Source organism: Candoia aspera, chromosome 1 (assembly GCF_035149785.1).
Source record: "Candoia aspera isolate rCanAsp1 chromosome 1, rCanAsp1.hap2, whole genome shotgun sequence".
Lineage (NCBI taxonomy): Eukaryota > Metazoa > Chordata > Lepidosauria > Squamata > Boidae > Candoia > Candoia aspera.
In genome coordinates this window covers 230,054,746-230,126,393 of record NC_086153.1, presented here as the reverse complement: position 1 = coordinate 230,126,393, position 71,648 = coordinate 230,054,746, and the positions used below count along the sequence as shown (strand labels likewise).

The window sequence follows — 71,648 nt, the reverse complement described above, 5'->3', positions numbered from 1 at the left end:
TGAACATCTGTTCAAAGGAGTCTTAGTTTACCTAGACGATGTCCTAATCTACTCTAAGACTCAGAGGGAACACGAGGGATTAGTGAGACAAGTTCTCACTAAGCTCCAGAAAGCCAAACTCTACGCTAAGCTCTCCAAGTGCGAATTTCACAAGTCGCGCTTGGATTACTTAGGGTACAGAATCTCAGACAAGGGCATAGAAATGGACCCTGTGAAGGTTCAGGCTGTCTTGAGCTGGGAGCACCCACGCACCCGGTGCCAGCTTCAAAGTTTCCTTGGGTTCGCTAATTTTTATAGGTCCTTCGCAAAAGGGTTCGCTGAAATTGCCCTGCCCTTGACCGATCTATTGAAGACGAAAGGTGTCGGGGAGACACGCAAGGTCAAAAACCCAGGGGCCGTACTTAATTGGACTCCCGACTGTCAAACCGCTTTCAACAGGCTGAAAGCACTGTTCACAGTGGAGCCAATCCTGTCCCACCCCGACTCCAAACGGCCTTTTGTTGTGCAGGCTGATGCCTCCGACTTTTCAATCGGGGCTATCCTACTGCAAAAGGATTCCACCGGAATCCTGAAGCCCTGCGCCTATCTCTCCCGGAAATTTTCCGAGACAGAGAGGTGCTGGCATGTGTGGGAGAAAGAGGCATTTGCAGTTAAAGCAGCACTGGAGGCTTGGTGTCACCTTTTGGAAGGGGTGACTTGCCCTTTTGAGGTCTGGACAGACCACCGCAACCTCGAGGCACTCCGTACGCCCCGGCGCCTCAGTCCCAAGCAGATACACTGGGCTCAGTTTTTCAGCCGGTTCAAATTCCAGCTGAAGTTCATCCCAGGAAAAAAGAATTTCCTGGCAGATGCACTCTCCCGACTACCCCAGGACGCGGAGCCTATCTCCGACATCGTAGGGACTGTGCTTTCTGACTCCCAATTGGGTTTAGCAGCTGTCACCCAGAGCCGCACTCGGGGACAGCCTTCCCCCCCCTTGCAAACGACTCTGGCACAGCCCACCCCGAGCCGCAGGCAACCACAGATGCCAGGTGGGTTACATACAGATTTTATAACAGCATTAAAATCTGACCCCTGGCTCCTTGCCAACCCTAACAAAGTGACTATGGAACAGGACCTTGCCTGGGTGGAGGGAAGATTATATGTCCCTGACTCACAAAGACCGACTATCCTCAGCAGGTCGCATGATAGCAAACAGGCTGGTCACTTTGGGTTCCTAAAATCCCTCCACCTAACGCAACGCCAATTTTGGTGGCCCTTGCTGAGGAAGGACGTCAAAACGTATGTGGCGTCCTGCCCTGTGTGTGCGATGGCCAAGCGACTGGCCGGTAAACCCCAGGGGCTGCTGCAGTCCGTGGCTGAACCTTCACGCCCTTGGGATGAAATCTCGATGGATTTCATTGTGGATTTACCGCCCAGCCAAAAGAAAACGGTCATCTGGGTAGTCAAAGACTACTTCTCAAAACAAGCCCATTTTATCCCCTGTGTCTCAATCCCTTCAGCACAACAGCTGGCGAAACTCTTCCTGGTACACGTGTACTGTCTCCACGGCTGCCCCTCCTGCTTGGTGACCGATAGGGGCACACAATTTACCTCGAGGTTTTGGCGGGCTTTTTTGAAACTAATAGGTACCCAGCAAGCCCTGTCAACCTCCTGGTATCCCCAGACGGACGGATCTACAGAGATCCTTAATCCCACACTGGAACAATTCCTCCACGCCTATATAAATTACCACCAGGACGACTGGGTGGACTTACTCCCGTTTGCAGAGGTTGCATACAATAACGCAATACATCAAAGCATGGGACAAACCCCCTTTGGGGTGGTGTCGGGTCAGGAATTCGTCCCCATCCCAGAGCTCCCTCAGCCCCCGTCCCCAGCAGTGGCCGCCTGTGACTGGGGTTCAAAACTCACAGACTCCTGGCCCGTCATCAAGGACATGCTTAAGGAGGCACAAGCCACATACAAACTGCAGGTGGATAAACACCGGCGCCAACAACCAACTTTTCGGGTAGGGTTTACCTATCCACCAAATTCATCAAATCACTGCAACCGTCTAAGAAACTGGCCCCCAAATTTATTGGGCCATTCCAGGTGACACAAATCGTGAACCCAGTCATGGTGCGCTTGGACCTGCCCCATAATTTAAAGCGGCTGCACCCGGTGTTCCACTGCAGCTTACTCAAGCCGGCAAGTGACTCCTCCCGGTGGCACCCACGCACTCCCCCCCCCAGTTATGATAGACAGAGAGCAACATTTTGAGGCCAAGGAGGTACTCGACTCCCACAAACTGCGGGGCTCCCTCCAATACCTGGTAAAATGGAAATACTTTCCACACCCTGAGTGGGTCGCTGCCCATGACATCTAGGCTCCCGAGCTAATCCGCAACTTCCATACTGCATATCCCTCCAAACCCTTGGCTTGATATTTCTCAGGGGGGGCAGTATGTCATGATCGCCATTGCGATGTTTGTGATATCGCAACGGCTCACGTGACAATACAAGGATAAAGGTCCCTGGCTGATAAGGCAAGGGCAATAGAGAAACACAAAAAGCAGTAATGGGTTTAAAGAAACAATGTAACGACCGAGGCCAGCAACCCAGGAAGCAACAATAAAAGGTAAAGGTAAAGGTAAAGGTTTCCCTTGACGTAAAGTCCAGTCGTGTCCGACTCTAGGGGGCGGTGCTCATCTCCGTTTCTAAGCCATTAGAGCCGGCATTGTCATAGACACTTCCGGGTCATGTGGCCAGCATGACGACACGGAACGCCGTTAAAATAAAAGGTAACTGACAAGAAATTGAATAACAACCGAACAGGCGAGGTTCGGAAGGGCGCACCCGGGCTTTTGAGGAATTAGAAGCCTGATCGCCCGGCAATGGATCATCACCACACAGGAAGGCGATCGAGGCAATGCCCAGGGTGCAGGGGGCTGGACGACCTCTCACCTGGCAAGGACGAACTGTTGGGACTCGTGGGGTGCACCTGGGGTAAGGTGGGGTGGAGCGCTGACCGGCGCGGGCTATTTAAATCCCATTCCGGCGTGCTCCACTCACTCTCAGCTTTCTAAGGGCATGCATTCTATTCCCAAATAAAACCAGAACCTAAAGTCTACTCTAGCATCTGTGTTTTTACTGGGTCTCAGGCAGAGCCTGACACTATATCCCATCTGTTATCTGTAAGCAAATCCTTGAAGTCTTGCTGTTCAGTCCTGATCAGCAAAAGTCCATTTAGGGTTATCAGAGATAACAACGCATCTATTTTAACCTTCAACAAATAAACCAACCTTATATTCCTTCCTTTTACTTTTAACAATACTGATCTTGAGTCCCTTCAAATAATGTCCTGGAACTTGATTTCTTCTCATTTTTTCTTTTTCCCATCTAACAAAATTATTCAAAACTATAACAAGTCTCTTTTCTAAATCCAATGTAGGACAATTATCCAGGTCACTCCCTTGGTTTGTTGTTTATATATCCCTTTTAATTATCAACATATCAGCCAGTTTCATTTGTATATCCAGTGAAGAATCTTTTTCCATATCATTCATGTAGTCTTCAAAGTCCCATCCTATCATGGTTTTTTTAAAAGAATTCAAAACAAAAGCATTTTCCCATGGGAAAGATTCTTATAATTAATTCCAAACTCTTGTTTCAAATCCATCTGGATCCTTAGTCCATTTGTAACTTTCCAAAATCAATGTTCTAATCACCCTTTTGCTGGTTATTCCAACAAAAAAATTAAGTCCTTAAACTTCTATTTAAAACTTCTTTTGTTGAAGGAAACTCAATTGGTGCTGTAAAACTTGTTGATCGAAAGATTCCTAATAGCTGGAAAGCAGTTGACAAGCAATTTCTGAAAGTGATTAGAAAAGGAAGTATGTGAACCAGTGTCCATAGCAACTGTGGTTTGGGTGAAGATGGCGTTCCCTCATCTCCCAGAGCTCTAAACCCACCAGAGACTGCTGTCTTACAGTCTCCTCATGAGGAACAACTTTCTGGATCACTTGTGGGAGATCTCAAGCCCCCTCTTTGTCCGCTGCAGAATTATCAAGGAGCCAGTCTACTCACCAGCTCTTCATTCGCCTACAGTCATCAGCTCCACTGAAACTTCAGAATTTCTTCCCCAGAAGACCATTAAAGTCCTGGCAAGTGCTAAGCTCGATATATAATAGACAAGATATTTTGTTCCTAAGTTTATGAGCAGACAGACATGTCTGATTTGTATATGGTTGAATAGTAGACTGGGACTCAAGATGTTAATTACTTGCCAAGAGTCTCCAATTAAAACTAGCACAACAAAGCATGAAAATGCAACCACTTATCTCCAGGATCTGGGGTGCAGAAGGGCAAAAGGGACAATGTCCCAAGTGATACGAAAAGACATTTCAGATCTCTGCCCCTATTTGCAGGTTTTGTAAGAGCAAGGAAGCCACTGACTCGACTCCAGGTGTGTTTGCTAACTCAGAAAACGATTTATGTGAGTCTTAAGGTTAGCCTTTCTGCCTTTACACACTGCATGTTTATATTAAGAGTAACAATCCATGTGGGAACTATTACCAAGAAGTTTCTAAACTGATTATATTCAGAGATAAGCTTAATTTTTGAGTTTCATAGGATTTATAATAGTTCATACTTTTGAGATGTTAAACCCTTCTGAAGGCTTAATTCCAGATGGATCATTCTGCTGTAAGAAGAGAGAAAATGCATCCAATGTAAGGATCCTCCACCATCTGCTAACTTAACATCTACTGATGGGAGACGTGGGATAAATGGGACCTGAACCAGGAGATCTGGAGCTTTCAAATCCCCCTTGCTAGGACTTATTTAACGTTTTAGAATCAGTGGAGGAGGGGGGATTACAAATGCTAGCAGCCATAAATACACTGAAGTCCAACACTTACTTTTGCAGCAAAGATGTAGCAATATATTAATCTGTGTCCTTACACTGAAACAGCAATGAAGCAAGTTTATTAGAATTATATATATTTTCACAGCCTAACTTTTTCCATAATAAATGGATTCCACTAGCAAATACACTGTGTGCTGAGATAAATTAGTAATGTGGTCCTAATCCTCTTGAAAAAATCCAGATTCTTGTTGCGTGAAGATAGGAACACGGATGAAGCTCTAAGTAATATAATTTTCTTTTCCTTAACAAGGAATCAGAAAGACATTTCAGGATCAGCTCATAACCTAAAGCAACTGAGGAAATCATGGATGAAGGAAATCATTCTGTCATTACTGAATTCATTCTTCAGGGATTCACAGACAATCCCAAAATGCAGCTTGTTCTTTTTATGGTCTTCCTCTTGGTTTATGCCATCACTGTGTTAGGGAATCTTGGGATGATTCTCTTGATTTGCACTCAACCCCAACTCCACAAACCCATGTATTACTTCCTGGGCAACCTCTCCTTTGTTGATCTCTGCTGTTCCTCAACCATTGCTCCTAAAATGTTGACTGATCTATTAAGTGAAACTAAAAGAATTTCTTACAGTGCCTGTGCTACACAGCTCTTTCTATTTGATATGCTTGCAGATGCAGAGTGCCTTTTGTTGGCTGTGATGGCCTATGACAGATATGTGGCCATCTGCAATCCACTTCTCTATCCAACTGTAATGTCCAAAACGACCTGCCAGCAATTGATCAGTATTGTGTACTTCACAGGCCTGCTGGATTCAACAATTCATACTTTCTGTACATTCCGACTATCATTCTGCAGCTCAAATATTATCAATCACTTCTTCTGTAATGAGCCTCCACTCCTAGAACTCTCCTGTTCTGAGACATATGTTAATGAGATTGTGATATTTACCATTGATGGCAGCCTTGAAGCAAGCAGCATTGGCATGATTCTTGTATCCTATCTTTATATTTTGGGGACAATCCTGAGGATGCACTCCACTGAAGGCAGGCACAGGGCATTTTCCACCTGCGCCTCTCACCTGACAGCCGTTGGGATATTCCATGGGACAATACTCTATATGTACTTCCGGCCGAGTTCCAGCTACTCAATGGACCAAGACAAATGGGCTTCTATGTTCTACACGGTTGTGATCCCCATGCTCAACCCTCTCATCTACAGCCTGAGGAATAAGGAGGTGAAAGATGCTGTGTCAAAAGCACTTGGCAATATATGGATTTGGAAAGGGAGAAACCTTGTTTTATAGTCACTGGCTTATATAATATGTGTTATAATATGTGGCCATTTGGGGGGGAAACATGCAGAAGACTTATCTAGATGGTATGGTAAAATCAGTGGGTGACACATGGATTTTTTTTAAAGGAAGCAAAACTAAACAAATTAAATAGACAACTTAATAATAACCTCTACCACTTCTGAAGAAGGTCAGTGGAAAAAAGAATACTGTACATTGCATACTCTTGCTTTTCAAACTGTGTGTAGTGAGAATGCTTATTCTTCTGAGTATTATCTCAATAAAAAGCAGATTTTATTTAAATATAATATAGTTCCCAATACAAGTCCCAACCTATGCCTAAGGCCATTCTTTTAATCAAAGAAGCTTTGCACTTCCAGCTGGTTCACCCCTTAGCCACTTCCCGGGATCTTTAGCCACAAACAATGGTAGTTTGTCAGCAGTCCATCCAAGGAGGGTTCCTAGTAGTCTAAAATCAAAATGATTGATCGTACAAATCAAAGGATCAAAAAGCTTTATAACTTCTGACTGTAGAAATGACAAGGCTGCGAGTGTATATATTAGCCATGACTATAATCTTTACAAGCTTAAAAATATCTGACCCCAAGTTCTTTCTGTGGCAAAGGAGACTCCCTGTTCAATTAGCCTTCTTCAATCTAGGGTTGGTCAGGATTTTTGGGTCCATAGTCCAACACATATGGAGGGATACCAATTTGAAGGAAGTTGTATTAAACTGCACATCATTGAAATAAATTAAATCAAACATTAAATAAAAATATCTTTGTATAAAGATTGATCTTATTCCTTTTTCTTACTAGGATTTTATTTACTTACATATTTGTGTTTTTTTGCAATTGACTATATACGATTGTTCACAAAGCTGAAGAAAGTCCTGGCCTGGAATAATGAACATATTTTTGATGAACTTGTTGTAGAACCCTGCAACTAACAGAAACCAATAGGGCTGGTTCTTATAATTTCGCCATTGCATCTCAAAAATGCATTGAACACTGAAAAAGAGATAGGAAAAGAGGCAAATAAAATATCCAAGGGGACAAGAAAGGGCTTTTACGTTAGAAAAACGAAATGGGGGTTTTGGGGCAGCATCATAAAATTGTGTTGAGTACCTTGTCATAGAAATTATCATCATCGTCACCATTATATTTCTGTGGCTTAATCTGATGCAACGTGATCAACAAAACTGATAAAAATATGTTCATATATTGTGCCTGGCCTCTTCATTTAAAAGATAGGGCTGCAATCTGCCAGTTCCGCTGGGATTTTGCCAAGTGACGTGACTGATTCGTCGAGTTCTGTGCAGTCTAATTTGGCCAGCGGTATTTTTCCAGGATTTCACAGGAGACTTTCCCCGCCTTACCTGGAGATACAAAGAATCTCCTCTACCTTCAGATTGGAAGTTTACGTGTGTTCATCGTTTCTCTGGATGGAGGAAACCTTGATCAGCTCTGGATTAAGAATCAAGGGATAGAGTCCCTGAATTGATGCCTTGCATTTTTACAAACCTATTGATGTTTCTTCCTATGGGGAAAAAAAGAAGCCCACCACACTGTACAGCAGTCCTTTTCACCGTGGTCTTCATTTGCCTCAGCAGGCTGCTCGGAGAAGCTGAGGTCTGAGATCTGCCTGGGACATGCTCTTTAGCAGCTCCATGGACTTTATTTCAGTACCCTGAAGATGAGAGGGGTACATGTCTCACATTCTGGACCATCCATTTGTAGAGTGTGCTGGGGCAGACCTGGGCCACCTGCTCCTCTCAGTGGGCACTGGTTTTGGTATCCTTCCATTTTTATATATATCAGAGTTTTATTAAGTTTAAAGAAAGGTAAAAATTACAAAACAAAAACAAAAAAACTGCAAAAAGAAAAAAAGAAAAACTAAAAAAGTCCAAAATGGAAGAAAAGATTTGTGGAGATTCCATAAAGTGACTTCCGACTTTCAACAACAAGAATATACAGCAATTTCCATATTCGATCCCTTACTCTATATCAAACCAAAATCACATTATTTCTATAAATCCTTCCATTAATACATATACAAATCACTAATGCAATTGCTCCTTCCCCTTATAGAAAAAGAAGAAGAAATACATATATCTCTAAACCAATATCCCTCCCCCCCAAAAAAAACAACATTAACTTAATTATTTCCTTCCTACCACTATTCTATATATTTCTGTCTACTATCACAAAAATCAAATTATAAAAACATAAATCGTCTACTTTTATAATTAACAATACTACAACAAACGTAACCCTATTAAACCTAAAAACCAAGCAATTATTATTATACCTTGTAGATACCTTATAAACCTTATAGGTCAAAGAAGCCTGAAAATAAATCCAGTCAAGTCATTAAAGAAAAATGGAATCACATCAGCCTTAATATCAAACCAAATACTGTACATATTCTTAATTTTTTAACCCACACTGGAAATTTCCTTGTCTCCATATTACACATAAGGCGTTTTTCATAACAAAATCAAACAGGCCAACTGCCCCCCTTAAAAAGTCAGACTTCTCAGCAGAAAGCCTCCCACAGAACAGAGCCATTTTGCTCCCAAAACACTCTCCCAGAAAAACAAGCCAGTCAGTATCTTGCCAGTTGAACTGTCTTAACCCCTTCATCACCAAAGTGTGTTCATCACCTGGCATTTCTTCAGAGTCCAATCCTGCTGTCGGTAATAAACTCTTTCTCTTCTTCCAGAACATCCTCAGCCTACTGACACATTTAAAAACTGATATTTTGTGCAATATCCCCAATAACTTGCAGAATAACTTGAAGGGTGTCATGGAAAATCTGTTTGAAATCATAACGAAGCTCAGATAGAAGCTCTGAGAAAATCTCCTTGAACTCTGCCATTTCGGGCAGGAGATTATGGTGCCCCCTGGATACTTGGCTAACACAGATAGGAGCTAATGGGTTAATGAAAGGCCTCAGAGAGTAATTGACAAAAGGGAAAGTATGCTAACCAGCAACTATGGCTCCCAAGGAAATTGAACAGAAACTGAAGACTCAAAATGGGAGCTTCAACGTGCAGGAAAATGTTAAATCCTTCAAATTAGATACAAAAATAATAGCGGGGAGATGATTATTTATTTCAGTCCTCCTTATATTTAAATGGGAAAGAAGACAGAGTTTTTTTAAAAAAAAAATTAATCCAGAAATAACGATAAGCACCAAGAGATTTTGCTTCTTCTTGCTGTAGAAAGCCTCTCTTGGGGTACTTCAGCTTAAATATATATATAAATTGGGTAGTTTAGAAATCGGGTGGCTTGACCTACTGTTCCTTTACGCCTACAATTGTGGCTTGGAAGTGATGGCTTCCCTGCCTCCGGTTGTCCCTTACCAGTTCATCACGAACACTGCAATTCTCTAGCTGCAATAGTGTTCAGCAGAGCAGATGGGGTGATTCTGAGCTTTTTCTTTGTTCATCAAAAAGCTCAGGGCTCCAGAAAAAAGCCTGCCAAGCCCCCCAAAAAGTGTGCATTGTCAGCTCTGTCCACAGAGCCCGCAGACACACTGCTCAGTCAGCCATGTTCCCACGGGAAGTCTGGTTTTGGTATACTACCTAGTGAGATATACAGGTAGTCCTCAGCTTACAAGGACAATTGGGACCAGAACTTCTGTTGCTAAGTGAGGCAGTCATTAAGTGAGTCATGCCCAATTTTACGACCTTTTCTGCCACAGGCGTTAGTGAATCGGATAGTTATTAAGCGAATCCAGTTTCCCCCATTGACTTTGTTTGTCGGAAGCTGGCTGGGAAGGTAGCAAATGGCAATCACGTGACCCTGGGATGCTGCAACATTCATAAATACATGCCAGTTGTGAAGCACCTGAATTTTGGTCAGGTGACCACAGAGATGCTGTGATGGGCATAAGTGCAAAGACGCTTTGTAAATCACGTTTTTCAGTACCATCGTAACTTTGAACAGTTGATAAATAAATGGTTGTAAGTTGGGGACTACCTGTAGTGTTTTTTCCCCCTCCTGGCCACCCAGGTGAACGTGGGGAGGCTAGGAGAGTGGAGTGGGGTTGGTGGATAGTCTGGGAGCAGGTAAGTGCTACGTGCTATCTGAAGCATCCAAAGCTTCAGCTCTTCTGGCCACTTGGAGGAGAGTGTTGTTGGTTTGTTTAAATGGGGACATTTAATCAGGGGGAGAGAGGGTCAGATCAGGAGGATCTGGTGGGGGATAGGGCAGGCTATACTATCAGGATGATGATGAGTATGGGGCAGCATGGCAGGAGTCAACTGAACTTGTAATCAAGTCTGCCATATCCATAATTTACTTGGGCCAACCTAACATGCACTTACAAAACCTGGGCTGGGCATGGAGGGATCATTGGTCAGATATGCATGTAACCGTACTCTGGCTTTGCTGGTCCTCTGGAGGCAACGTTTCAGTTATCTGAGAAGAATTTGCCCCTGTTAGCCCCAAGGAAATAGACAGGGTCCTTCGGACAATGTGTTCTGCCTCCTGTGTTATAGCCATGTGTTATAGATGTGTGTCCCCCCACCCCACCCAGCTGTCAAAGCTTCCCAGGAGGTGACATGTGGCTGAATCCATACAGTAAAGAATGCTTCTGTGGCATAGGGGAGGGTTCTACTTGCTTTGAAAGAAACAATGGTCTGCCCTTTACTTAAGAGACTATTGCTAGATCCAACAGACTTGGAAATTTTTTATTCAGTTTCCAACCTTGCCTTTGGGGGAAAAGGTTGTGGAGAGGGAGGGAGGCTGAACACTTCAAAGATCTTTGGTCGAAGCAGATTATCGAAAGCCTCTTCAGTCAGTTACAGGCCAGGTTAAACCAGTGAGATTGCATTTGTGATGCTTGTGGATGACCTTTGACATGCTCAGGATAGGGGCAAAGTGTCCATCCTGGCCCTCCTGGGTCTCATGGGAACTCATCAGTCATGGTATCCTTCTGAACTGGCTCAGGGGATTGAGAATGGGATGCACCTTTTTGCAGGGGTTCTCGTTCTTCCTACAAGACAAGATGGAAGTCAAAGTACTCAGAGTCATGCAAAAACATGGGTAAATTACTGGCAGATCACAAAAGAATAGTAAAAGAAGATGGCCAGAGAATTCTGGACTTGGAATCTGATAACAAACCGTGGTGTGTGTTTTTTTTTCCTTCAATCTTATAAGTAATTTTATAAATTGGAAGATAAGTTTCATCAACAAAATATTAATCAATTTTAAGTCAAATTAATATTCAACCATTGTCACAAGATAAAATTGTTATCTTGAGAACCCCTTTGTCCTTTTGTCACTCCAAAAGATAGTGGTGATTATTCAATTCATGAAAAATGGGAACACCCCTGATCCTTATGGTTCCCCAGTTGAATGGTATAAATCCTGTATAGATATACTGGCTCCTAAATTGTTTGAGGTCTACAATGAATCCTTTAAATTAGATAAATTGCCCCTATCATATATAAGGATTGTATAATAATGATTTTAAAAGCTGACAAAGTAATAGACCAATTTCATTACTTAACGCTGACATAAGATATTAACTGCTTTATTGGCTAGGCAATTGCAGGAGTTTCTACCAGGCACCATTCATCCCTCTCAGTCTGGATTTATGAAGTCAGTCATTCATGTGAGATGGGCAGCAGCTGTATAAGTCAAATAAGCAAACAAACGAATGAATGAATGAAAAATAGACAAGGATTGGGTAACGTATGTTTATTAATTGACGTTTTGGATATTGCTCAAGATAGAATCGACTCAAAGGTACTGTTATCTATAGATGCTGAAAAAGCTTTTGAAGTGTTCCAAATTAATTTCCTTTTTTTACACTAATTTTATTGAAAATAACAATTAAAAATACAAATTAATATAAAATGAAGCGACTGAACAGATAATCAACAAAAACAATTAAAGGAAAAAATAGAAAGTGCAGAAAAGAAAGAAAAATAGAAGAAAAAAACCTAAGAATATAGTAAAGAAAAAGAAAACAAATATATAAAGAAGAGACGTCCCCCTTCATCACAAGTATAAACAATTTTAGTAACTTATCACCTCCTCTTAAAATACAACAAATGATCTTTTCTTCTGATATCCCATCTCTTACCTATAAACAAATCCTTGAAGTCTTGCTGTTCAGTCCTGATCAGCAAAAGTCCATTTAGGGTTATCAGAGATAACAACGCATCTATTTTAACCTTCATCGAATAAACCAACCTTATATTTCTTCCTTTTACTTTTAACAATTCTGATCTTTAGTCCCTTCAAATAATGTCCTGGAACTTGATTTCTTCTCATTTTTTCTTTTTCCCATCTAACAAAATTATTCAAAATTATAACAAGTCTCTTTTGTAAATCCAATGTAGGACAATTATCCAGGTCACTCCCTTGGTTTGTTATTTATATATCCTTTTTAATTATTAACATATCAGCCAGTTTCATTTGTATATCCAGTGAAGAATCTTTTTCCATATCATTCATGTAGTCTTCAAAGTCCCATCCTATCATGGTTTTTTTTAAAAGAGTTCAAAACAAAAGCATTTTCCCATGGGAAGGATTCTTATAATTAATTCCAAACCCCTGTTTCAAATCCACCTGGATCCTTAGTCCATTTGTAACTTTCCAAAATCAATGTTCTAATCACCCTTTTGCTGGTTATTCCAAAAAAAAAAATAAGTTCTTAAACTTCTATTTAAAACTTGTTTTGTTGAAGGAAACTCAATTGGTGCTGTAAAAATTGTTGATCCAAAGATTCCTAATAGCTGGAAAGCAGTTGACAAGCAATTTCTGAAAGTGATTAGAAAAGGAAGTATGTGAACCAGTGTCCATACCAACTGTGGTTTGGGTGAAGATGGCATTCCCTCATCTCCCAGAGATCTAAACCCACCAGAGACTGCTGTCTTACGGTCTCCTCATGAGGAACAACTTTCTGGATCACTTGTGGGAGATCTCAAGCCCCCTCTTTGTCCGCTGCAGAATTATCAAGGAGCCAGTCTACTCACCAGCTCTTCATTCGCCTACAGTCATCAGCTCCACTGAAACTTCAGAATTTCTTCCCCAGAAGACCATTAAACTCCTGGCAAGTGCTAAGCTCGATATATAATAGACAAGATATTTTGTTCCTAATTTTACGAGCAGACAGAGATGTCTGAGTTGTAGATGGTTGAATAGTAAACTGGGACTCAAGATGTTAATTACGTGCCAATTAAAACTAGCACAACAAAGCATGAAAATGCAACCACTTATCTCCAGGATCTGGGGTGCAGAAGGGCAAAAGGGACAATGTCCCAAGTGATATGAAAAGACATTTCAGATCTCTGCCCCTATTTGCAGGTTTTGTAAGAGCAAGGAAGCCACTGACTCGACTCCAGGTATGTTTGCTAACTCAGAAAATGATTTATGTGAGTCTTAAGGTTAGCCTTTCTGCCTTTACACACTGCATGTTTATATTAAGAGCAACAATCCATGTGGGAACTATTACCAAGAAGTTTCTAAACTGATTATATTCAGAGACAAGCTTAATTTTTGAGTTTCAATGGATTTATAATAGTTCATACTTTTGAGATGTTAAACCCTTCTGAAGGCTTAATTCAAAATGGATCATTCTGCTGTAAGAAGAGACAAAAAGCATCCATTGTAAGGATCCTCCACCATCTGCTAACTTAACATCTACTGATGGGAGACGTGGGATAAATGGGACCTGAACCAGGAGATCTGGAGCTTTCAAATCCCCCTTGCTAGGACTTATTTAACGTTTTAGAATCAGTGGAGGAGGGGGGATTACAAATGCTAGCAGCCATAAATACACTAAAGACCAACACTTACTTTTGCAGCAAAGATGTAGCAATATATTAATCTGTGTCCTTTACTTACATTGAACAGCAAATGAAGAAACTTTATTAGAATTATATATATTTTCACAGCCTAACTTTTTCCATAATAAATGGATTCCACTAGCAAATACACTGTGTGCTGAGTTAAATTAGTAATGTGGTCCTAATCCTCTTGAAAAAATCCAGATTCTTGTTGCATGAAGATAGGAACACGGATGAAGCTCTAAGTAATATAATTTTCTTTTCCTTAACAAGGGATCAGAAAGACATTTCAGGATCAGCTCATAACCTAAATCAACCGTCCACTGAGGAAATCATGGATAAAGGAAATGATTCTGTCATTACTGAGTTCATTCTTCAGGGATTCACAGACAATCCCAAAATGCAGCTTGTTCTTTTTATGGTCTTCCTCTTGGTTTATGCCATCACTGTGTTAGGGAATCTTGGCATGATTCTCTTGATTTGCACTCAACCCCAACTCCACAAACCCATGTATTACTTCCTGGGCAACCTCTCCTTTGTTGATCTCTGCTGTGCCTCAACCATTGCTCCTAAAATGCTGACTGACCTATTAAGTGAAACTAAAAGGATTTCTTACAGTGCCTGTGCTACACAGCTCTTTCTATTTGATATGCTTGCAGATGCAGAGTGCCTTTTGTTGGCTGTGATGGCCTATGACAGATATGTGGCCATCTGCAATCCCCTTCCCTATCCAACTGTAATGTCCAAAACCACCTGCCAGCAATTGATCACTATTGTGTACTTCACAGGCCTTCTGGATTCAATGATACAAACATCCTGTACATTCCGACTATCATTCTGCAGCTCGAATATTATCAATCACTTCTTCTGTGATGAGCCTCCACTTCTAATTCTCTCCTGTACTGAGACATATGTTAATGAGATTGTGATATTTGCCATTGATGGCAGCCTTGAGGCAAGCATCATTGGCATGATTCTTGTATCCTATCTTTATATTTTGGGGACAATCCTGAGAATGCGCTCTGCTGAGGGCAGGCACAGGGCATTTTCCACCTGTGCCTCTCACCTGACAGCTGTTGGAATATTCCATGGGACAATACTCTATATGTACTTCCGGCCAAGTTCCAGCTACTCAATGGACCAAGACAAATGGGCTTCTATGTTCTACACGGTTGTGATCCCCATGCTCAACCCTCTCATCTACAGCCTGAGGAATAAGGAGGTGAAAGATGCTGGGTCAAAAGCACTTGGCAATATATGGATTTGGAAAGGGAGAAACTTGGTTTTATAGCAACTTGCAAATGTGGCCATTTGGGGGAAGAACATGCAGAAGGCATATCTAGATGGTATGGTAAAATCAGTGCGTGACACATGGATTTTTAAAGGAAGTAGAACTAGACAAATTTAACCAAGAATGTAATAATAACCTCTGCCCGTTCTGAAGAAGAAGAACTTCAGTGGAAAAAAGAATACATTATGTATTCTTGTTTTTCAAACCGTGTGTATGTGTTATAGCTTATTCTTCTGAATGTTATCTGAATAAAGAGCACATTTTATTTAAATATAATACAGTTCACCAATACAAGTCCCAAACTCTGCCAAAGGCCACTCTTTCAGTTTAATCAAAATAGCTACCACTTCAATTAGCCTTCTCCAATCTAGGACAGTGTTGGTTAGGATTTACCCATGGAGGGATACCGGTTGGAAGGAAGTTGTTTTAAACTGCACATCACTGAAATAAATAAAATCAAGCATTGAATAAAGACACCTTTCACTGATTTTTTTTCCTTTAGCTACTAGGAATTTATTTATTTATTTGTTTGTTTATTTATTTAGGCGATTGGCTAGATACTATCGTTCACAAAGCTAAACAAAGTCCTGCTGTGGAATAATGAACATATTTTTGATGTGCTTGCTGTAGAACTGCAACTAACAGAAACTGATATGGCTGGTTCTTATAATGTAGTCACTTCATTTCAAAAATGCATTAAAAACTGAAAAAGAGATCTGGAAAAAGGCAGATAAATTAACCAAGGGGACAAGAAAGATCTTTCACATTGGAAAAATGAAATGGGGGAGTATTGATGCAGCGTCATAAAGTTGGGTAGAGAATCTCGGCATAGAAATTGCCAGCATCATCATCATCATCATCATCATCATCATCACGTTTTCTCAGGTTACAGTTCTGACCTGCACTCAGATTTCTTTTATCTGATCATTGTCCGGATATTGGCTGTTCCTGCTGTTCCTCAAAGTTATTCCTTCTGCCCACTACCCTCTGATTCTTGATGAGATAACACTTGCCCAGAGAGAGCGTTGTGGGTCTTTATGGCTCCTGCTTAATGAGCAGGCAGCACCCTTGACCAGTAGGCCTTCTCACAACTTCATCTGATGCATCCGTTAGGCCCCTGTCGGAACAGCACACGTTGCTCTCAGTCATGCGCAGCTTCCTTCCTTCCGGGGGAGCTAGAATAACGCACACTACATGGGGCTGCCCTTGAAGAGCATCCAGAAGCTGCAGTTGGTCCAGAATATGGCAGCATGGGCAGTTTTGGGTACACCCCAGTATGCCCATGTAACACCACAGCTTCATTGGCTGCACTGACTCCCAATAGGCTTCCAAGTGCAATTTAAGTTTTATTTTTTTCCAGATTTTTTTCATCCCTCCTTTATTATTTTTATAAATAACTCAAGGCCGGGAACTTACCTAATACTCCTTCTTCCTCCCCTTTTCCCCACAACAACCACCCTGTGAGGTGAGTTGGGCTGAGAGAAAGTGACTGGCCCGAGGTCACCCAGCCAGCTTTCATGCCTAAGGCGGGACTGGAACTCACAGACTCCTGCACAGGGCAGAGAGACTGAGAGTTGCTGCCCAGCCCATCAGATCCCACAGGATGGGATGTTCCAGGTTCCTTCTCCAAACCAGTGCCATCTATTGGGTCCCAGGAAGCACACCTTCTCTGTTGCAGCACCTGCCCTATGGAACACCACCTCTCAAACATCCAGATCACCCTGACCCTGCTAGACTTCTGGAAGCCCTGAAAACCTAGCTTTTCCTCAGGCCTGGACCCTGGTTATAAGCAGAGCCCAAATTATAGGGTTCAATTGGACTATACTTTTCAAGGGCCATAGCTTTGCTGTGATGCTGTTCTATTATTTCTTGTTTTCTGTTTTGCCCTGCGAGCTGCCCAGAGTCACAGGACTGAGAGGGGTGGCTATATAAATTAAAGAAAGAAAGGATGAAATTGCCATAATAATTACAACATTTTAGCTCTAATCATTCAAGCTTCTAAAAGCAATTTCTTATCACGATTCATAGGAACAGCATAATCTGCAATACCGTTAAAATAACAAAAACTGTACAAAACTGTTTCCGGTTTAATTGCCATGCAGACAATGCTCCTGAGACAACACCATATCCTTGAGAGCTTCTGTCCCAGAGGGGAAAAATGTGTTTCGTGACAATTTGTAAATTCAAGGAAAGAATTAACAGCACCAACAGGATGCTGAATGAGTTGGCATTTGTGTTGAGACGAAGGGAACACTTATTTTCAAGCTTAATAAGCAAACATACAACTCCCTTTGCAAGAATAGCAGCAGGAATTATTCAACAACGGAATTTTGCCATGTGAACCCACTACCCCGTTATATCCTGTGTGTCAGAACAAATGATGCAGACAGAGTTTAGGACACCAGTCAAGCCATTTGAGGAGCAGAAAAATAGCAATTGAGATCAAGCCCTAACACCCCTGCAGTGTGGCTGCCTCAGGACTCAAGTCTCTTGTCCTTGCTTTTTAACACCTATAAGGAACTGCTGAGAGAGGCCATCTGGAGGCATGGGGTTGGGTATCATCAATATGCTGATGATACCCAATTATACAACTCCATCCCTGGCTATCCAAACCATGCTATCCTGGTGCTGGCCCAGTGCCTGGAGGCTGTAAGAGTGTGGATGGGAAAGAACCGGTTCTGATTCAACCCTAGCCAGATGGAACGGCCCTAGGTTTTTAGGCCTCCTGGGTCCAGTGATACATCATCTTTGATTCTTGCTGGGGTAACACTCCCCCAGAAAAAGCTGTTCTGCAATTTGGGAGTTCTCCTGGGCTTGTGGCTCCTGTTCAATGAACAAGTGGCAGCTGTGGCTCAGGGGGCCTTTGCACAGATCCATCTCATGTCCCAGTTGCAGCCTGTTAATGGTTTTCCTACTAACAGATTAAGGTCCTATTGTATCTAATCATTTTGGCCAGATGCAGAGGTTGAATTCAACTGCCCCCTCTTTGAATGTTAATTATTGCACCTGGGGGGAGGAACCTGCCCGGACTTGTTTCAGTTCCTCTTTCTCTTCTGTGCAGGCATGTAGCAAGCCAGGTAGCTCTCAATGACAACTAAGTCCTTTAAATATGTTGTGCTTTCGTTTTGCTTTCTGTAAATAAATTATTTTTATAGAAATGCCTTGTGTGTTACTTTTCTGATCTCTCCTGGGCTAAAGGCTTTCCCAGCAATCTGCCAACAGGTTATGGGCCCAGTGAGCAGCCCAGTAAGCCCAGTAAAACCCAGAGAGAAAAGAGAGATCAGCTCCACACCTCATGCACAATTTAAAGGCAGGTAGCAAAGACCTGTGAAGATTTTCTTTGGAGCCACCTGGAGATTTTCCAGCAACTGCTGGTCCACAGGACAAGGAAGCCAGCTGAGGTGACTTACAAAAGAAGGAAGAAGCCATGGCTACCTCCCAGCCCTCAGCGATGCCTCTGGAGCGCCTATCAGAGACCAACTACTTGAATTGAGCCCTGAAGATGGAGATGTATCTTCGCAGAGAGAATCTTTGGCTGCCAATTGGTGAGCAAACCCCCCAAAATCCCAGTGCTGAATGGCTTAGACAGGATGAGCGGGCTAGAGCCACCATTATCCTGGGAGTTGAGGACAATCAGCTAGTGCACGTGCGAGGTATGCAGTCTGCCAAGCAACTTTGGGATGCTTTGAGAAACTTGTATGTAAAGGCAACACCAGGGAGTAAAGTTACCCTGACAAAAAAGCTGTACAAAGCCTACCTAGCAGGAGATAGCCTTCCTGAGCACCTGCATCATATTCAGCAGCTGTTTGTTGAGTTGCAGGAGAGAGGAATGGAATTTACACCACTCACAAAATCGTATATACTGCTGTCCTCATTGAATGAAATGTGGGACACGCTGATTTGTACCCTGGAGGCTATGCCTGAAGCAGACCTCACCCCATCGTATGTTACACAGCGCTTACTCGCTGAATGGGAGAAGAGAGAGGAAAGATCCCCCCCCCATCTCTTCTGGAAAGCTGCAATACCAGAAAATGAGGGAAAAGAAGGGAAATGAAGCTGAGGCCACAGCGCTAGCCAGCCAGCGATGCTTCACTTGTGGTTCAGGTGGACATTTGCAAAGAGACTGTGCCTTGAGACCCAAGAGTAGAAAGACAGAGAAGAAGAACACAAGGGCAACACAGAAGAAGGCTCTTCAGACAACCCAAATTGCACAGGTTGCTGAGAAGGGTAATTCTGATGTATGGGTGTTAGATTCTGGGGCCAATTGTCATTTATGTAATTGTAAAAGCTCTTTTGTGTCACTGTCTAAAACTGAAAGACAAAGTGTATCTTTGGCTGATGGGTCTGTGACCAAAATTATGGGACAAGGTGACTTGTATTTATCCTGCTTAGGAGAAACTGTAAAAGGTGTGTTGTATGTGCCAAATTTACAATCAAACCTTTTATCTGTGGCACAATTAGCTGCAACAGGGTATATCATAACATTTAAGAAAAATGGTTGTGAGATACGTAAAAATGGGAAATTGTGTGCTACTGGTATGTTAAAAGACTCCTTGTACATTGTGCAAAATGCAAGGAAGCCAAGCTGCAAGGCTGCAGTTGGCAACACTCCATATCATGACCAATGTGTACACCTGATGCACAAGAGATTTGGTCATGCTAATTTCAAGTATATAGCACAAATGCCACAGCTGTGTGCTGACCTAAAGATAAAACCCTGTGACAAATACTTAGATTGTGTAGTTTGCAAAGAATGCAAAACACTGAAAGCTCCTGTGAGTAAGCACAGTGACAGAGTTACAACTAGACCTTTGGAAATTGTACACTCTGACATTATTGGTCCTTTTGCTCCAAGTCTTGGACAAGCAAGGTATGCAATGACCATCATTGATGATTTCTCAAGATACACATTTATCTACATCTTAAAACATGAAGATGAGGCATTTGAGAAATTTAAATGTTTTGTGACATGGGCAAATGGAAAATTCCCTAGGCCTGTATCTGCACTCCAATGTGATAGAGGAGGAGAGTACCTTTCTCACAAATTCAGAAGGTTCCTAGTGGAAAAGGGGATAGAACAAATTTTTTCTAACCCTTACACCCCTCAGCAAAATGGTGTTGCTGAAAGAAAGGGCAGAACCTTGCAAAATGCGATGGAATGCATGCTAAAAAATTCTTATGTATTGGGGAGAGGCCATATCTACTGCTTGTTATGTACAAAACAGATTGTATAACTCTGTGATTCAGGACACTCCATTCCATTTGTTTTATGATGTGAAACCAAAGGTAAACCATCTTAGAGTGTTTGGTAGCACTGCATGGGTTCACATTCCAAAACAGCAGAGAAGGAAAGGAGGCCCCACAACAAAGAAAGCCATCTTTGTTGGCTATGAACAAAGCCAGAGGAGCTACAGGTTCATAATGGCAGAGAAATTAATAATTAGCAAAAGTGCTTCTTTTGCTGAACAAAACTGGGGGAGATTAAATTCTAGCTCTCCAGTTGATCTGACCACCACAAGAGAACAGCAAGGACTTGCTGATGGTGATCTTTTGCCTGATGAGGACATTAAACCAGAAAAGCAAACTGAAGTTCTGTCTGATGAGACAGATGCTTCTCAGGAAAGTGATAGGAGTCAAAACTTAAGCCCTGCATTACCTCGCAGATCTCGGAGGAGTAATAAAGGCGTTCCTCCATCACGTTTTCAGGCTGAAACAGTAAAGGCTTTTCACATATTCACGGAACCTGAGTCTTTAGAACAAGTGAATGCTTTACCACCAGAGACTGCACAAAATTGGCATTCTGCCATGCAACAGGAATTAGCATCCTTGAAAGAAAATAAAAAATGGAAACTGGTAAATCCACCTCCCAATGAACGCTGTCTGGGTTGTAGGTGGGTTTTCAAACTGAAAAGGGATGCTGATGGCAAAATCCAAAAATATAAAGCAAGGTTGGTTGCAAAAGGGTTCACTCAAAGGAAAGATTTAGACTTTTGACAAGACTTTTGCACCAGTTACTAAAGGTGAATCAATTAGATTACTGTTAAAAGTTGCTGCACTGAAAGGAATGTCAGTTAACCACCATGACATTCAGACTGCATTTCTCTATGGTGATTTAGACCACAGGTTATACATGCAGCAACCCCCTGGCTATGAAAAAGGGGAGAATCTAGTCTGTGAACTGCAGAAGTCAGTCTATGGGTTAAAACAAGCTGGTAGATCCTGGAACCAAAAAGTAGATGAAAAACTGGAGAATTTTGGTTTTGAAAAACGAAAAGCAGATCCATGTGTATATATGAAGGACAAACAAGGCTGTAAGTATCTGTGCATTTATGTTGATGATTTGCTGCTGTTCACATCAACAGAAAAACAAAGGCTTGATTTTGAAGCCTGCATGAAAAGCCATTTCACATTAAAAAGCCTTGGAATTATAACAACCTAGGTTTGAAAAAAAAACACACAGGAAGAAGAATGGTAGCTTTCTGTTAAACCAAAGGGGAGATAATGGTAAAATAATGTGAATAAAAAGACATACAGAGTTGTCAGAGAAGATTGTTTTGCATCTTAATCTATAGTATAAAAAGGGGAGTGTTAATGGTTTTCCTACTCACAGATTAAGGTGCTATTGTATCTAATCATTTTGGCCAGATGCAGAGGTTGAATTCAACTGCCCCCTCTTTGAATGTTAATTATTGCACCTGGGGGGAGGAACCTGCCCGGACTTGTTTCAGTTCCTCTTTCTCTTCTGTGCAGGCATGTAGCAAGCCAGGTAGCTCTCAATGAGAGCTAAATCCTTTAAATATGTTGTGCTTTCGTTTTGCTTTCTGTAAATAAATTATTTTTATAGAAATGCCTGGTGTGTGACTTTTCTGATCTCTCCTGGGCTAAAGGCTTTCCCAGCAATCTGCCAACACAGCCATTCCCAGACCGGGAGACCTTGCTCACAGTCACTCCCGCCCTTTCTGGGCAGTCCATGTTTTGCCCGTATTACACCAGTGCTGCATGAGCTGCACTGGCTTCTATTTCTTTCCGGGTGCAATTCAAGGTGCTGGTTATCACCTTTAAAGCCAGATGTAGATAGAAGATAGAATGGCCTTGAAGGACAGGAGGAAGCCCTGCTACCAAGGCAATGGTCCAATAAAAGGAGCCTGAGTTCAGGGCAAGAATGTCAAGTGAGTAAACATCTCAGGCAAGACCCTCCCTGGTTCACATGAAGATAGAGGAGGGAGGGAGGGAGGGAGGGCTTTCAGACTTGCAAGATTCTGTTACTATAGCATTACAATAAAAGTAGTACTGCTCTACCTGGCATTGGTTTCCTAGTCTGATCAGCCTAGAAGGGCTGACACTAGGCTACTTTTGGGACTGCCTTTCCCTGAAGGTATCTGCCTGTCCCACCAGGTCAGATGGGTGGGCACATTCCAGGGCCCTTCCCGTAAATGGTGTCATCTAGGGGGACCTGGAGGTAGCTGTCCTTGCCCTGAAGGACACTGTTTCCCCAGAGAACTGGCAGGCCTTCACCTTCCTTGTCTTCCAGAAGGCCCTGAAGTCCTGGCTCTTCCCTCAAGTGTTGGGCTAGGATGAGGCTGAAGGCCCGCAAGACGATGTGTAGCTGTATGGGAGAAGGGCTGCCCTGGGTACCCTGAGCTTTTGGAGAGTTTTATAGATTTTTATTTCAGGCTTTGGGGCTTTCTATTGTTTCTACTGTTTTGTGCACCACTCAGGGTTGTTACACTATGGGGGGCTATATTAGTCTTTTAAATAAATAAATACATGTTTCGTCCTGTTCCTAGCAATTTTTTGGCCTGTTAATTTCTGAGTTCAGGAGTTTCTTTCTCCAGAATAACAATGCTGGATTTTTTTTCAGTGTTGTTTTATTCATGTCTATGAGAGACATAGACAGAACTAGCAAGACAAAACTACGCTTTTTTTTTTTTTGGTCATTCCTACGTCTTGTTGTTTGGCCATATTGCTCTCTGATGTTTTTGTTTGTTTCTTTTCTTTTGTTTTCTTTTTCCTATATATTGTATTAACTTGTTCCAATTCTACTTTTTTTCTCTCCAGTTTGGGGTTGTGGAGTGGGTAGCAAATTTGTTCTCCTTGAAACTAACAATTTTTATTTTTTTATTCGGTCTTTTATTTATTCACTGTGCTTTTATTTTTTTTAATTTGGGGGATAATGTTCTTAAACATTTGTTCAGTTATTCATTTATGTATATTAGATCTAAGTATATCCACTTTGTCTCTCTGTGTGTCTGTGTGTGTATATATCCGCAGCCTTATAAATGTCTAGAATGGTATAAATGTACATTTATTTTAAACCTAGTTTTGCCAGATGGCAGAATTTAGGATACTGAGCTGGAATGGTAAAGATATGTAGAATATTGCTAAGCTTGGAAAGTTATTCAGAATGATAAGTAGACATAATGAGAATGTTATATTTTTTTCAAGGAACGGATATTTTACGTGAAAAACCTTTTTTGTTTGAAATGGGTTGGATGGTTCATCTTAGTATATTACTGGTAATAATACTAAAGCAGTAGGGTTAGGATTCTCATTAATAAGGTTGTTAAAACTGAAGTGGTTCAAGAATATTTGGGTACTGAAGGGCATTTTATTATTCTTGGATTAAAGATATTCGATTCCTATGTGGTAATGGGAAATGTTTATGGCCCTGTAAAGAATAATCCTGATTTGTATCAAAGATGTTTCAGTTTCAGTTGCAGAATTCAGTATGATTTCATAATATTTGATGGTGATCTTAATCTTGTTTTTCATTTTTATATGGATTGCAATATCCCACCCAAACTGTATTAATACTGAGAGTTGGAAAGTACTCTGTTTCATTGCAGAAATTTAATTTGGTAGATATTTGGCATAAACCTCATCCCATCACCAGGGATTATCTGTTTATTTCCCATGTCAATAAAACTTGTTCTAGATTAGAATGGTTTTTTATTTCTTTTTCCCTACTTGATCAGGTTTTAGATTCCAAGATTAATTCTACAGTTAAATCTGATCATGCTTAGATTCCATTCACTATTGAATTTAAAAATATTAAGTTACTTAATGGTAGATGGTACTCTAATAATTCTTTATTTCATGATAATGTTCTTACTTATATTACAAAACAAATTTTACAAGTTTTTAAATCACTTATAATTCAGCCAGTCTTCACATAGTTTGAGGTGCTTAAAAGGCCAATATAGGCGCTGGATCATTTCTTATGCAGCTAGGTGAAGGAAACTTAGAAATCCTTGTCAGCAGATGGATATTATGGTTAAAGTACTGGGAATCAGGCACAGACATTGGTAAATTGCTGGCAGATCACAAAAGAATAGTAACAGAAGATGGCCAGAAAGTTCTGGACTCTGAATCTGTTAACAAACTGTGTGTGTGAGGGGGGGGGGGTTCCAATTTTATAAATCATTTATAATTTATATAAGTCATTATAAAATTGGAAGATAAGTTTCATCAACAGATACTAATCAATTTTAAGTCAAACTAATGTTCCACCACTATCACATGATAAAATTGTCATTTGCAGAACCCATTTGTTACTCCAAAAGTGAGTGGAGATTAATCAGCTCATGAAAAATGGGAACGCCCCTGATCCTTATGGCTCCCCAATTAAATGGTAGAGATCCTGTATAGATAGATATCCTGGTTCCTACATTGTTAAAGGTATGTAATGAATCCTTTAAATCAGGTAAATTCCCCATATCATTATATGTAACAGTGATTTTAAAACCAGTTAAGATAATAGACCAATATCAGAGACAAGATATTAACTGTTGTATTGGCTAAGCGATTGTAGGAGTTTCCATCAGGCACCATTCATCACTCTCAGTCTGGATTTATGAAGTCAGTCATCAGTGTGAGATGGGAGGCTATACAAATCAAAAAACAAACAAAAAACAGACACGGATTGGATAATCTATGTTTATTATATTACATGTATTGACATATATTGCCACAGAGTATGTTAAGGATCTAGGACTTTATATTCCTAAAACTATAGCTAAACATAGGAAATTAATTATGCTAAATGTTTTCAAGGTGTTAAAAATATTGCTAAACATAGGAAATTAAATATGCTAAAAGGTTGATCTCTTGCCTAGATATCAATAGATGGATCAAAATCCCATTAAGGTGGTGGGGCAAAATTGTTATGAAATGATTATTGTACCAAGATTAACCTATGTATTAAGAGGTTTCCCAGTGTTAAAAATAATTTCTTCAAATAAATACATTATTGAGGAAATTTAAATGGGGAAACAGGCCATCTAGGATTTCATTAGCTAAATTGAGATCATCTGTTGAGAACCATGGTTTCCATTAATCAGATTTTGAAAAAATCATTCAGCTTATATTTTCTCAATTACATCGATGTGGAACGTGCATCTAGTAGAACATCAGTCTTCGTGGGCTCTGTTGGAAGGTTTTTTATGTATTCCCATTAAAGTCCTGGCAACTGCTAGGCTCAATACATAGTAGACAGGGCATTTTGTTCCTGAGTTTGTGAGCAGCCACACATCTTTGAGTTGTAGATTGGTGAATTGTAGATTGGGACTCAAGATGTTAATTACTTGCCAAGAGTCTCCAATTAAAACTAGCACAACAAAGCATGAAAACGCAACCACTTATCTCCAGGATCTGGAGTATTCAAGTACATGAGGGATGGTGTCCCAGGTGGGATGAAATGCCATTTAAGATCTCTGCCCCTACTTACGGGTTTTGTAAGAGCAAAGACTGACTCAACTCCAGGTATGTTTGCTATTTCAGAAAAAGACTTATACTAAAGTTAAGGTTAGACTTTTTGCCATTATGTGCTGCATTTTTTATTAACAATAACAACCCTTATGGGGACTGAGAAATTTCTACTGAGAAGTTTCTAAACCGTATTAAAGTCAGAGACAAGCTTACTTTTTGAGTTTCAATAGATTGATAATAGTTCACAGTTTCAAGCTATTAAATCCTTCTTAAGGCTTAATTCCATATGGATCATTCTGCTGTAAGAAGAGAAAGAAATGCATCCACTGTAAGGATCCCTTCAACAGAGTTCGATAATATAGGCAGCTTCAAAATCCAAACTAATCTACATCTTAGGGAATCCTCTTTTTTAATGTCTGATCTCAGCTTTCCATATCTTTATGACTCTATAAGAACAGGACATAATTTTATGCGTAGCAGAATACAGTAAATTGACTTTAATCTGGACATCAATAGAGAGTAAGCTCAAGATACTGGCAGAGCTCTGTAAGATTTGAAGAGGAAGGACATTTTACTCCCAACTGTTGAACAACAAGTCAGGTTGTGTTTCACAGTCCATAAAATTTTAAGTAAAGTTGCAGTGGTCTTGTGTGCCTCATTTATTCTTCACCAGCCACCTTTCTCACCGACAAAGCACAAGTGCATTAATTGACTGCTTTTGACCAGGTATTTGTATGGATGGCCAGTTTTTAGACAGGGGAAAGAAGTGCGACCTAGGGCAACAGTTCAATTTGGGAAGATAGTTTAGCATCTCAACTGGTCCATTCAGAGTTCCACTCAGAGTTATTCAGCTTTAAGCTCTAAATCTAATTCCTAATCCCTCAGAGAAAGCTGCTGCTTTTCTTTCAGTTGTTAATTTCTGCATATCCCATTCCCCACCATTGTGAACTTTTCAACACCCCTCTTCAATTCTCCCTGACCCAATTTCCACTCCAATCCTTTCTCCGATTGTAATGGTCTGGGCTCCCAACTGCAAGGTTAGTTATTGTCCTCTCTGTATGGATTTGAGCACACGCTTCATGGCTCTGCCCTAAGAATGCAAATTCATTATTCACTCTACTTTTCAGCTACTTTGTTACACTGAAGTCTTGGAGATAGTTGGCAAGTAAGTACTCACCACAATTTTGCAGTAAAAAAAATAGCAATAAATAAATCCATCCATCCATCCATCCACTGGTTACTGGAAGTGTGGCCTGCCCAATAATAAAACAGGAATCATTTGAGAGTACTCCCCCCAAATGAAAGAATGTTTAAGGCACCAGTACACATTGCTAAGTGGATTTCTTGTCTTTAGAAGGAATGAGAACAATCTTACACAGAATAATGGCAGGAAAGTGCTTTGGACCATTGTCATCAAACAGGGAAGAGATGTGCTTCCTGCCTTGTTGTCTATAGGGTGAGTGATCCAAGGGAGCTCTTCAGGGCTCCTGGTTTAAACCAGCCTCCAGGGCTTAACTCCATCCAGACCACATCTAACCTCCATCATGAGTAGTTTGGGGGATTCTTTCTGGACAGAAAAATTCATATTTATGACAGAGTTCATGTCTCTTCAGGGAACATTCTATCTAGGGTATCCATTTTACTATCTGTTTGAATCTAAAATTTAAACCCCAAAAAACAAAATTGGAAAATGAAGGGGTGGGAATAAAATGTAATGTACCACATGTTAACTTACCAACTACTAAGGGGGGATTGGGATAAAGGGGACCTGAACCAGGAGATCTGGAGCTTTCAAATCCCCCTTGCTAGGACTTATTTAACGTTTTAGAATCAGTGGAGGAGGGGGGATTACAAATGCTAGCAGCCATAAATACATTAAAGTACAACACTTACTTTTGCAGCAAAGATGTAGCAATATATTAATCTGTGTCCTTTACTTACACTGAAACAGCAAATGAAGCAAGTTTATTAGAATTATATATATTTTCACAGCCTAACTTTTTCCATAATAAATGGATTCCACTAGCAAATACACTGTGTGCTGAGATAAATTAGTAATGTGGTCCTAATCCTCTTGAAAAAATCCAGATTCTTGTTGCATGAAGATAGGAACACGGATGAAGCTCTAAGTAATATAATTTTCCTTTCCTTAACAAGGGATCCGAAAGACATTTCAGGATCAGCTCATAACCTAAAGCAACCGTCCACTGAGGAAATCATGGATGAAGGAAATGATTCTGTCATTACTGAGTTCATTTTTCAGGGATTCACAGACAATCCCAAAATGCAGCTTGTTCTTTTTATGGTCTTCCTCTTGGTTTATGCCATCACTGTGTTAGGGAATCTTGGCATGATTCTCTTGATTTGCACTCAACCCCAACTCCACAAACCCATGTATTACTTCCTGGGCAACCTCTCCTTTGTTGATCTCTGCTGTTCCTCAAACATTGCTCCTAAAATGCTGACTGACCTATTAAGTGAAACTAAAAGGATTTCTTACAGTGCCTGTGCTACACAGCTCTTTCTATTCAGTTTGTTTGCAGATACAGGGGGCGTTTTGTTGGCTGTGATGGCCTATGACAGATATGTGGCCATCTGCAATCCACTTCTCTATCCAACTGTAATGTCCAAAAAGACCTGCCAGCAATTGATCACTATTGCGTACTTCACAGGCCTGCTGGATTCAACAATTCATACTTTCTGTACATTCCGACTATCATTCTGCAGCTCGAATATTATCAATCACTTCTTCTGTGATGAGCCTCCACTTCTAATTCTCTCCTGTACTGAGACATATGTTAATGAGATTGTGATATTTACCATTTATGGATGCCTTGAGGCAAGCAGCATTGGTATGATTCTTGTATCCTATCTTTATATTTTGGGGACAATCCTGAGAATGCGCTCCACTGAGGGCAGGCACAGGGCATTTTCCACCTGTGCCTCTCACCTGACAGCTGTTGGAATATTCCATGGGACAATACTCTATATGTACTTCCGGCCAAGTTCCAGCTACTCAATGGACCAAGACAAATGGGCTTCTATGTTCTACACGGTTGTGATCCCCATGCTCAACCCTCTCATCTACAGCCTGAGGAATAAGGAGGTGAAAGATGCTGTGTCAAAAGCACTTGGCAACATATGGATTTGGAAAGGGAGAAACTTGGCTTTATAGTAACTTGCAAATGTGGCCATTTGGGGGAAGAACATGCAGAAGGCGTATCTGGATGGTATGGTAAAGTGGGTGACACATGGATTTTTAAAGGAAGTAGAACTAGACAAATTTAACAGACAATGTAATATAAACCTCTGCCCGTTCTGAAGAAGAAGAACTTCAGTGGAAAAAAGAATATATTATGTACTCTTGTTTTGCAAACTGTGTGTATGTGTTATAGCTTATTCTTCTGAATATTATCTGAATAAAGAGCACATTTTATTTAAATATAATACAATTCACCAATACAAGTCCCAAACTCTGCCAAAGGCCACTCTTTCAGTTTAATCAAAATAGCTACCTGTTCAATTAGCCTTCTCCAATCTAGCACAGTGTTGGTTAGGATTTACCCATGGAGCACTGAATAAAAACATCTTTCACTGATTTTTTTTTTTCCTTTAGCTACTAGGAATTTATTTATTTATTTGTTTGTTTATTTATTTAGGCGATTGGCTAGATACTATTGTTCACAAAGCTAAACAAAGTCCTGCTGTGGAATAATGAACGTATTTTTGATGTGCTTGCTGTAGAACTGCAACTAACAGAAACTGATATGGCTGGTTCTTATAATGTAGTCACTTCATTTCAAAAATGCATTAAAAACTGAAAAAGAGATCTGGAAAAAGGCAGATAAATTAACCAAGGGGACAAGAAAGATCTTTCACATTGGAAAAATGAAATGGGGGAGTATGGGGGCAGCGTCATAAAGTTGGGTAGAGAATCTCGGCATAGAAATTGCCATCATCATCATCATCATCATCATCATCATCACGTTTTCTCAGGTTACAGTTCTGACCTGCACTCAGATTTCTTCTATCTGATCATTGTCCGGATATTGGCTGTTCCTGCTGTTCCTCAAAGTTATTCCTTCTGCGCATTACCCTCTGATTCTTGATGAGATAACACTTGCCCAGAGAGAGCGTTGTGGGTCTTTATGGCTCCTGCTTAATGAGCAGGCAGCACCCTTGACCAGTAGGCCTTCTCACAACTTCATCCGATGCATCCGTTAGGCCCCTGTCGGAACAGCACACGTTGCTCTCAGTCACGCGCAGCTTACTTGCTTCCGGGGGAGCTAGTATAACGCACACTACATGGGGCTGCCCTTGAAGAGCATCCAGAAGCTGCAGTTGGTCCAGATTACGGCAGCATGGGCAGTTTTGGCTACACCCCAGTACGCTCGTGTAACACCACAGCTTCATTGGCTGCACTGACTCCCAATAGGCTTCCAAGTGCAATTTAAGTTTTATTTTTTCAGATTTTTTTTATCCTGCCTTTATTATTTTTATAAATAACTCAAGGCAGGGAACATACCTAATACTCCTTCTTCCTCCTCTTTTCCCCACAACAACCACCTTGTGAGGTGAGGTGGGCTGAGAGAAAGTGACTGGCCCGAGGTCACCCAGCCAGCTTTCATGCCTAAGGCGGGACTGGAACTCACAGACTCCTGCACAGGGCAGAGAGACTGAGAGTTGCTGCCCAGCCCATGTCAGGGCAGCCACGCTCAGAATAAGACTCAGACTCACTTAGACGGTCTAAGGATTTCTGGTTTTATTTGAACGGTGTGCGTGCAAAGAGAAAGACGGGAATCCTTATGTGGTGACAGGGTGCCCTGTTTATACTTTGCTGGCAGACGTTGTGCTTCTGCACCCTCGGGCCAGGACCGGATGGGTGCTTGAGACCTCAATGCGTCAGCTGATGGGCGATCCCGGCGATCTCCTTTGTCTCCCTGTCTCCCTCCGGAACGGGTGCGTCCCCTGAAGGTGTTTCCCCGATCTTCTGATAGGTGTTAACTACTGCCTGATGGGTGCTCCCATTATGTTGGGCATCACTCTGTGGACATGCGTGCCTGAGGGAGGTGTGTATGCATCTCTGGGGGGAAATGGGAAGGCATTCCCCTTGCCTCTTGATGGGTGCTAAGTTTGGTCTGAAGGGCTTACCTATTGTGTTGGGGGTTCCCTTCTGGATATGGGTGCTTGAGTGATTTAGGGATTATGCTTATCCTTTCCTCTTACCTAATGTGCATGTTCCCCATTGTGATGCACATATGCCTTGCAATGGGGAACATGACATGCTGCCCCCCAAAGAAGATCTTAGGGTGCTGGTTTGGATGGATATGCTTCATGGAAATTCTTTACCAACCTTTTGGCTGAGACATGTTGGTCTTGGACCCACTCTGGGTGTGGGAAATGCCTCCATTTGACCAAGTATTGTAGCGTGCCCCTTTGCCTTCTGGAGTCAAGTATTTCTTGGATTTCAAAATATTGTTGCCCATCTATTATGATGGGTGGAGGTGGGGGGGGGTTCTGTGTGCCATTTCGAAGGGGTGGCTGGTTTCAGGAGGGCGCAGTGGAAAACTTAGATTGTGGGGTAAGTCCAGTTTGAAAGTGACTGGGTTAATAATTTCTGTGATGGTGAATGGTCCAATAAATTTGGGTGCCAATTTCTTGGAGGGCTGTGGGGATTTGATGAATTTAGTGGAGAGGTAGACCCTATCTCCCACTTTGTAGTTCGGTTGCGCCGCCCTGTGATTGTCTGCAAACGTCTTGTATGTAGCTTGTGCATCGGCCAGGGCTAGCTGGATGATGGGCCAAACCATACCCAGTTGCACTGCCCAGTCATCTGGAGAACAGGGTGGGGTGTCTGGTTGGGGCAGTTCCGGGATTGGCACAAAGTCCCTGCCATAAACCACCTTGAAGGGGGTGTGACCTGTGCTTTGGTGTACTGCATTGTTGTAGGCCACCTCTGCAAAAGGAAGCAGGTCCACCCAATTGTCCTGTTGGTAGTTAATAAATGCCCGCAGGAACTGCTCCATGGTAGAGTTGAGGATCTCTGTAAAGCCGTCTGTGTGGGGGTGCCAAGCCGTTGACAGTGCTTGCTTCGTGCCAATGAGTTTTAGGAACTCTTTCCAGAACCTGGAGGTAAATTGTGTGCCCCTATCTGTCACCAAATGGTAGGGGGTGCCGTGGATTTTGTAGATATGGGTGAGGAACAGGCGTGCCAGTTGTTGTGCAGAGGGGATGGATGCACAGGGTATGAAGTGTGCTTGCTTGGAAAAATAGTCTTTTACCACCCAGATTACGGTTTTCCTTTGGCTGGGTGGCAGGTTGACTATGAAGTCCATGGAAATCTCCTCCCAGGGATGGGAGGGGCTTGCTACTTTCTGCAGCAGTCCTTGGGGTTTCCCCACCTTCCGTTTAGACCTTGCACATGTGGGGCAGGATGTTACGTAGTCCTTGACGTCTTTTCTTAGGGCGGGCCACCAGGATTGCCTCCTGATTAAGTGTAAAGTTTTTATGAACCCAAAATATCCAGCCATTTTATCATCGTGGGAGCAGTTTAACACCTCCGCTCTCAATGGTTCTGGTACGTATAGGGCTTTTTGTTTCCATGCAAGCCCGTGCGTAATAGATACATGGTGTTGGTTGTTTTGCAACCATGTATCTTTTTCGAGGGCTTGGGCGAGTCTTTGTTGCCAGTCCTGTGAAATTGACCTGCACCTTCCCCCGTTTGCCGGTGGTTGCTCTGAGGCGCATCGGGTTTTAGTCTGGCTGCGTGTGACAGCAGGGCAGCCCAGCTGTGTGTCTGTCCATACAGTCCCCACAATGTCCGGTGCTTGGCCAGCATCTTGAGGTCGTCGGGAAAGGGCATCCGCCAGGAAGTTTTTTCTCCCCGGGATGAACTTAAGTTTAAAATTGAATCTGCTGAAGAATTGCGCCCAGCGTACTTGCTTTGGACTGAGGCGTTTTGGGGTGCTGAAAGCCTCCAGGTTTTTGTGGTCAGTCCAGAGCTCAAAAGGGCAGGAGGCCCCTTCTAGGAGGTGCCTTCACGTTTCCAGGGCTGCCTTGACCGCGAACGCCTCCTTCTCCCACACGTGCCATCTCCTTTCTGTTTCTGAGAACTTGTGGGAGAGGTAAGAGCAGGGCTTCAGCTGATTGTCAAAATCGCGCAGAAGGAGGAACGCTCCGATAGAAAAATCTGAGGCGTCTACCTGTACAACAAAAGGTCTGGCGGGGTTGGGATGCTGAAATACTGGCTCTGCCATGAAGAGGTTTTTAGGCGTTCGAAAGCCATTTGACAATCAGCTGTCCAGTTTAACAGCGCCCCTGGGTTTTGTGATTTATGGGTGTCTCCCAGGCCCTTTGTCCGGAGGAGGTTAGTCAGCGGCAGCACAATTTCCACTAGCCCCTGGATGAAACCCCTGTAGAAATTCGTGAACCCCAGGAAACGTTGAAGTTGTCTCCTCGTGCACGGGCGCTCCCACGCTAGTATGGCCTGGACCTTACGGGGGTCCATTTCGATCCCCCTTGCTGAGATCCGGTAGCCGAGGTAGTCGATTTGCTCCTTGTGAAATTCACACTTAGAGAGCTTTGCGTATAGCTCTGCCTTGCGGAGTTTCGTGAGCACTGACTTTACGAGGCGTTCATGCTCAGCTTCATTCTCAGAATAAATTAAAACATCGTCCAGATAAACAAACACCCCCTTAAACAAGTGGTCGTGCAAGACCTCATTGATTAGCTGCATGAATACGCCCGGTGCCCCAGCTAACCCAAACGGTAGAACCCGGTATTGGAACGAGCCCAGCAGGCAATTGAAAGCCGTTTTCCATTCATCCCCCTTCTTATTTGAATCTGGAAGTAGGCTTCCCTGAGGTCTAATTTTGTGAATATTTAGCCCTTTGCGAGGTGGGCTAAAATGTCCTTTATTATGAGCATGGGATATTTATTTGAAATGGATGCAGCATTGAGCCCGCAGTAATCTGTGCAGAGCCGGAGGGACCCGTCCTTCTTTTCCCGAAAAAGGACCGGGGCTCCGACTGGTGAGTTAGCTGGTTCGATAAACCCCCACGCCAAATTCTTGTCAATAAAGTCCCTTAATGCCGCCAACTCCCTTTGTGTCATGGCATATATTTTTGGCTTTGGTAAGGTTGCCCCCGGGATCAGTTCAATGGTACAGTCTGTTTTTCTATGGGGGGGGGGAGGTTGTCAGCCTCCTTTTCCCCAAAAACGTCGGCAAAGTCTTTGTATCTGGCAGGCAGGCCCTCCAGGGTTTCTGCCTCCAGGTGCATTGAGGTCGTTGTCGCCCTCCCCATTGCGGCACGGGGAACCCGATCTCCTGTGGGTGCTTTGTAACGCCAATCTGAAAAGGTGATCTCTCTTGTCGCCCAATTTATTTGGGGGTTGTGATGCCCCAGCCACGGGATCCCTAGTATGAGTAGAGGTAGACCCACCAGTGCCACAATGAAGGCGAGGCTTTCCTCGTGGTTGCCGAGCCTCATCGCAACTCTCTCTGTGTATTGGGTGACCGGGCCCCCTCCCGCTGCTGATCCATCCAACTGTGTGAACACCAGTTGGTGCTGAAGTGGATAGCAGCGGAGGTTAAGCGTGGCCACCAGGTCTGGGTGCATGAGGCATTTCAAACAACCCGAGTCGATCAGCACCCAAACCTTTTCTGTTTTCCCCCCGTGGGTCAGGGTGACTCTCACATATAGGGTGGGGCAGTTGTCACTCACCCCAAAGTCGTTGCGCCCTTTGTTATCTTCCACCTGTCTTTTGGCGCTCTTCAAGGCAGGTGGTTGGCGTTTTCCACCGGTTTGTCGCTTCCGCTTTCCTCATCATCAGTGACGTCAGGGAATTCCCTTGCCGAGGTTTCCCCCTTCGCGGCTGGCCTTTTCTTTGGTGTTGGGGCTGGTTTGTTGGAAACCTTTCCCTGGCTGTCTCTTGTCTTTGCTTTTGGGCAAGCCGCCGCCTTGTGGTTTGCCTCTCTACACTTGAAGCACTGCCCCTGGGCAAACCTGCACTCTTGTTCCTCCCCCCAGGGTTGGGGCGCCGGTGTCACTGGAGCACCACCAGATCGGGGTCCCCTTGCTGTTGCTGCGGTTTGTAGGGACCTCTGGACGTGCCAAAAGGTTTCTTGGGCGTTCTCCGCCTTTCCCGCCAGCCAAATCCATTTGCGGAGGGTGGTGGGGTCATCCCAGTTTAGCGCCCATCTTAAAACATTTAAATTAAGTCCCTCCTTGAATTTTTCCATGACGGTGGATTGTGACCAGTCCCGCACTTTGCCCGCAAGCGCTTGAAACTCACTTGCATAAGCCGCCACGGAGCGCTGTCCTTGCCTGATTTGCCATAGTGCTCTCTTCGCCGTTTCGGTCTCGAGGGGGTCTCTGAAGTGGGAGTCCAGAGCAACCAGGAAAGCGTCCACATGATTGAGCTCTGGGGTGTCTGCCTGGCATAGATGGATGTACCAGTCAGCCGCCCTCCCCCTGAGTCTGTTGGCAATGGCGTTGATCTTTCCCTGTTCTGTCCGGAAGCAGGGCCCGTATTCAGCCATGTAGTTCCTCGCATTGATGAGGAAGAACGACAACATGGCTAGGTCGCTGTTGAATCTTGCCATGAGGTCTCTCACTCCCATCGTGGGTGGGCTCCAGGGCACCTCCAGATGCGTGGTCCTTCTCCCCTCCGGTAGGAAGCTGTCGTCCCGATGTGGGGATTCCCTCAACCAGGCTCCAGGTGGTGTCGGCTCAGCATCCACTCGCCTCCAGCCTCTTCCCAACTGACGCCCTGCAGAAGAGGGGGGGGAAACCCTCTCCCAGGCAACCCAGTATGGTACGCTCCGGTGTGGTCGGCTCCCTCCTCCCGTGCTGCACCCTGCCGCAGCAGCTGCCATGCTTCGGGGTCAAGCAGGGGCGGGGACGAGCTTCTGGCGCTCCATTTGCACTCACCCCGGTCACTGCCTCCGCGCTCCAGCGCTAGTTCTGCAAGGAGCCGCTCGATCCGTGCCAGGCCTGCTTCCGTGGCTCCACAGCACGAGTTCTCCATGGTGCCTCCCACGGCTTGCCCGCTCCGCCGGCGATCTCCGCCTCTCACTGTGGGTGTGTTCCATTGCTCCCATGCCGCTTCAACCATCATGGGTAGGGATTCCCCCGTTGCGTTGAGGGTGACCCATTCCACCTGCGACTCACCGGTGGTCGCCCTGGTCACGTTGCGGCTGGGTTCCTCCCCCGCTGGGCATCCGCTGGTCCTTACCGCGAGGTTGCAGGTGCTGTCGCCGGTTTCCGGGTGCCGCTTCATCGCTGCGTTGATCCCTCACAGACAAGTCTGGAAAGGTGCTAGCGAAAAACATTTTGGGGGATTCCCGTCTTTATGTCAGGGCAGCCATGCTCAGAATAAGACTCAGACTCACTTAGACGGCCTAAGGATTTCTGGTTTTATTTGAACGGTGTGCATGCAAAGAGAAAGACGGGAATCCTTATGTGGTGACAGGGTGCCCTGTTTATACTTTGCTGGCAGACGTTGTGCTTCTCCACCCTCGGGCCAGGACCAGATGGGTGCTTGAGACCTCGATGAGTCAGCTGATGGGCGATCCCGGCGATCTCCTTTGTCTCCCTGTCTCCATCCGGACCGGGTGCGTCCCCTGAAGGTGTTTCCCCGATCTTCTGATAGGCGTTAACTACTGCCTGATGGGTGCTCCCATTATGTTGGGCATCACTCTGTGGACATGCGTGCCTGAGGGAGGTGTGTATGCATCTCCGGGGGGAAATGGGAAGGCGTTCCCCTTGCCTCTTGATAGGTGCTAAGTTTGGTCTGAAGGGCTTACCTATTGTGTTGGGGGTTCCCTTCTGGATATGGGTGCTTGAGTGATTTAGGGATTATGCTTATCCCTTCCTCTTACCTAATGTGCATGTTCCCCATTGTGATGCACATATGCCTTGCAACGGGGAACATGACAGCCCATCAGATCCCACAGGATGGGATGCTCCAGGTCCCTTCTCCGAACCAGTGCCATCTATTGGGTCCCAGGAAGCACACCTTCTCTGTTGCAGCACCTGCCCTATGGAACACCACCTCTCCAACATCCAGATCACCCTGACCCTGCTAGACTTCTGGAAGCCCTGAAAACCTAGCTTTTCCTCAGGCCTGGACCCAGCTTATGAGCAGAGCCCAACATATAGGGTTCAATTGGACTATACTTTTCAAGGGCCGTAGCTTTGCTGTGATGCTGTTCTATTATTTCTTGTTTTCTGTTTTGCCCTGCAAGCTGCCCAGAGTCACAGGACTGAGAGGGGTGGTGATATAAATTAAAGAAAGAAAGAAAGGAATTGCCATAATTATTACAACATTTTAGCTCTAATCATTCAAGCTTCTAAAAGCAATTTCTTATCATGATTCATAGGAACAGCATAATTTGCAATACCGTTAAAATAACAAAAACTGTACAAAACTGTTTCCAGTTTAATTGCCATGCAGACAATGCTCCTGAGACAACACCATATCCTTGAGAGCTTTTGTCCCAGAGGGTAAAAATGTGTTTCGTGACAATTTGTAAATTCAAGGAAAGAATTAACAGCACCAACAGGATGCTGAATGAGTTGGCATTTGTGTTGAGACAAAGGGAACACTTATTTGCAAGCTTAATAAGCAAACATACAGCTCCCTTTGCAAGAATAGCAGCAGGAATTATTCAACAACGGAATTTTGCCATGTGAACCCACTACCCCGTTATATCCTGTGTGTCAGAACAAATGATGCAGACAGAGTTTAGGACACCAGTCAAGCCATTTGAGGAGCAGAAAAATAGCAATTGAGATCAAGCCCTAACACCCCTGCAGTGTGGCTGCCTCAGGGCTCAAGTCTCTTGTCCTTGCTTTTTAACACCTACAAGGAACTGCTGAGAGAGGCCATCTGGAGGCATCAATATGCTGATGATACCCAAATATAACAACTCCATCCCTGGCTATCCAAACCATGCTATCCTGGTGCTGGCCCAGTGCCTGGAGGCTGTAAGGGTGTGAATGGGAAAGAACCGGTTCCGATTCAACCCTAGCCAGATGGAACGGCCCTAGGTTTTTAGGCCTCCTGGGTCCAGTGATATGTCTTCTTTCATTCTTGCTGGAGTAACACTCCCCCATAAAAAGCTGTTGTGCAATTTGGGAGTTCTCCTGGGGTTGTGGCTCCTGTTCGATGAACAAGTGGCAGTTGCAGCCATTCCCAGACCGGGAGACCTTGCTCACAGTCACTCCCGCCCTTTCTGGGCAGTCCATGTTTTGCCCATAATATACCAGTGCTGCATGAGCTGCACTGGCTTCTATTCCTTTCCGGGTGCAATTCAAGGTGCTGGTTATCACCTTTAAAGCCAGATGTAGATAGAAGATGGAATGGCCTTGAGGGACAGGAGGAAGCACTGCTACCAAGGCAATGGTCCAATAAAAGGAGCCTGAGTTCAGGGCAAGAATGTCAAGTGAGTAAACATCTCTGACAAGACCCTCCCTGGTTCACATGAGGATAGAGGGAGGGAAGGCTTCCAGACTTGCAAGATTCTGTTACTATAGCATTACAATAAAAGTAGTACTGATCTACCTGGCATTGGTCTCCTAGTCTGATCAGCCTAGAAGGGCTGACACTAGGCTACTTTTGGGACTGCCTTTCCCTGAAGGTATCTGCCTGTCCCACCAGGTCAGATGGGTGGGCACATTCCAGGCCCCTTCCCGTAAATGGTGTCATCGAGTGGGACCTGGAGGTAGCTGCCCTTGCCCTGAAGGACACTGTTTCCCCAGAGAACTCGCAGGCCTTCACCTTCCTTGTCTTCCAGAAGGCCCTGAGGTCTTGGCTCTTCCCTCAAGTGCTGGGCTAGGATGAGGCTGAATGCCCGCAAGACGATGTGTAGCTGTATGGGAGAAGGGCTGCCCTGGGTACCCTGAGCTTTTGGAGGGTTTTATAGATTTTTATTTCAGGGTTTGGGGCTTTCTATTGTTTCTACTGTTTTGCGCACCACTCAGGGTTGTTACACTATGGGTGGCTATATAAGTCTTTTAAATAAATAAATACATGTTTTGTCCTGTTCCTAGCAATTTTTGGGCCTGTTAATTTCTGAGGTCAGGAGTTTCTTTCTGCAAAATAACAATGCTGGATTTTTTTTCAGTGTTGTTTTATTCATGTCTATGAGAGACATAAACAGAACTAGTAAGACAAAACTAAGCTTTTTTTTTTTGGTCATTCCTACGTCTTGTTGTTTGGCCATATTGCTCTCTGCTGTTTTTGTTCGTTTCTTTTGTTTTGTTTTCTTTTTCCTATATATTGTATTAACTTGTTCCAATTCTACTTTTTTTCTCTCCAGTTTGGGGTTGTGGAGGCGCTAGCAAATTTGTTCTCCTTGAAACTAACAATTTTTATTTTTTTATTTGGTCTTTTATTTATTCACTGTGCTTTTATTTTTTTTTAATTTGGGGGATAATGTTCGTAAACATTTCTTCAGTTATTCATTTATGTATATTAGATCTAAATATATCCACTTTGTGTGTCTTTGTGTATGTTTGTGTCTGTGCGTGTGTGTGTGTGTATATACATATCTACAGCCTTATAAATGTCTAGAATGGTATAAATGTACATTTATTTTAAACCTAGTTTTGCCAGATGGCAGAATTTAGGATACTGAGCTGGAATGGTAAAGATATGTAGAATATTGCTAAGCTTGGAAAGTTATTCAGAATGATATGTAGATATAATGAGAATGTTATATTTTTTCAAGGAACTGATATTTTACGTGAAAAACCTTTTTTGTTTGAAATGAGTTGGATGGGTTCATCTTAGTATATTACTGGTAATAATACTAAAGCAGTAGGGTTAGGATTCTCATTAATAAGGTTGTTAAAACTGAAGTGGTTCAAGAATATTTGGGTACTGAAGGGCATTTTATTATTCTTGGATTAAAGGTATTCGATTCTTATGTGGTAATGGGAAATGTTTATGGCCCTGTAAAGAATACTCCTGATTTGTATCAGAGGTGTTTCAGTTTCATTTGCAGAATTCAGTATGATTTCATAATATTTGATGGTGATCTTAATCTTGTTTTTTATTTTTATATGGATTGCAATATCCCACCCAAACTGTATTAATACTGAGAGTTGGAAAGTACTCTACGCTTCTTTGCAGAAATTTAATTTGCTAGATATTTGGCATAAACCTCATCCCATCACCAGGGATTATCTGTTTATTTCCCATGTCCATAAAACTTGTTCTAGATTAGAATGGTTTTTTATTTCTTTTTCCCTACTTGATCAGGTTTTAGATTCCAAGATTAACTCTACAGTTAAATCAGATCATGCTTAGATTCCATTCACTATTGAATTTAAAAATATTAAGTTACTTAATGGTAGATGGTACTCTAATAATTCTTTATTTCATGATAATAATGTTCTTACTTATATTACAAAACAAATTTTACAAGTTTTTAAATCACTTATAATTCAGCCAGTCTTCACATAGTTTGAGGTGCTTAAAAGGCCAATATAGGCGCTGGATCATTTCTTATGCAGCTAGGTGAAGGAAACTTAGAAATCCTTGTCAGCAGATGGATATTATGGTTAAAGTACTGGGAATCAGGCACAGACATTGGTAAATTGCTGGCAGATCACAAAAGAATAGTAACAGAAGATGGCCAGAAAGTTCTGGACTCTGAATCTGTTAACAAACTGTGTGTGTGAGGGGGGGGGGTTCCAATTTTATAAATCATTTATAATTTATATAAGTCATTATAAAATTGGAAGATAAGTTTCATCAACAAATACTAATCAATTTTAAGTCAAATTAATGTTCCACCACTATCACAAGATAAAATCGTCATTTGCAGAACCCCTTTGTTACTCCAAAAGTGAGTGGAGATTGCTCAGTTCATGAAAAATGGGAACGCCCCTGAAACTTATGGCTCCCCAATTAAATGGTAGAGATCCTGTATAGATAGATATCCTGGTTCCTACATTGTGAAAGGTATGTAATGAATCCTTTAAATCAGGTAAATTCCCCACATCATTATATGTAACAGTGATTTTAAAACCAGTTAAGATAATAGACCAATATCAGAGACAAGATATTAACTGTTGTATTGGCTAAGCGATTGTAGGAGTTTCCATCAGGCACCATTCATCCCTCTCAGTCTGGATTTATGAAGCCAGTCATCAGTGTGAGACGGGAGGCTATACAAATCAAAAAACAAACAAAAAACGGACACGGATTGGATAATCTATGTTTATTATATTACATGTATTGACATATATTGCCACAGAGTATGTTAAGGATCTAGGACTTTATATTCCTAAAACTATAGCTAAACATAGGAAATTAATTATGCTAAATGGTTTAACGGTTTTAAAAATATTGCAAAACATAGGAAATTAAATATGCTAAAGGTTGATCTCTTGCCTAGATATCAATAGATGGATCAAAATCCCATTAAGGTGGTGGGGCAAAATTGTTATGAAATGAATATTGTACCACGATTAACCTGTGTATTAAGAGGTTTCCCAGTGTTAAAAATAATTTCTTAAAATAAATACATTATTGAGGAAATTTAAATGGGGAAACAGGCCATCTAGGATTTCATTAGCTAAACTGAGATCATCTGTTGAGAACCATGGTTTCCATTAATCAGATTTTTCAAAAAATCATTCAGCTTATATTTTCTCAATTACATTGATGTGGAACGTGCATCTAGTAGAACATCAGTCTTCGTGGGCTCTGTTGGAAAGTTTTTTATGTATTCCCATTAAAGTCCTGGCAACTGCTAGGCTCAACACATAGTAGACAGGGTATTTTGTTCCTGAGTTTATGAGCAGCCACACATCTTTGAGTTGTAGATTGGTGAATTGTAGATTGGGACTCAAGATGTTAATTACTTGCCAAGAGTCTCCAATTAAAACTAGCACAACAAAGCATGAAAATGCAACCACTTATCTCCAGGATCTGGAGTATTCAAGTACATGAGGGATGGTGTCCCAAGTGGGATGAAATGCCATTTAAGATCTCTGCCCCTATTTACGGGTTTTGTAAGAGCAAAGACTGACTCAACTCCAGGTATGTTTGCTAACTCAGAAAAAGATTTATGTGAGTCTTAAGGTTAGCCTTTCTGCCTTTACACACTGCATGTTTATGTTAACAGTAACAATCCATGTAGGAACTATGACCCAGAAGTTTCTAAACCATATTAAAATCAGAAACAAGCTTAATTTTTGAATGTCAATGCATTTATAATGGTTCATGCTTTTGAGATGTTAAACCCTTCTGAAGGTTTAATTCCAGATGGATCATTCTGCTGTAAGAAGAGAGAAAATGCACCCATTGTAAAGATCCCTTCAACAGAGTCCCATAATGTAGAGAAGGCTTGCAACCGTGGAAATAATACAAACCAAATGACTAGTATCAGAAAGATTCTTTTAACAAGACTGGCTCATCCTCATCTTAAGGAATCCTCTCTTCCTGAATGTCTGATCTCAGCTTTACTAAGCACAGGACATGATTTCTATGCGTAGCATAGAGAATGAGAATCACCCTCTCCCAACTGTGAAAATAAACATATATTCCCTTGCCCTCCCCTGACAACAGTTTAATTTAATTTAATGTAATCTAATGTAATCTAATTAATCTAATCTGAAACCCATATATGTCTGAATAAGAATATCACCTAGGAGCAAAGGTAGGAATCTCTCTCGAGTAATGGCAGGAAATTCCTTTGGCCCATTGTTATGAAACAGGGAAGAGATGTGCTTCCTGCCTCGTTGTCTATGGGGTGAGTAGTCCAAGGCAGCTCTTCAGGACTCCCCCGTTGAAGATCAGCCTACAGGGCTTAACTCCACCCAGACACCATCTGAACTCCATCATGAGCAGTTTGGGGAATTCTTTGTGGACAAGAAGACTTGTATTTATGCCAGACATGATGTCTTTTTGGGGAACATTAGATCAAGGGTATCCATTTTACTATCTGTTTCAATACGTGTGGTTACTTGACACCTCAGAAAGTGCATAAGATTTTATCTCCCTCCAGCTTGGTTTATTCGGGGATCTAAGGACTTCTGCTTGACAAAAATAAATCAGATCACTAATACCTGTTTTTCGCCTGGCCCCTTTAGAGGAGCTGTGGCGAGGCTCTTTATTAAGAATTACCTCAGCCAAAGTAGTTACTCTTTCACCAAACCAACGGAGTTGGATTTATTGATCCTACAGCTTCAGGACGTTTTAGATAAAACAAATGATCTTGTACCTTCCCAGCCTGGGATCAGGCTCAGATTTGGCATAAGGAACCTTTGGTCATCTTAGTGGATGATTCATACTAGCAGAGACATCGGGAGAGTGCAACCCTCTTGAGGTACCTACATCTTTCAGTGGCTTTTTACGTCATTGATCATGGAGCAATGGCGGTAAGAATTTGGAGGCATCACTTTGCAACAGTTCCACTCCTATCAATAAAGATGCCTCGAGAAATGATACTGCAGGACTTCTTAACCTTATCATTGTAATAGTGGTCTAAAATGGTTTAATAAATAGGTTACTTGAATCCCTGTACTTCCTATATTACTGTTAGCCTACTAGGTAGACCAGATAGGAAACACAACAACCAAATAGGCTAATTCTACTTTATTGTAAAGCTACATTAACAGAATCTTGAAAATCAGAAAGAACAATTCTCCTGCCATCACCTTTACAGACCAAGAACATAGAAAGAGTCCCTTTTGGGCCTCTTGCTCTGCCCACTATGCAGCTGCAGGCTATATTTTCTCTTACCTGACCATTCCCTAGGCAGCATTTCTTCACCTTATCTCCCAAGGTCATTCCCTCATGCCACCACAATCACTTGGCTCAACATAAAAATAAGTTCAGGCAAGGGACACTCTAGGTACACAGAGGTTTGCCACTTGGGAAATGTGGAGGGGAAAATATGTAAAAGCAAACACAGGCAAAAAAGGACCATAAAAGGATATGAAATTCCAGGATGGAGGAATGTTGAAATCAGCTGAAACAAAGACTCTTTAAGGGCTCGTTGAACCTAAAATTTAGAACCCAAAGAAACAAAACTGGAAAATGAATGGGGTGGGAATTTCATGTATTCTACCACTTGCTAACTTAGCATCTGCTGATGGGAGACTTGGGATGAATGGGACCTGAACCAGGAGATCTGGAGCTTTCAAATCCCCCTTGCTAGGACTTATTTAACGTTTTAGAAACAGTGGAGGAGGGGGGATTACAAATGCTAGCAGCCATAAATACACTGAAGTCCAACACTTACTTTTGCAGCAACAGATGTAGCAATATATTAATCTGTGTCCCTCACTTACATTGAAACAGCGAATGAAGAAAGTATATTAGAATTGTATATTAGAATTACATATATTTTCACAGACTACATTTTTCCATAATACATGGATTCCACCTAGCAAGTACACTGTATGCTGAGTTAAGTTAGTAATGTGCTCCTAATCCTCTTGAAAAAATGCAGATTCTTGTTGCATGAAGATAGAAACACGGATGAAACTCTAAGTAATATAATTTTCTTTTCCTTAACAAGGGATCAGAAAGACATTTCAGGATCAGCTCATAACCTAAACCAACCGTCCACTGAGGAAATCATGGATAAAGGAAATCATTCTGTCATTACTGAGTTCATTCTTCAGGGATTCACAGACAATCCCAAAATGCAGCTTGTTCTTTTTATGGTCTTCCTCTTGGTTTATGCCATCACTGTGTTAGGGAATCTTGGCATGATTCTCTTGATTTGCACTCAACCCCAACTCCACAAACCCATGTATTACTTCCTGGGCAACCTCTCCTTTGCTGATCTCTGCTGTGCCTCAACCATTGCTCCTAAAATGCTGACTGACCTATTAAGTGAAACTAAAAGGATTTCTTACAGTGCCTGTGCTACACAGCTCTTTCTATTTGGTATGCTTGGAGATGCAGAGTGCCTTTTGTTGGCTGTGATGGCCTATGACCGATATGTGGCCATCTGCAATCCACTTCTCTATCCAGCTGTAATGTCCAAAAAGGCCTGCCAACAACTGATCACTATTGTGTACTTCACAGGCCTGCTGGATTCAATGATACAAACGTCCTGTACATTCCGACTGTCTTTCTGCAGCTCGAATATTATCAATCACTTCTTCTGTGATGAGCCTCCACTTCTAATTCTCTCCTGTAATGAGACATATATTAGTGAGATTGTGCTATTTACCTTTGTTGGTTGTGTTGTAGCAAGCAGCATTGGTATGATTCTTGTATCCTATCTTTACATTTTGGGGACAATCCTGAGAATGCGCTCCGCTGAGGGCAGGCACAGGGCATTTTCCACCTGCGCCTCTCACCTGACAGCTGTTGGGATATTCCACGGGACAATACTCTATATGTACTTCCGGCCAAGTTCCAGCTACTCAATGGACCAAGACAAATGGGCTTCTGTGTTCTACACGGTTGTGATCCCCATGCTCAACCCTCTCATCTACAGCCTGAGGAATAAGGAGGTGAAAGATGCTGGGTCAAAAGCACTTGGCAATATATGGACTTGGAAAGGGAGAAACTTGGCTTTATAGCAACTTGCAAATGTGGCCATTTGGGGGAAGAACATGCAGAAGGCGTATCTAGATGGTATGGTAAAATCAGCAGGTGACGCATGGATTTTTAAAGGAAGTAGAACTAGACAAATTTAACCGACAATGTAATAATAACTTCTGCCCGTTCTGAAGAAGAACTTCAGTGGAAAAAAGAATACATTATGTATTCTTGTTTTGCAAACTGTGTGTATGTGTTATAGCTTATTCTTCTGAATATTATCTGAATAAAGAGCACATTTTATTTAAATATAATACAGTTCACCAATACAAGTCGCAACCTCTGCCTTTTTGCTAATTTAGTGGCCTGCTAGAACCACTGAAATGGAGCAGAGCTTCTAACACAGCTGAGAAACTGGCACAGAAAAAGAATATTATCTTAAAATAGTTTTAATGAGCACATCAGAGAAACACACGTTATTCATCTTACACATTCAGCCCTCCTAAGCATAAAGAATCACACGCTTAGACAGTTTAGGTTAAGATAAGTAAAAGAATTCCTTACTGACTTTATTGTTGCTTCTGTTACATCCATCTTGGTGGAAAAAATGAAGTTCCTTTGTTCTTCTTTTCTTTCTAAATACTTAGTTTGCCCTCAGCCCTATGGCTGCCAAGGGCTGTGTGGAAGAAAGGGGCAGAATCCTTCATCAAGTCCCAAGCACATGGCCCTGATGAATGGAGAGCAGAGCAGCATGCTTGCTTCTCCCTGTGGTGGAAAAAGGAGGAAGAAAGTGAGAGGAAGTGGGAGTGGCAACAAACAGCTTCCTCAGAGTTGCATTGTGGGACAACTCAATTTACATACTAATTCACATGCTGATGAGGCATGCTGGATTTGCCAGAACTTCCAACATGCCTAAGGCCATTCTTTCAGTTTAATCAAAGAAGCTTTGCAGTTCCAGCTGGTTCACCCCTTAGCCACTTCCCAGGATCTTTAGCCATAAACAGTGGTAGTTTGTCAGCAGTCCATCAAAAGAGGATTCCTAGTTGTCCAAAATCGAAATGATTGATTGTACAAATCAAAGAATCAAAAACCTTTATAACTACTGCCTGTAGAAATGACAAGGCTGCGAGTGTATATATTAGCCATGACTATAATCTTTACAAGCTTAAAAATATCTGACTCCAAGTTCTTTCTGTGGTAAATGAGACTACCTGTTTAATTAGCCTTCTCCAATCTAGGGCAATGTTGGTTAGGATTTTTGGGTCTGTTGTCCAACACCATATGGAGGAATACCAATTTGAAGGAAGTTATATTAAACTGCACACCAGTTTAATAAATGAAATCAAACATTAAAAATGTATTTGACTGATTTTCCCCTTTGGTTTTGCAAGTGAATATTATTTTTCACAAAGCTTAAGAATGTCCTACAATGGAATAATAAAAATGTTTTTGATGAAACTGCTGTAGAACTCTGTGACTGGCAGAAACCAATAGGGGTTGGTCCCTATACTAATATATCATATTAATATAAAATATTTCCTCCATGGAAAACTATTTCTATGACAATGCATCTTCATTGAACATCCTTCACATAAGAGGACATGATACACTTCTGTTCACTGCATCTCAAAAAATGGATTAAAAACTGAAAAAGAGATAGAAAAAAGAATAAAATATTCCAGGGGACAAGAAAGATCTGAGCCTTTTACACTGGAGAGAGAAAACAAGTGGGCCACTGTGTGGAGAAGCTTGGCAGAGAAACATATTCACCCTTTTTCATAACACTAGATCCCAGAATCCTCTAGTAGTAAAAGGAGGCACTTCTTTACACAACATATATATAAACTATGGAAATAGCTTCCACAAAAACTGTGGAAGCAGTTGTGATAAATTCATGGAGGACAGGGCTAAGACCCGTTACTTGAGAACTCCAAGTTCAGAAGCATTAGCCCCCCAGTGTTGGCCCCAATAACATCTGGTGAAGGCCATGAGCAAAATAAGAATTCTTCTCTTGTGTTGCATATTATTTCCTTACAGGCTTCTATTTGACTGTGATGGGAAAATATAGACATTTCATTTTCTGATGCTTTTACCATAATCAGCCTGTAGTGGTTGCTTAACCTTGTTCATATCTATTGCCCAAACTGTTACTGATCTCTTCATTGCTTCCCTTTAGATCTTCCCATATCTTCTTAGCTCCATTTTTAACTAGAAACAGGCAGAAGTCCTTTTCAGTGGTATCAGGCATGAAGGACATTCTTATTTTTCTCAGCATACTGAGTTCCACAGAAGTGGATACAATCCCATTCTTTTCAAACTTGAGCAATTGACACGTAAAAATGTGGCATTGTGGAATACCCACAGGCAATTTTATATACATACTAAATCTTATATAAAACTTGATTATGGGAAAAGCTCAAAATATATTTAAATTAATCTGCCAGCTTATTACCTTTAGGCTCAGCATAAATTCTTTACAATCATCTTCCCTAGCATCACATCCCAAATGTACATTTTCAAGAATTATCGAAGGAGTTACATCTAATTCCAAGAGTAAAATACAAGCCATGTCATCTTACAGAAGCTTCTCCTCTATATAGGAAGTGCCATCAGCAAGTCTGGGCCTTATACTTCATAGGAGAGCTTTTCTCAGAAGGAAGTATAATTCTCTGGAGCCCCTTCTTAGGTTCTCACTGGGGAATTAACATTCACGTGGAGGGGAATCACATTTGCTATAGCTCCACCCTCCTCCTTCCATCTCTTCATTTAGAGAGACATCAGTAGAAGAAGAGCCTACTATACAAGTATGGGGTACTACATGATTAGGACTCTACATCACTAGAAAATCTGTACCCACAGATCATGTGCCTTGCTAATGTAGGTGCTGATCAATCCATGGACCAAAAGAATGGATTTATAGGTCCAGGCCCACTCCCACCTTTTAAGAAAACACCAAGTAAAGGCTTCCCTCTCCCTGATTACATGTACCCTCTTCCATTTCTTGACATGTACCTGTATTCACTGTTTGGAAAGTGAGTCACACAAACTTGGTGTTTGTTGCTAATTCCATGTTCCAGCCCCCCATGCTCAGCCCCAATGCTTGGTTTTGGACTTCAGAGCTTCAGCACCCCCAGTTTCTGGCTGTTGTTTCTTAATGCAAGATTGGTCTGTAATAAAGCTTGCCTCATCCATGATTTTTTTCATTTAATAGGCATTTTATTGTTAGAATAGTGAAATACAAAGAAAAGAAAGTCTGCATTAGATAGCAACAGTAGAATAAAACATAGAGAAACAAGTACTAAGCATAAATAAAAACATAATGAGAAAACTTTATCTTGGGCTTCTGGATGTGGTTCATGGTGGACTAAGACATCTCCAAAGAAGCAGAGATGGCATTGCAGCAGTGACCGGAAGCCAGATGACTGGTGGAGCCTCTCTGGACAAGGAAAGACTGAGAGATTGGCCACCTGACCTCTGAACAGCTGCTCCTCATGAGAAGACTGCAGGAATTGAATGTTCTTGTGGTCAATTTGTGAGTTGAGTAGCTGGGGGTTGAGGAAGAGCCGGCACGCTAGCACCACCCAGGGTATAAAAAATGTGTGGGTTCACCGATTCATGATATGGTCATATAATCATCTAATATCTTTTTGGAATAGTGTGTTAATGTATATAAGTAGATTTATGAGAAAAATTTTAAATGTTAGAGATGTTAATGGGATGTTAAATTATATCCTAAGGCTTTGGAATCTGACTATTTATCAGGAACTATGGTTCTATCAGCCTTGTGGGGTGGCTGAAAGAAACATATTGACAAATTGGAAAAGTGATATTATTCCAGATGTTAAGGAATGTGTAATGATTGCCTATTCCAATAAAAGGAGTCTCATCAGTAGTTACTAGAGAAAACTAATTTATTGAATGAATAGTATGCAAAGTACAAAGAAAGCTGAGAATGAGCAAAAGCGCGCCAAATACAAACTTAAAAAGCCTTGCTCCCGTTGCGAACCCTCCCCTCAGGCTAGGATAGCAACCACCCCCCCAGATGCTAGCAACCGTTAGAATCGGCCTGAGAAAGTAACCTTGAACAGCAGAGATAACCCAAACATACATTCCAGAAGATCACAAGTCAGCACAAAGGAAATTTACCAGCGTGGCCAGGCAGGCACGCAACTGCAGATATGACATGTGAAACGTTACGAGGAACCATAAACATCGGAACGGGAACATGACAGAATGTCTTTCAGAAATGCGTGATTGGTCTTAGAAAAGGCAATATTCTCTACTAATCAAAAAATGAAGCTTGATGTATTACTATGGCAGAGATTTTGTGATATTTTACAATATTTTGTATTGATCATATAGTGGTATATGGTACTTATTAGTAAATCAGTGACTATTGAAAAGTATAATATATAATGTAGTTTTTTTCCTTTGTTTTGGGACTCTTCTTTTTTTGGATTGTCTTCGTTTTTTTTCTTTAAGCTTAAATATTGTTTTGTCATTTGTGTGGGTTTTTTTTTAGTGTATTTAGATGTTTTGTCAACTTTATCCTTGTAATTTGAAAATTAAAATTAAAAAAAAACCAAGCCAGTGACAAACCATTGCAGTATTTAATTCCTGTTAATATTCCTTGTCTTTTGCTGTAGGGGAGGAATAAATGTTATTAAGGCCATGCTTCAAATGCTTACGTGTACATGTGGATTTGAGGATACAATTTGCAAAATATGTTTTTAGATTTTTACAGCGGTAAAAGCCGACTGTGGTTTTAAAAGGCCTTTTTTCCTGCATTTGAGGAAGTGATTTTAAAACCGCCTAGAAATAAAAACCTTTTAGAAAAAGGGGTCAAATGCAGGCTGTGGCTGCCTTTTAGGGGCTCCTTTTCCAGCATTCAAGGTGCTGATTTTTAAAACTCCACAAAAATTAAAAGCATCATTAGGCTATTATTTTATTTCACAGGGCACAAAGCAGGGTTTGTTTCCCAAAAATACAGTGCTACCAGGGTTCTGTTAATTATTCACTTTACTTAGTTTTTTGGTTTTGAATGCCCATAGAATTAGGCTAGGGGTTAAGCTAATCACATACCCAGGGGGTTGACTGCCACACCTTTCTTGATGGGGCTAGGTTCAACACACCTTATCTGATTAGGATTATGACCTTAGGACTCATGCTTTTCTTGATGGGTTTAGGCCCCACACGTCATATCTGGCTAGGATTATGACCTTGTGAGTCCTGCACCACGTTGGGGGAGGATTATGTACATCACATCTGGGGGAAGAGGGCTATGCCCATCATATCCAGCTGGTGGGGGTTGGGCACATCATTTCCACTTAGGGTGATGACCTGGTGACATCAGCACCATGTGGGGTTTGTTTACTTTGATGACATCACTGACTAAAGAAACAGATAAGCCGCCATTAAAAATGGTATATACTATTACTACTAGCCCACTGTCTTAATTTAATACCAGTACCTTGTACGTTACATGTATTTCTCAAGGATCAGTCATGGTTTCATAGCTTGTGAAGGAAAGGTGATCAGATGGCCAGGATGCACTTGAAGGAAGATGGCCTTCTTCATCTGCTACCCGGAATGCCCTCTGTGTTCCTGAGAAAGAAAAAGAGGACAATGTATGTGGTAACCTTCCATCATGGGATGAGATTGCAGACTGTCCCTTTCTGATAGGAAACCTGCCGCTGATTGACAGAATGGCAGTTACCACTGAGAAGAACAATGGAGACAAATTATCTATACCCAAAACTTTAGAACTAGTGAGCTGAATTTGACAATACAACTTTCAGGGAAAAAAATCTCTTATATGCTAATGACTTGCAGCTAACCTCCAATTTAAAAAACCACAACAAAGCAAGACAGTTAATTATTAGTACTTAAAGAGTTTATATCCAGAAGGTGTATTGAGGTCCATCAGGGAACATATCCCAGATGGTCTCAGAAGACATATAAGATCTTTTTGCCTGCTTTCAGAGTCTGTAAGAAAGAAAACACCACCCAATTCAGGTACGTTTGCTTATTCAGGGAAAGATTTTTAGTACACGTACTGGACTTTCATATGTTACCATTAGAGATAATTTTCAAAAAGCTGTAGCACTTTATATGAATTTCATACTGGCAAGGTTCTAACACACACTGTCCACAGACTAACTTGATTAGTGAGGTTGTGTGTGTGTGTGTGTGTGTATAATATCCCAATTTCTTTCTAAAGAGTTGCAATAGGTATAACAATTATTTACAATTATTTAATCATAATTTTAGATCAATAAAAATATGAGAAAGAGGTGTCAGAACTGTCTTCCATTGATATTAATATACAACTTACATTTACAATTGTGTAAACAGTTCTGTTAATTCTGGATGCTGCCTTGCAGTTCATATGAATGAAAAGTGACCCACAAATATTTTAATAGATTAGTAGAGCATCTTATCTGGAGTTCTTCAGTCTGTGACAAATCTAGCCTCAGAGTTAAGAATTAGGGTCTAGTATATAGAAGATGAGGTCAGATCAGAATTTATTGTACTCAGTTTAGATGTTTTCAGATGAAATTATTTCCATCCGTATTTGGGACAATATAAAAAGCAGTAGCGCTTTCATCACATGCAGAAGACATCCTGGAATCACAGAAGGATCCCAGTTGGGATATTCAATGAAAACAGCTTTTCAAAAAGCATAATCTAAAAAATGTGGGAGTCGAATACATTAAGAAGCATGACAATAACAACTTGGAATCTAACAGTATCCTGAAAGCAGCAGATTTCTCAGGAGATTTTATTTTTTTTAATTCAGAGGCTTCTCAAGAGAGAAGGGGAAAGAAGATGTGTTAGCAGCTCAAAATTTACATATTGTAATACTTTTGACATTCATTCCAACATAGATTTTTGTAGAAATAGTCACACTATTAGCACAGAGCATTAATTCATATTAATATCTGCATTAATATGAGTTCTCATGTACTGTGCCTCAGTAAATGAAGTAAATATTAGAATAGCTGTACATACTGCCCTACCTTGTATTTCTGCTGAATGCAGATTTAGCAATCGTTTAGATGAATACAGTGGAAATGGGGCCCTGGTCCTCTTGATTATTTTTTAGAGAGAAGCCAAGATGGATGGAACTCTGAAGAATGCAAATCTTCTTTCCTTCCTTCAATAGATCAAAAAAAATAAGACATTTCAGGATCAGCTAATATTCTGAACCCATCACCCACTGAGAAAGCTCATGGATAAAGGAAATGATTCCGTCTTTACTGAATTCATTCTTCAGGGATTTACAGACAATCCCAAAATGCAGCTTGTTCTTTTTATGATCTTGCTCTCAGTTTATGTCATTGCTGTGTTAGGGAACATTGGGATGATTCTGTTGATTTGCACTAACTCAAAAAAACTTAATTCAAAATGGATCATTCTCCTGTAAGAAGAGAGAAAATGCATCCATTGTAAGGATCCTCTACCATCTGCTAACTTAACATCTACTGATGGGAGACTTGGGATAAATGGGACCTGAACCAGGAGACCTGGAGCTTTCAAATCCCCCTTGCTAGGACATGTTGCAAGGTTTTAGAAACAGTGGAGGAGGGGGGATTACAAATGCTAGCAGCCATAAATACACTGAAGTCCAACACTTACTTTTGCAGCAAAGATGTAGCAATATATTAATCTGTGCCCTTCACTTACATTGAAACAGCAAATGAAGCACGTTTATTAGAATTATATATATTTTCACAGCCTAACTTTTTCCATAATAAATGGATTCCACTAGCAAATACACTGTACGCTGAGATAAGTTAGTAATGTGGTCCTAATCCTCTTGAAAAAATCCAGACTCTTTTTGCATGAAGATAGGAACACGGATGAAGCTCTAAGTAATATCATTTTCTTTTCCTTAACAAGGGATCAGAAAGACATTTCAGGATCAGCTCATAACCTAAACCAACCATCCACTGAGGAAATCATGGATAAAGGAAATCATTCTGTCATTACTGAGTTCATTCTTCAGGGATTCACAGACAATCCCAAAATGCAGCTTGTTCTTTTTATGGTCTTCCTCTTGGTTTATGCCATCACTGTGTTAGGGAATCTTGGCATGATTCTCTTGATTTGCACTCAACCCCAACTTCACAAACCCATGTATTACTTCCTGGGCAACCTCTCCTTTGTTGATCTCTGCTGTGCCTCAACCATTGCTCCTAAAATGCTGACTGACCTATTAAGTGAAACTAAAAAGATTTCTTACAGTGCCTGTGCTACACAGCTCTTTCTATTTTGTATGCTTGGAGATGCAGGGTGCATTTTGTTGGCTGTGATGGCCTATGACAGATATGTGGCCATCTGCAATCCACTTCTCTATCCAGCTGTAATGTCCAAAACCAACTGCCAGCAACTGATCACTATTGTGTACTTAACAGGCCTGCTGGATTCAACAATTTATACTTTCTGCACATTCCGACTATCATTCTGCAGCTCGAATATTATCAATCACTTCTTCTGTGATGAGCCTCCACTTCTAATTCTCTCCTGTACTGAGACATATATTAGTGAGATTGTGATATTTACCATTGGTGGCTGCCTTGAGGCAAGCAGCATTGGCATGATTCTTGTATCCTATCTTTACATTTTGGGGACAATCCTGAGAATGCGCTCCACTGAGGGCAGGCACAGGGCATTTTCCACCTGCGCCTCTCACCTGACAGCTGTTGGGATATTCCATGGGACAATACTCTATATGTACTTCCGGCCGAGTTCCAGCTACTCAATGGACCAAGACAAATGGGCTTCTGTATTCTACACGGTTGTGATCCCCATGCTCAACCCTCTCATCTACAGCCTGAGGAATAAGGAGGTGAAAGATGCTGGGTCAAAAGCACTTGGCAATATATGGATTTGGAAAGGGAGTAGCTCTAGAAAATTTAATGGACAGCTTTGTAAGAGCCACTTGTAAAGACAGAGGACATCAGTGGGAAAAGGAACACATCATACACTCTTGTTGTGTGTTTGTGATCTCTTATTCTTCTCAATATTATCTCAATAAACTATACACTTTATTTAAATATAGCGTATTTCACCAATACCAGTCTCCACCTCTGCCAAAGGCCACTCTTTTGGTTTCATCAGAGAAAGTTTGCACCCAGCTGGTTCACCCCTTAGCCACTTCCCAGGATCTTCAGCCGTAAACAATGGTAGCTTGAAAGCAGTCAATCAAAAGCAGGTTCCTGGCAGTCATAAATCAAAATAATCTGCTGTAGAAAGTACAGGATCAAAAACCTTTTACAACTGTGGGCTGTAGAAATCACAAGGCTGTGAATGTTTGTGACTTAGTACACAGTTCAGCAAAAGTAAGTTAAAAATTGTTGGTTTTGAATTTGTCTGGTTATCAGCAGTTTAATATGTAATAAACCAAATATTTCAATGATATTTTTTATTTAAAAAATAAATTTTGGGTTTTGAAGAAAAAGCGATGATGATGATGATGATGATGATATCCAAACCAAAATCAGTAATAATGTCCAAAGTAAAGTATTAAAAAAAATTCAAGTAGCAATTAGTGGCTGTGGGAAAAGTGGGGGAGGAAGAAAAGGGGGCCACCAGAATACCCTTTTCATTTTTTCATTTTTTTGTGTTTTGCTTTTCTAAATTCCTTTAACTATGGGTATATAGGTATGGGGTTTTTTTGTTTTTGCCTCTTTTTTTGCTTGAATGTTTTATTTTACCAATAAAAAAGAAGGTTTTTAAAAAACCCAAAAATTTCAATAGATTTTTAGATCACATTTTTTCAATATTTCAAAAATGTTCATAATGCGTTTACTTGGTTGGAGATGAAATGAAACTCTCTATTTAAATATATTGCTCCATGTCAGTAAGAAGCAATTACATCTCAGTCATATGGGCATTGGGACAAAGAAAATGAACACATAATTAAAAGACATTGTTTAGCACTGGAAATGTAAATATATGGTTCCAACTATTTAGCAGCTTGCAGAATTCATTAATATAGGTCAACCATGGCTGTCTGCAATAAATCATGGCTTCAATTTGATATATGTATGCGTACAAACATACATTTTGTATGTTTTTGTTTCCTTTTTAAAGTTTTCTTCTTACATAATTTTGTGTATTTTTTTCTTCGGCTTTTGCATTTAGTTGTTTTAAAGAAATAGAGAGAAAGAAACAGCTTTGCTGTTTCTGCACCCACAACCTATTTTGAATCAAAAGGTAATGAGCTTGTCCAAATGGGTATTATTGCACAGTGACTGAAAAAGAAGCTCATAGTGAGAAGGGGAAAAGTATATAAATCTACCTGGGAATACATGGAATGGGAGAACTAACATGTTCTTAATGCTGTCTGCCCATTTGTTAGTTCACTACCTTTGTACAATACGGCTTGTTTCATACCGCTAGAGAGTGGGTAGGGGGACTGGAGTGCCTCTTTCACTGGAAAGAGAATGGGGTTACCTGGGAGCTCTGCACAGACATGGCAAGGAAGAGTTCCTAATCAACAAATGAAGCAGATGCTCCATGCTGGTGGAAAGAGTAGCAACAGTAGAGTGGCATGTGCTCTAGATGGGCCTCCTAGGCCAGACAGTGGTGGCAGTGGTAGTCTGGGATTGCTCACCCTTGGTTTGACAGAGGGCTTTGTGGTCCTCAGTGGGTTTGTGTGGCATCAATAAAAGTGCTATAAAAGAACCACCCTGAGTCCTGTGGCTGCTATGTGGCCTGCCCCACTGTACAGTGGCCATTTTGTACAGGTTGGCCAGCTTCAGGTAGGGAGCTAAGTGCTATCAAAAGCATCCAAAGATTCAGACCTCCTGGCTACTTGGAGGTGTTTGTTTGGATGTTGCCCTTTAACTTGGAGGAGGGAGACCATGAGTCTAAAATTGCCTTCTACTGGTAGCTCAAGCCTCCAGAATTAAATAAAAAGCAAAGACAAAAGTGGGCAAGCCTGCTGAGCGCTACAGTATAACTCAAAGGTGTCAAAAGTCATTTGATTTGTTATAACTGCTGCACTGGGTTGCAAATAATAAATTTCAATCCAATGAACAAAATACATTGGGAAACCATATCTGAACATCACTTGCCTTAAGAACTTAATCTGAACCATATCAAAGGCTTTTTCTGCATCAAGTATACAAGTACTGCAAAGTTCATTCTATATCCAATATGTCTACCATAAACATGGATTCTCTGATGCTTGTCGATTTTTTAATGAACCCAGACTGAGAGGGATGAATAATATATAATAAAAAACTTCTGCAACCCCACCTAGCCAATAAAGAAGTTATGATCTTAGTAAGCAGATTAAAGAAATAGGTGTGTAACTACCACAGAATTTAAGATTTTTATCTGGTTTTAAAATCAACTTTAAGCTTATAAAATGATAACAGCAATTTACCAACATTAAAAGATTCATTAAGAGCCTCATGTGGCGCAGAGTGGTAGGTGGCAGTATTGCAACCAAAACTCTCCCCACGACCCGAGTTCAATCCCAGAGGAAGCTGGATTCTCCAGTAGCCGGCTCAGGCCGACTCAGCCTTCCATCCTTCTGAGGTTGGTAAAATGAGCACCCAGCTTGCTGGGGAAGGTGATGACTGGGGAAGGCAATGGCAAACAACCCTGCTATAGTCTGCCAAGAAACCGTTGCAAAAGTGGCATCCCCCAAGGGGTCAGACATGACTTGGGACTTGCACAGGGGACCTTTTATCATTTCACCTCACCAAAAGTTTCATTACACACATCTAAAAGTATATGGAGTAACAAATTTGTGAATCCTTAATACCATTCCACTAAGATATCCTCCAGACCAGGAGCTGTACTGTTTTGCAACAACTGAACCAAATCCAGTATTTCCAGAAGTGACAAAGGAGTTTTCAAAATGTCTGTGTTGTCCTGTGATAGTTGAATAACTCCTTAAATTGATCAGCTTCATATTGATCCCCCTTATCATCCAGTCTGTATAATGACTTATAAAAAAGAAAACACTGGTTATTAATGCCTTCTGAATCTAACGGAGTCTACTGTTCATCAGTAACTAATTCAGATTGTGCCATATTGGTAGGATCCTTGATCCTGATTGAAGAAACAACTACTACTATTGTCAAGAACTATCACAACAAAGCATGAAAATGCAACCACTTGTCTCCAGGATCAGGAGTACTGTATTAGGGACAAGTTAAAAATTAAATCCTTTAATTTTTCAGTTAAATCTTTCTTAAGGCTTAATTCCAGATGGACCATTCTGCTGTAAGAAAAAAGAGAAATTGTATCCATTGTAAGGATCCCTTCACCAGAGTCCCATAATATAGGGTTTGATAATCCTAATGTAACAGAATACATTTTAATACATTTCAATTACTTTCAACTAGATGTAAACAAACAGTAAGCTTATTGGCATTTCTTTGTTTTTGCATGGACCAAGCCACTAGGTTACCATGGTAATTGAGTACTTTCTTAAGTATCAGCAGGGTGAAGAGGTCAAACTTAATTGTCCTCAGTTTGGATGTTAAAAGCTGCATTGCCTGGGGGAGGAACTTGCCTGGACTTGTTTTAGTTTCGCTTTTGTAGCCTTGCAGCCCAGTCCTCTCTGAGTGCATGTGAATGCACAGCTTGTAAATATGTTTTTGTGCTTTCTGTAAATAAATTTATTTTTATAGAAATGCCTGGTGTGTGATTTTTCTGATCTCTCAGGCCAAATGCTTTCTAGCACTCTGACAGGTTATGGGCCCAGTAAGCAGACCAGAGAGATCAGCTCCACACCTCATGCACATTTAAAGGCAGATAACAAAGACCTGTGAAGATTTTCTTTGGAGCCGCCTGGAGATTTTCCAGCTGCTGCCGGTCTGCAGGACAAAGAAGCCAGCTGAGGTGACTTGCAAAAGAAGGAAGAAGCCATGGCTACCTCCCAGCCCTCAGCGATGCCTCTGGAGCACCTATCAGACACCAACTACTTGAATTGGGCCCTGAATATGGAGATGTATCTTCGCAGAGAGAATCTTTGGCTGCCAATTGGTGAGCAAACCCCCCAAATCCCAGTGCTGAATGGCTTAGACAGGATAAGTGGGATAGAGCCACCATTATCCTGGGAGTTGAGGACAATCAGCTAGTGCACATGCATGGCATGCAGTCTGCAAAGCGACTTTGGGATGCTTTGAGAGACTTGTATGTAAAGGCAACAGCAGGGAGTAAAGTTACCCTGACAAAAAAGCTGTACAAAGCCTACCTTGCAGAAGGAGATAGCCTTCCTGAGCACCTGCATCATATTCAGCAGCTGTTTGTTGAGTTGCAGGAGAGAGGACTGGAATTTACACCTCTCACAAAATCCTATATCCTGCTGTCCTCATTGAATGAAACATGGGACACGCTGATTTGTACCCTGGAGGCCATGCCTGAAACAGGACTCACCCCATCGTATGTTACACAGCGCTTACTCGCTGAATGGGAGAAGAGAGAGGAAAGATCCCCCCCATCTCTTCTGGAAAGCTCCAACACCAGAAAGCAAAGGGAAATGAAGCTGAGGCTACAGCGCTAACCAGCCAGTGATGCTTCACTTGTGGTTCAGCTGGACATTTGCAGAAAGACTGTGCCTTGAGACCCAAGAGTAGAAAGACAGAGAAGAAGAACACAGGGCAACACAGAAGAAGGCTCTTCAGACAACCCAAATTGCACAGGTTGCTGAGAAGGGTAATTCTGATGTATGGGTGTTAGATTCTGGGGCCAACTGTCATTTATGTAATTGTAAAGGCTCTTTTGTGTCACTGTCTAAAACTGAAAGACAAAGTGTATCTTTGGCTGATGGGTCTGTGACCAAAATTATGGGACGAGGTGACTTGTATTTATCCTGCTTGGGAGAAACTGTGAAAGGTGTGTTGTATGTGCCAAATTTACAGTCAAACCTTTTATCTGTGGCACAATTAGCTGCAACAGGGTATATAATAACATTTAATAAAAATGGTTGTGAGATACATAAAAATGGGAAATCGTGTGCTACTGGTATGTTAAAAGACTCCTTGTACATTGTGCAAAATGCAAGGAAGCCAAGCTGCAAGGCTGCAGTTGGCAACACTCCATATCATGACCAATGTGTACACCTGATGCACAGGAGATTTGGTCATGCTAATTTCAAGTATGTAGCACAAATGCCACAGCTGTGTGCTGACCTAAAGATAAAACCCTGTGACAAATACTTAGACTGTGTAGTTTGCAAAGAGTACAAAACACAAAAAGCTCCTGTGAGTAAGCACAGTGACAGAGTTACAACTAGACCTCTAGAAATTGTACACTCTGACATTATTCGTCCTTTTGCTCCATGTTTTGGATAAGCAAGGTATGCAATGACCATCATTGATGATTTCTCAAGATACACATTTATCTACATCTTAAAACATAAAGATGAGGCATTTGAGAAATTTAAAGGTTTTGTGACATGAGCAAATGGAAAATTCCCAAGACCAGTATCTGCACTCCAATGTGATAGAGGAGGAGAATACCTTTCTCACAAATTCAAAAGGTTCCTAGCTGAAAAGGGGATAGAACAACTTCTTTCTAACCCTTACACCCCTCAGCAAAATGGTGTTGCTGAAAGAAAGGGCAGAACCTTGCAAAATGCGATGGAATGCATGCTTCAAGATTCCAGGTTATCATTCAGATATTGGGCAGAGGCAATATCTACTGCCTGTTATGTGCAAAACAGATTGTATAATTCTGTGATTTAGGACACTCCATTCCATTTGTTTTATGGTGTGAAACCAAAGGTAAACCATCTTAGAGTGTTTGGTAGCACTGCATGGGTTCATATTCCAAAACAGCAGAGAAGGAAAGGAGGCCCCACAACAAAGAAAGCCATCTTTGTTGGCTATGAACAAAGCCAGAGGAGCTACAGGTTCATAGTGGGAGAGAAATTGAAAATTAGCAAAAGCGCTTCTTTTGCTGAGCAAAACTGGGGGAGATTAAATTCTAGCTCTCCAGTTGATCTATCTACAAGAGAACAGCAAGGACTTGCTGATAGCGATCTTTTGCCTGATGAGGACATTAAGCCAGAAAAGCAAACTGAAGATCTGTCTGATGAGACAGATGCTTCTCAAAAAAGTGATAGGATTCAAAATTTAAGCCCTGTATTACCTCACAGGTCTCAGAGGAGTAATAAAGGCATTCCTCCATCATGTTTTCAGGCTGAAACAGTAAAGGCTTTTCACATATTCACAGAACCTGAGTCCTTAGAACAAGTGAATGCTTTACCACCTGAGATTGCACAAAATTGGCATTCTGCCATGCAGCAAGAATTAGCATCCTTGAAAGAAAATAAAACATGGAAACTAGGTTTTCAAACTGAAAAGGGATGCTGATGGTAAAATCCAAAAATATAAAGCAAGGTTGGTTGCAGAAAGGTTCACTCAAAGGAAAGATTTAGACTTTGACAAGACTTTTGCGTCAGTTACTAAAGGTGAATCAATTAGATTACTGTTAAAAATTGCTGCACTCAAAGGAATGTCAGTTCATCACTATGACATTCAAACTGCATTTCTCTATGGTGATTTAGACCACAAATTATACTTGCAGCAACCCCCTGGCTATGAAAAAGGGGAGAATCTGGTCTGTGAACTGCAAAAATCAATCTACGGATTAAAACAGGCTGCTAGATCCTGGAACCAAAAATTAGATGAAAAACTGCAGAATTTTGGTTTTGAAAAAGGAAAAGCAGATCCATGTGTATATCTGAAGAAAAACAAGCAAGGCTGTATGTATCTGTGCATTTATGTTGATGATTTGCTGCTGTTCACATCAACAGAAAAACAAAGGCTTGATTTTGAAGCCTGCATGAAAAGCCATTTCATATTAAAAAGCCTTGTAACATTAACAAATTACTTAGGCTTGGAAATACACAGGGAGAAGGGTGGTAGTTTTCTGTTAAGCCAAAGGGGAAATAATGTTAAAATATTGTGAATCAAAAGACATGATTGCTGATATTTTAACCAAAACTCTTGCTCTACCAAGACATACAGAGTTGACAAAGAAAATTGGTTTGTGTATTACTCCTTAGCAAAACAAAGGGGAGTGTTGGCATTTCTTTGTTTTTGCATGGACTAAGCCACTAGGTTACCATGGTAATTGAGTACTTTGTTAAGTATCAGCAGGGTGAAGAGGTCGAACTTAATTGTCCTCAGTTTGGATGTTAAAAGCTGCATTGCCTGGGGGAGGAACTTGCCTGGACTTGTTTTAGTTCTGCTTTTGTAGCCTTGCAGCCCAGTCCTCTCTGAGTGTGTGTGAATGCACAGCTTGTAAATATGTTTTTGTGCTTTCTGTAAATAAATTTATTTCTATAGTAATGCCCGGTGTGTGATTTTTCTGATCTCTCCGGCTAAACGCTTTCTAGCACTCTGACAAAGCTGAATCTACTGCTCAAGGTTGGTATGATTTTAAGTGAATCAACAAGTGCATTTGATTCCCAACTGTCAAACAACAAGTCAAGTTGCATGTCAAAGTCCATAAACCTGTAAGTAAAGTTGCAGTGGTCTTCTGCTCCTCAATCTGTCTTTTAGCAGCCATGTTTCTCACGCAGAAAACCCAGGTATATTAACTGGCTGCTTTTGACAAGGTAGTCATATAGATGGCCAGTTCTGAGGTAGGGGGGGAAAAGTGGGACCTATGGCAACAGTTTGGTTTTGGAAGAGAGCTTACTGTAGCTTCTCAGTTGGTCCAAAGTTCCACTCAGTGCTTTCTACCTTTTCCACAATATAAAAAGAGCTTGAAAATTCCAAGTAAAGACCAATCAAATGCCTAATGTCAGACAGTTCATTTCACAATACTGGTTCATCCTCACCATAGGGAATCATCTCTTTCTTAATGCCTGATCTGTTTTACATACTTTTATGATTCTGTATAAGAACAGAACATGATTTCTATATGTAGCAGAATACAGTAAAATTACTTTCATCTAAATGTAAATACACAGTAAGGTCAAGTTATTGATGGAGCTCTGCATGATTTGTAATACATCAACAAGGGCATTTGACCCACAACTGTTGAACAAGTCAAGTTATGTGTCACAGTCCATAAACTTTTAAGTAAAGTTTCGGTAGTCTTACGCTCCACATCTATCCATCTATCCTTCCACACCTAGAAAGTACGAGTATATTAACTGGCTGCTTTTGACCAGGCATTTGTATAGATGGCCCTTGGTGAGTTCAGTCTGGGAAGACAGTTTAGCATCTCAGTTGGTCCATTCAAAGTTCCATTCAGTGCTTTCTACCTTTTCAGCAGGAGAAGCAGCTGATTCCACTTTTCTGAAAGTTTTATATGCACCATTCTAAACTATTTACAATTATATAGAGCTCGTGATTAGCATTCAAGCCAATGATTTCTTCCTTCAGGGTGCTATAAAACATAAAGCTCTACTTCTAATTTCTCAGAGAAAGCTACTGCTTTTCTTGTGTTAATTTCTGAATATTTTGTCCCACCCCCAAATTAATCTTTTAAACTTAATGACCCAATTTTCATTCCAATCCTTTTCCGTACTGTAAAGGTCTGAGCTCCAATCTACGATGATATAACATGTAAATTCGTCTTTTCCCTATATACGTTATTTAAGCATATACTGTACTTCATGGTTCTGTCTCCTAAGAACACCACGTTATAATTTACTCTTTGAGCTCCTTTCTTAGACTAGGAAATATTTGGCAACCAATGTATGATCACAGCTTTGTAACCAAAAGAAGCACCAACAAAAAACTATTCAACACTGGAAGTGTCGATTGCCCAATCAGAAAATAGGAATCAATTGAGGTTATTGTTCCCAGGTAAACAAATGTTTAGGATATCACTGCACATCACCAAGTGGTTTTCTTGTCTCTCAAAGAGCCAGCCTTTGCACCATCTGAATTCCTTTATGAGCAGTTTGGTGATTCTCTGTGGACAAGAAAACTCAGACCTGATGTCCCTTTGGGTAAAATTATACACAAGTTATCTATCACACTATCATACTATCTATCTGAATAAGTATTGTTGCTTGTCTCCTGACAAATTTGGAACATATTCCTATTTTGTATGGCATCACATTTGTTTCCCATCTGCAGGTCCTCCTAAACTTTGAATTGATGCTGGGTAACCATGTAAGTTATGTGAGAAAGAGGATTTTTGATCATCTTTGACTGATCATTCAGGCTCATGCTTACCGGGAATAAATTACTATATTCTTTTTGGTGAGTCATCTATTGTTAATTTCTAGGCCAGGCTTTCCATTGTACCCCTGATAGCTCAGGCCTGCAGAATTTACAGCTGGACCATATTTCAACAGTGTGAGGGATGGAAGGTATTTCTCTGAGGTCACACATTCACCCTATCTTGAAACAGCTTCTCTGCTACCCAATTGACATATGTTAATGAGATTGTGATATTTACCATTGATGGCTGCCTTGAAGCCAGCAGCATTGGTATGATTCTTGTATCCTATCTTTATATTTTGGGGACAATCTAGAGAATGTGCTCTGCTGACAGCAGGAACAAGGCATTTTCCATCTGCGCCTCTCACTTGACAGCTGTTGGGATATTCCATGGGACAATACTCTATATGTACTTTTGGCCAAGTTCCAGCTACTCAGTGGACCAAGACAAATGGGCTTCTATGTTCTACACAGTTGTGATCCCCATGCTCAACCCTCTCATCTACAGCCTGAGGAATAAGGAGGTGAAAGACGCTGTGACAAAATTAGTATGGATTTTTAAAGGGAATCACCCTAGACAAATTTAATGGACAAGTTCATTATAAGCTCTGCCATTTCTAAAGAGGAAGAACATTGGTGTGAAAAATAATATAGTTGGGGATGAAGAGGTTGGGGGAAAGTTTAAGAAGCCTTGATCACCCTGGTGGATTATTATATCAGCAGAGACACAGGGAGAATGCAACCCGGTTGACATACCCACATCTTTCAGTGGCTTTTTACATCATTCACCCACTCCTTCCAATTTAGTGCTTTCAGAAATTATATTGACATGAAGAAGTATATCAAATAACATAGGACCCAAAATAAACCTTGCAGGACAATTTTGAAATGATGAAGATCATTTCAGAATTGTCCTGCAAGGTTTATTTTGGGCCCATGTTATTTAACAAATATTTTTCCCCAGGCCTTTGAATGCTAATGATTTAATTTTGTTTTATATTGGTCTTCTTTTAATGCTAATTTAATAGATATTTGTCTTCTATCTTATAGGTCACCGAAAGCCATTAAGAAGGAAACTGCTTATAAATGCTTTTTAAAATTATTTATAAAACCCAGGTTGGTGAAATGTTGAGAGCAACTGAAACAAGGAATAATACAAGGGCTGGATGGACCTAAAAGTTACACCCCAAACATGCAAAAGTGAAAAATTAATTGGGTGGGAAATTCACCTTCTGGAGCTCCTGTCAACTCCCACTCTGCTGAAAAGAGAACAGAGGTAAACAGGAATCTAGCATTTTTAAGTCCCTTTTTCCAGGATATAATGGAAAGTTTCTAAATTGGGGAGGGGGGTATAGAGATGCTAGCAGTTAGAAATACATTAAAGTCCTACATATAGTTTACAGCAACAGATATAGCAATATTGCAGTACATTATTCTGTGTCCTTCACTTACATGGTAGCATTAAGTGTAGTGTGTATATAACTTGTTCATGTTGTATTTTCATGAACTGGATTTTTTTTAAATGTATTTTTATGTATAATAAAAGTTCTCTTGCTAGCAAATATATGCTGAGTTAAGCTAGTTCATATGGTACAAATCCTCTTGAAAAAAAAATCCAGATTGTTCTTTTATGATGATAGGAGTATGGATGAAACTCTAAATAATGTAATTTTCTTTTTCCTAACAAAGGATCAGAAAGAAATTTCAGGATCAGCTAATATCCTGAAACCACCATCCAGTGATAAAAATTATGGACAAAGGAAATGATTCTGTCATTACCGAATTCATTCTTCAGGGATTCACAGACAATCCCAAAATGCAGCTTGTTATTTTTATGACCTTCCTCTTGGTTTATGCCATCACTGTGTTAGGGAATCTTGGGATGATTCTGTTGATTTGCACTCAACTCCACCTTCGCAAACCCATGTATTACTTCCTGGGCAATCTATCCTTTGTTGATCTCTGCTGCTCCTCAACCATTACTCCTAAAATGTTGATTGACTTGTTGGTTGAAACAAAAAGAATTTCATTTAGTGCCTGTGCTACACAGCTCTTTCTAATTGTTTCATTTGCAGATACCGAGTGTGTTTTGTTGGCTATGATGGCCTATGACTTTAGAGATTCAGGACATTCAGCTATAATGCCCAAAAAAGTCTGCCAACAAATGATTGCTGTTGCATACTATATAGGCCTAATGGATACAATAGCATACGCTACCTCTACATTCCGACTATCATTCTGTAGATCAAATCTTATCAATCATTTCTTCTGTGACATACCTCCACTCCTAATGCTCTCCTGCTCTGATACGTACATCAATGAAATTGTGATATTTGCCTTTGCTGGCTTCATTGAATTAAACAGCATTGGTATGATTCTTGTATCCTATGTTTATATTTTGGGTACAATCCTGAGAATGTGCTCTGCTGACGGCAGGCATAAGGCATTTTCTACCTGTACTTCTCACCTGACAGCTGTGGGATATTCCATGGGACAATAGTCTTCATGTACTTTCGGCCCACCTCCAGCTATTCAATGGACAAATGGGCTTCTATATTCTACACGGTTGTGATCCCCATGCTCAACCCCCTCATCTACAGTCTGAGGAATAAGGAAGTGAAAGATGCTGTGACAAAATCAGTATGGATTTTTAAAGGGAATCGGCCTAGACAAATTTAATTGATAACTTCATTTCCGCTCTGCCGTTTCTAAAGAGAAAGAACATCAGTGGGAAAAAGAATATAGTTAGAGCAGTTAACAAGAAGAGTGTTGCTGGTAATCTTAAATCAAAATTATGGTCTGTACACATCACAGGATCAAAAACCTTTATAACTATTGACTGTTATAAAATCACAAGGCTGTAAATGTATATAGTAGTTCACAGTTCAACAAAAATAAATTAAAGATTGCTGTTGTTTCTGAAATTATCAGTTTACTGCAGGCACTGACTACAGCCAGGAAATCAGAAGGCTCTTAGTCCTTGGGAGAAGAGCAATGACAAATCTCAATAAAATAGTTAAGAGCAGAGACATCACACTGACAACAAAGGTCCGCATAGTTAAAGCAATGGTGTTCCCCGTAGTAACATATGGCTGCGAGAGCTGGACCATAAGGAAGGCTGAGCGAAGGAAGATCGATGCTTTTGAACTGTGGTGTTGGAGGAAAATTCTGAGAGTGCCTTGGACTGCAAGAAGATCCAACCAGTCCATCCTCCAGGAAATAAAGCCAGACTGCTCACTTGAGGGAATGATATTAAAGGCAAACCTGAAATACTTTGGCCCCATAATGAGAAGACAGGACACTCTGGAGAAGATGCTGATGCTAGGGAGAGTGGAGGGCAAAAGGAAGAGGGGCTGACCAAGGGCAAGGTGGATGGATGGTATTCTAGAGGTGACGGACTCGTCCCTGGGGGAGCTGGGGGTGGCAACAACCGACAGGAAGCTCTGGTGTGGGCTGATCCATGAAGTCACGAAGAGTCGGAAGTGACTGAACAAATAAACAACAGGTCCACATTCTTTCAAATAAAAAATAAAGTACATATACAGCCAGGCTTATCCAATTTATGACTATGCTACTCTGGATTTATGGGATTTAGAGTCCAATACATCTGGAGGAGCACCAGGATAAGCATAATTGTACTAAAGACCATATTGAGAGGAATGAGACCAATCTTTTTAAAAAATAATTTTAGCTGGAATGCTCTCTGTATTTGTTTAACTTTATATTAAATGTGTATTGTTGAATTTTTATTATTGTTCATAAGAATGCTGCCCTGCAAAGGAATAGACATTTTCTGATGAAATCAATACAGAACTTTGCAATTAGCAGAAATTTACAAGGTTTGTACTTTATTTCAGTCTGTTTATTGGTCCTTTTTTTTTCCTTTCAAATCTTAGAATGCATTTTCATTGGCTCTATTTCATCTTTCAGTGGCTATGATGACATTCTGATCACCAGATTAAAATCCAAAATCATTTCCTGTATTGAAGCTGTATGATAAAGAGATATTTAAGCATAATATTTACATCACTAAATGTATTGATGAAAATTATGCACATTCATAAATAAAATGGTACTGCAGCTCCATTTTTAAATTAGCAGCAGCCAACAATCCTAGTGAGTGATCCCAGGCATAAAAGAGAGTACTTTGCAAAGCAAGCCAGCAAAATGGCAGGCAAAGGGAAGCAAACACAGTTTTAACAAAAGGGGAGCTTATCATGGAGGAGGAGAAAGGGCAGAGGCTAGAAGACACTCATATCTGGCATAGTATTTCTAGAGCAGTGTTTCTCAACCTTGGCAACTTTAAAATGTGTGGACTTCAACTCCCAGAATTCCCCAGCCAGCCATGTTGAAGTCCACACATCTGAAAGTTGCCAAGGCTGAGAAACACTGCTCTAGAATAACTCTCTGTTTCCAAAAAGCCCACAAGTAGGACATGAAGGCAGTAGGTTTCTCTTCTTTTTTGCTTATACCAGCTTCTACTGTATATCTTCTGTGGGAGAAGCAAATTGATTATCACCACTTCTGTGCCTTCATATGATTCAGCTCAATCAACAAGAATGACAAAAATGGGCTGAACTTAATGAGTTAATATACTACATACTACATGTATTACCAGCCTGTGGTTCCTCTGTAGGTAGAGTAGTATAGGACTTTTTTATATAAAACTATATTAGCTCTAATCTTTGGTGAACTGAGATTTTTCTGGAGCAAGGCAAAGGTAAGAGGTTCTTCTTTCTTCTATTATTTTCTCTTTTGAAAATCTAATCTGTATTCTGAGGGGTGACAAACATTCATTTGCATTTGGTGGAATGCCATTCTTTAAATTGGTCTTTATAAACTTCCAATTCCCTAAAAGGAATGCTAGTCAGTTAGTTAGAAATCATTATCCTGGATGAGTGGCTAATTAAAAAGAATCAACACCAGCTATGAACTCAGACAGGATATCTTTGAAGGTGAAGGGCAAAAAGAAGACACGTATCAAAATATGTTCTCAATATATGTTTTGTTCCTTTTGCTACAACAAAAGCTGAAAGAGGAACTTGCACATTTATTATGTTAAACAAATGGTTATGTCCTTCTATCCCTCCTTCAGCCTTTGGATCACAACCACCCATTTATGTAAAGGTGTTTTGTTGATTACAACAGCTATTCAAATCTACAGGTCACTACATAATGAAGTTATTAGTCTTTTGGATTAGCATTGGGAAACCAGGGTCAAAGCTTACTCAGGATCCTTCTCCTTCAAACCTCCCTCCCATCACTATTGTGAAGGTAAAACTGGGAGACAACCATGTGCACCAACTTGGAAGAAAAATTGGAAGCAAATACCCAAAATAAAACTACCAGTGAGGGTTTATTGTTTTCCTTAGCAGTCTCTTGAAGGCCTCCTTTACATCTGCATTCCTCAAACTGTAAATCAGAGGATTCAACATGGGGATGATCAGAGTGTAAAACACTGAGACCTTTTTGTCAGTGTACATGGAGAAGCTGGATTTGGGTCGGAAGTACATAAAGAGGATAGTGCCGTGGAATAGAGCAAAGGATGTCAAGTGGGAAGCACAGGTCGAGAAGGCTTTGAGCCTGCCTCCTGAGGAGTGCGTCTTGACAACTGCCATGATGATGAAGCCATAGGAGGCAGCAATAGTCACAGTGTTCAAGCCTTCAACCAGGATGCCAAAGGTGAAGAGCAGCAGCTCATTGAGGGAAGTATCTGAACAGGCAAGGGCCATCAGAGCAGCCAGGTCACAAAAGAAATGGTTAACTGAATTATTCCCACAATAAGAGAGCCTTAGAGATGCACAGGTATGTATGAGAGAGCTCAGGACACCCCCAACATATGCTCCCCAAAGCAGCCAGAGACAGAGGGACCTAGACATGATAACTCTGTAAGACAAGGGTTTGCAAACAGCCACATAGCGGTCAATTGCCAAGGCAGCCAGAAGGAAGGCTTCCACATCTGTAAAAGCGCAAAAAAGGAAAAATTGGATAATGCAGCCACCATAGGTGATGGTTTTTCTCTTTGCCAGGAAGTTCAGCAGCATCTTGGGAGCAACAGTTGAGGCTATACAGGCATCCATTAATGAAAAATGTTGCAGGAAGAAATACATAGGGGTCTCAAGTTGAGGACTACTCCTGATCAACACAAGCATCCCCAGATTCCCTAACAAGGTCCAAAGGTAGATTACAAGAAATATCAGAAAGAGGCTGTTCTGTAGTTTTGGGTACTCTGTAAATCCTTGCAGAATAAATTCTGTCACAGCAGTGCTATTTAGCTCCATCATTTCCTGAAAAACTTTTTTTTTTTTTTTGCTGGGAAGGAAGCAAAGTTTATTTAGCAGGTTATCATTTTGTGACTCCCCGAGAATAAGGAACTGGATGTGAGGGCGGTGATCAGAAAAGCAAGTGTTACACTTGCGAAACCTCTTTGATGTCTACCAGAGGAGATGGTACAGCTGTGAAGGAATGCTGATTTATGCCTGACAGAAGAAGATAACATGGGCGCAGAGATGGCACGGAGGGAAGATAACAAGGCTGAAAGAACACAGAGCCAGGAAAAGAATGCAAGCACGCACATATGAGAGAGATCTTGTCCAAAAGTAGCCAGACAGATCATTGGCATGGTAAAAAGCACGCCTTACATTAGGTAATTTCACGCCCAGAGGTGGGAAAGATTCTTAAAAGGTGGAAGATGTAGCTATATTAGGTAAAAACACAAATGTATGCATACCTGAGAGATATCTGAGAGCACTGTGGCAAAAATTATCCAATTATTGCTTTTTGCTTGTAACCACCCCTTCCTAAAAAGTATAAAATGCTTGGTTTTTGAGAAATTAGGGGTTCTTCTTTTGGGAGAGGAATTCCATTTCACTTGGTACCAAATAAAGTGGAGAAAAGTTTTCTTGTGTCCAGAGTCTTATTGGATTGATCATTGGGCTAACAAATCACATTTTGTGGCCAACAGATGTGTCTGAGAGCTTCCTGGGGATGGTTTTAGTTGTTCCAAGATGTGAAATCTTGAAATTCCTGGAAGGAACAGGAAATAATGGTTAATGGTTTCTGAAGGGAAGGGCAGCCTCCTGCCTGTAAGGAATGGACTCTGTAATTAATTCATAGTGAAAAGGGTTTGCATTTGTGCATGCTAAGGACACTCAATCCAACTGAGTCAATCTGGATGCTACTAACTTTACTTACATGCAAACATCAGCTGTTTGCAATAGGGAAGGAAGGAAATAAATGACTAACCAGTGTGTGTGTGACACACACACACCCCACATCTAAATAAGTTTCCAGTGAATGACACTATCCTCTCATATCATCTGTAATGCTTATGGTAATTGCTACGTATTTCTCCCTGAGTGAAGAATGTGTAGGGCACTGTAAGACACACATGGTGGTCTACTTGCAATTATAGACAGAGGAAAAATATTAAAAAGTAGAAATTAAAGAAAGCTCATTCTCCATACACCCTCACAGAATCACAGAACTATAAAGTTGGAAAGGGCCACAAGCACCATTGAGGCCAACCCTTTGCAATATGCAGGAAATCCCGTTAAGCCATTTATGAGAGGTGACTGTCCTTCCTCTTCTTAAAAGCTTCCAGAGATGGAGAACTCACAACTTCCATAGCTGGAGTATTCTTACCATCAGGAAGTTTTTTTCTTATATTTAAATGAAATCTTCACAGTCCTTACTTTAATACTCTACTACTTAACCTGCTTTGAGCAATTGTTTAGGAGCTATGCAGATTTCAGCATAACCTTCTGGTTTTACTCATTATTATGAAGCAACCTAAGTAATTGTAAGCTCTGGGAAGTAATACGCAGGCACCAATCTTCCTGCCTTGAGCCAAAAGATCTGAAAAAGGCTTCTGCTCAGGTTCCCCTGGACTTGACAGACAAGCTCACATCCTAACTTAATTTTGAAGCTCACTCATGCTACTCACTCTTATCCCAACAGTAACTAGTAGATATTGTTTATTTTAAGTTTACTCATATGCTTTAAATGCCT

The 71,648-nt window shown here is 41.2% G+C and overlaps 5 protein-coding genes and 1 pseudogene across 5 annotated transcripts; all 6 read left to right on the top strand.

The window, feature by feature from the left end:
- The first annotated feature begins 5,212 nt into the window (after positions 1-5,212).
- LOC134488597 (olfactory receptor 5AR1-like) lies at positions 5,213-7,106 on the top strand. Its single transcript, XM_063291061.1, has 2 exons — positions 5,213-6,112; positions 7,038-7,106. The coding sequence occupies exons 1-2, from the start codon at positions 5,213-5,215 to the stop codon at positions 7,104-7,106; spliced, it is 969 nt and encodes a 322-aa protein (XP_063147131.1).
- Positions 7,107-14,298: 7,192 nt separating this feature from the next.
- On the top strand, positions 14,299-15,255 carry LOC134488596 (olfactory receptor 5AR1-like). Its single transcript, XM_063291060.1, has one exon. It carries the CDS (start codon positions 14,299-14,301, stop codon positions 15,253-15,255), a length of 957 nt encoding a protein of 318 aa, XP_063147130.1.
- An 11,502-nt stretch (positions 15,256-26,757) lies between these two features.
- LOC134488595 (olfactory receptor 5AR1-like) lies at positions 26,758-29,464 on the top strand. The gene is made up of 3 exons (XM_063291059.1): positions 26,758-26,769; positions 28,175-29,100; positions 29,353-29,464. Exons 2-3 carry the CDS (start codon positions 28,181-28,183, stop codon positions 29,462-29,464), a joined length of 1,032 nt encoding a protein of 343 aa, XP_063147129.1. The 5' UTR covers positions 26,758-26,769; positions 28,175-28,180.
- A 13,037-nt stretch (positions 29,465-42,501) lies between these two features.
- LOC134488594 (olfactory receptor 5AR1-like) lies at positions 42,502-45,521 on the top strand. Its single transcript, XM_063291058.1, has 2 exons — positions 42,502-42,518; positions 44,555-45,521. Exon 2 carries the CDS (start codon positions 44,565-44,567, stop codon positions 45,519-45,521), a length of 957 nt encoding a protein of 318 aa, XP_063147128.1. The 5' UTR covers positions 42,502-42,518; positions 44,555-44,564.
- A 7,922-nt stretch (positions 45,522-53,443) lies between these two features.
- On the top strand, positions 53,444-55,743 carry LOC134488593 (olfactory receptor 5AR1-like). Its single transcript, XM_063291057.1, has 2 exons — positions 53,444-54,331; positions 55,702-55,743. The coding sequence occupies exons 1-2, from the start codon at positions 53,444-53,446 to the stop codon at positions 55,741-55,743; spliced, it is 930 nt and encodes a 309-aa protein (XP_063147127.1).
- Positions 55,744-65,388: 9,645 nt separating this feature from the next.
- Positions 65,389-66,317, top strand: LOC134488592 (olfactory receptor 5AR1-like; annotated as a pseudogene).
- The last annotated feature ends 5,331 nt before the right edge of the window (positions 66,318-71,648 follow it).

What these genes read in the sequence shown, in the direction of transcription:
- LOC134488594 (XM_063291058.1), top strand. Translation starts at nt 44,565, where the DNA reads ATGGATAAAGGAAATCATTCTGTCATTACTGAGTTCATTCTTCAGGGA.
- LOC134488596 (XM_063291060.1), top strand. Translation starts at nt 14,299, where the DNA reads ATGGATAAAGGAAATGATTCTGTCATTACTGAGTTCATTCTTCAGGGA.
- LOC134488597 (XM_063291061.1), top strand. Translation starts at nt 5,213, where the DNA reads ATGGATGAAGGAAATCATTCTGTCATTACTGAATTCATTCTTCAGGGA. An exon ending in ATAAGGAGGTGAAAGATGCT is followed by an intron (nt 6,113 to 7,037) that starts GTGTCAAAAGCA and finishes TTGTTCACAAAG; the next exon opens with CTGAAGAAAGTCCTGGCCTG.
- LOC134488593 (XM_063291057.1), top strand. Translation starts at nt 53,444, where the DNA reads ATGGATAAAGGAAATCATTCTGTCATTACTGAGTTCATTCTTCAGGGA. An exon ending in ACAGCCTGAGGAATAAGGAG is followed by an intron (nt 54,332 to 55,701) that starts GTGAAAGATGCT and finishes TTGAATCAAAAG; the next exon opens with GTAATGAGCTTGTCCAAATG.
- LOC134488595 (XM_063291059.1), top strand. Translation starts at nt 28,181, where the DNA reads ATGGATGAAGGAAATGATTCTGTCATTACTGAGTTCATTTTTCAGGGA. An exon ending in GTGTCAAAAGCACTTGGCAA is followed by an intron (nt 29,101 to 29,352) that starts CATATGGATTTG and finishes GTGTGTATGTGT; the next exon opens with TATAGCTTATTCTTCTGAAT.